Consider the following 61706-nt stretch of genomic DNA (forward strand, 5'->3'; position numbering starts at 1 on the left):
ACTTCCCTGCTGATCTTACCAGCAACCTCATCCCCTTCCTGTCTGTACCAGAGCAAACTTCACAAGTTATTTCCAATTCACTGTTCTCCTTTAAATATTTCAATAGTTCTCCTTAACTTTCAGATGAAAATGGAAATTTCTTGGTGTGTCCTACGTATTCAGGCCTCTGATTTCGTGTCCATCCAGCCGTCTTCCTTCATTCCCCAGCCTTACTCAACTACTTCTGGTTTTCAGAAGGAGCTAAGGTCTTTCTCCACGTTCCCTGTTTCTCTCCCTCTCTCCCATTCTGTTCTATTGGCCTGGAATGCCCTTCCCATTTCTTCACCTGGCTATGTCCTATGGGTCCTTCCAGACTCAGCTCAAAAGTCATTTCTTCTGAGAAGCCTCACAGACTCCACTTGTCTCCACCCCCTATCTTCTCCCATAGCCTTCTTATTCATACTTCTTCTCTAACACTTGTCCTACTGTATTTTAACACTTTACTTCCTCTTGCATCTGACTGTGAGGTCCTTGATGGCAAAGACTCTAGTTCTCCTCTCTGCTCCTAACACTTATTCACAGGTAAATAGTGAAATGCTCAAAAAACACGATGAATGAATGAATGAACGTTGGAACTAGGTTACAGTAGTTCCTATACGGTTCCTTTTCTCATTTTTCTTCACGTATAAAAGGGAGATGATAAGCTGGGTTAAATGAGAAAATGTTTGAAAAACTATTAGCATAATGCTTGGCACATAATAATAAATATATTTTAAAAATTCCTCTCTTTTTACAACCCCTATCTAGTTTTATGTTCCCCGTGCTTAGTGGCTCATGCCTCACTGATACCAGTCCCCACCCACTCAGTGACTCCCTATTAAATACACAAAGGAAACTTCCCAGTCAACCAATATTTGTGCTGATCCCATGTGTGCACTGTGACTTTTGTACCAACACTTCACCATCACTCACCACATGTATTCACTGCCTCCCTATTAAGTGCACATTCAGCATCTCTCTTACCTTTAACTCAGTCATCTTATTAATCACAGAGAAACTCAGCTCTATGGGTTTCTAGCTAAAGTATGGTCCTATTTTTAAGAAAAAAATTTTCAACACTTAGGGTAGATCTTTTATGCCAACAACAATAAATACAAGTAGTCCTCAATTTTCATTTGTTCCCTTTCATTCGACTCACTTTATCCACATTATATATGAGCACCCTTTCGTTGCCTTTCTGATGCACAGTTCAGCCTACATATGAGCTAATGAACAATCACTTTTGTGCTGGCACATGATGCCTGCCAACGGTTCAGTACCAGACAATCGCCATCCTTATCTATAAAACAATTTATTTGTATAATTATTGGATGGTTTTAATACTTTTTCCCTTATTATTTTAAAACATAATAAGACACCTCATGAATCTTTTGTTTGTTCACTTTCTTAATAATCCACAAAAGTGCTGGCAAACCCCACTAGTAATTCCTTCCCAGTATGAATTCAGTTTCTTCAGTCTTACTGTTATTTCAAGTAAGATGAAATAGAATTTAAAGTTGTCTTAGCAAATTAATTTTCAGTGCCTGTATTTAATATTTATTCCATGCTTTAAAAATTGTAACAACCATTTACACATTGTAACATTTGAGAAAAAAGTAAAAAATTATACCATATTTAGTGAAAATAAGTGTTGGCTTTAACTTTCAGATTAAAAATAGGAATGAGATTTTTCCATGTAGCATGTAAGTGTAATGTTTAGGGTTCACTTATTTGGTGTTAATGGTTGTTTTGATAAATATATTATGAGGAAAAGTAAAGAATTTTATCTTAATATTGGGAACTCTATTTTGCCCCCTGCTGTATGATTTTTTTTTTTTTTTTTGGTTACTAAACATATACATAAGAAATAGAAGAAATGGTTTTGGAAAAAAAAGACTATCAATCAACCAATGGCTATAATGAAAGGTAATCTTATTATCAGCAGTCATTCTCAAATTTCCAGAAGGTTTAACTTTCATCTGAAGCATTTATTCTGCGTAAAATCACTTCCTCTGTAACATTTTAGAATTTATTTTATTTAGCTTTACCATAGTATTCTTTCAAAAAACACGCGAGGCTGTTTTTTAAATAATTTTATTTTATTATTCTTTCTGCAAAAGGTAAATTTCTCCTGAAGTGTAATAGTCTTCATGAGTTTTATACTTTCATTTTCTTGCTAAGGGTGGTATTTACACGAGTTTTTCAAAGATCATTCAAAGGGCTGCTGTCTAGAGGCAACACCGTTGAAATGCAGACACTTCGTTTTAGGTGCTTGAGAGAATTTGACTATGTTCTTCACTTGCATAATTAATGAGTGGATGCTATGTACTAGATGTTCTACTAACACTGGAGATACAGAAATGAGAAAAGTATTGTCCTGTCTCAAGATGCTCACAGGCTGGCGGGAATAGGAGAAATAGTGTGTTAATTACTGAAGGGAGTAAAGAAGGAGAGCTCGCTGGCAAACAGGCTAGGACAGTGGAAGAGATCAAGAAATGCTCCCAAGAAATGGCAATGCTTGAGGTGAGTGTTGAGAGGTGAGTAGGAAAATCTAAGTAGATGAGGGCAGTGAAGAGGGCTCCTAATTAGGGAACCAAGGGTTCCCCTTGCAGAGTAAGAGAGATATGAGAAAGTATGCCTTAATCTAGAAACTGCAAATAATCCGTACACCTCACCTCATGTAATGAAACGTTGTGGGCATTCAATGTACAAACAATTTGATTAACATGTAGAATGATTGATTAGAGTCACTTTAGGTAATGCAACATGGCCCTGCTCACCCCAGCGGTGATCTAGAGGCCCTCCCCAGCTTTGAGGCCAGCGAGCTCGCCTTGGAATGTTGGTGTTTCAGAAGATCCTGACCACCATATTAGGCTCTCTACTTCAGTGATCCGGCCACGGGGGTGTCTTTGTGTCGTGGTGATCAATAGCATAGCAACTGTCATGAGGACTCCTGAGGGCTGCCCCAGTATTGTCTCATAAAATAGGCCCTGGCCATTCACCAGCACCAAAAATGTCACTGGTTCCCCATTTTCTACCAAGTGAAATCCAAATCTCTAGTGGGCTTCAGGATCCTCTAAAACCTGCCTCTCACATATCCTTCCAGAATTAAGTCAAAAGAATTTGATGAGTAAGAATAAGGTCTTTGGAGTGAGGCTGTCCTGGGTTTGAATTTTAACTCTGCTACTCACTTAAGCTCTAACATAAAAGTAACAATTTTCCTCAGCTTTAGTGTCTTCATCTATGACATGGGTGTAAGTCTTTCTACATAGTGTTGTTTTGAGAATTCAATAGGGTTATATTTTTTGAGTAATTAGTACAGCAAGCATCATATAAAATGGCTGAATATATAATAATTTTATAATTCCTATTTTACTTCAGACATTGTTTTTATTATATTTAATTTGACTGACTACTTAATATTCTCTGAATATATCCTGTATTTTTGGTTTTTATGCCTTCGAAATCCCTGTCAGACAAAATTCTAGTTGGCCTAGCTCAGATCTCACCATCTTCAAGGAGCCTTCGTCAATTCCCCTAATTGAAATTAATTATTATTTCCTTATTTCAACAGAAATTGGTGCCTCTGCTGCAGGAACAGTAGTAATAATTTCCTTGAATTTAAGTCCAATAGGAAGAGAGAATATTTAATTCTATAACTTATATAACATCTTTAACAATTTCTGGAGTTTATTCAATTGATTTGTTAGTTTATAGTGAGCATTTACCAATAAAAGAATGATTATTTTGAGAAATTCCAAGATTGACTAATAAATGAATTATTCTGAATTTCTACTGACAAAAGAATCCATGCTCCTATATTAGATACATAATGATAAAGATAATAATCACCTAGTAACACAATGGGAAAAGACTTTTTGAATCTGTTTGTACTACATGCACCAAAGAGAAGATGAAATGTTTTCTGTCTTATCACATATTTTTTATTGCAGAAATATATAAAACATTATTACATTCAGTAATACATTGTAATCAGAAATATCTAATCCAAAAGAGGGAGTTTTTTAAAAAATAGCTTTTTTCTGAAACAAGTTTATAAATACTCTGTCTTCTTAATGTCATCCTTTCCCTTCACCTGATAAGACTTCTCTAAGAGAACTCATTTATTCATTTAATAATGCTATCCTTTCAAGTAATTCCATGGGGCAGAAGATAAGACTCAAACTATACGCTATTATGTTTATTTACTAAATCTCATTTCCTGGGCTTCTAGGTTCCTTTTCAAACCCTAACATAAATGCTGTATCATCTTTATCTCCTAGATAAAGCAATACACTAACTCTTAAGCAGTGAAGTGCTTTCTAATTTGTTTGAGATAATGTTTTTAAAATGCACCAGTTTCAGAGGCTTGAGTCATATGCGAGTGATACTGATCATCTTGGAATGATGGAGGAGCTCCTCCTCACTGATAATGTTGAGAGAGATAATGAAATGGTTCTGGTCTTGTTTCCATGGATAATGTGGAGGAAGCCATCCACCAGAGGTAGATTTCCTCTTCTGGAAGCACCCTTAAATCTTTGCATACTGATAGAGAGAGAGAAGAAAAGATTAACAGAAAAATGTTCTTAGTCTTCTCACAAGTAGTTTTATCTCTTTTTAAAATTTTAATCAGTTAAATGCTTGGTACTGTTTTATTCTTCATTTCTCAGATCTCATAGTATTTTCAGTTTTAATCCCATTAGCACCTTATATTTAATTATTCACTGTTTCATAATTCTTAGAATTATTGGCCTAATAGAATGCAAATTTCAAGAAATATCCACAGCAAGATATGTGACAGGATCAAATCCATACAAGATGTTACATGGCTGGTTGTTGATTGAATGTTAAAATGACCATAGCACCAATGCTCCTTGGCTATCTTATGGATTTCAGCAAAATTACAGAGTAATGAAATGGAGCGAAACCTTGGTTGTGAACAACTAAAGTAAGGAATGACTGTAACGACCGGCATTGCATATAATTTGGAAAAGATTAGAAAACATAAATAACCTTTGGGCATTATGGTGTTTCAGCCATTTGGTACTTAAACTTCACAAAACCTATTTTGTTTTTTTGAGAGATGCTTTTTTTCCAATTAGGAAATAACAAAGATCATGCAACGGGCCAAATTGGATCCTCTCCATGTATATTGAAGTTACGGTATTGAAAAGCACACTGGCCAGAGTACTGGAGCAATGAGTTCAAGGTTTTGTACCACAACTACCTGGTTGTGGTCATTTAACCTCTCTAGTTCTAAATTCCTTTTCTGTAAAATAAAAGAATTGGGCGAAAGATGCCCCAAATTCCACAAGAGTTTTATTTATAAAGGAACAAAATTAAGCAAGAAACACTACAATTATTTCCTTCCAAAAGGAATAAGCCCTGAAAATAAGTTTATTTCATTTACATTATCTCACTAGTCACATTATAGTTACTGCTGCATAGTTTACATATTTTAAAGAATTAAATAAAACTATCTCACTAGAATTTCTTTTTCTCAAGCCAGTTTTATGCCTACTAAAAATAAGCAACCTCTGCCTGTATTTCCATTTCAGTCATTCAACGTAAGTAACAGGGTTCAAAAGAAAAATGCGACTTGGTAATGGACTTAAATATTTTGTGAATTATTCTGGATAAGAACTCAAGGCTATATCCCCAGAGTTTTATTTTAAGTCTAGAAATGAATTAGAAGTTCTATGAAGACAGAAATCATGTCTGTCTTTTTTACCTATATATTCACAGAACCAAGACCAGTGCTCAACACATAGTAGCTTCTAAGTAAAATTGTTGAATATATGCGTAATTACAGAGGTGCTTTTGGAGAAAATCTGGTTGCCAAAAGAAAACTCTGTGACTCAGGTCAATGAAACTGATTAAACCATATTTCATATGGTTTTCTGGCATAATTAGCAAGATTAGGAAAAAAATTCTCTGTAAGGGGGGAAAACTCTAATACTTCCCTAAGAACTGTTTGTACTGTAATGTCATAATTTTTTTTGCTATTCTAAATTAATTTATAGTTAATGATATAAATCAATAAAGTGCAATAAAATCCATCCATATTGATTTATGTATATGCATATATATGCATATCTATACATATATATATAATTCCTTTCGATGAACCATTTTCAGTGACGCATTCAGCTCGCAGCCTCTTTCCTGGTATTATATTAAGCATGCTCTAAATATTGGATATCTTGAGAAACTGTTTGAAGAGACCAATGACTTCAGATCTCTGATAGATGCTCCATCTTCCTTTTCAATTTCCTTTCATAAATGTACATTTAATTCACTTTTTCAATTAAAAATTTTAATAGAAATATTTCCCTAAAGATAAATATGACTGGTGAATACAGATAAGACTTCTTTTGCAGCCTCCAAGAGCAAGGGTATCTTGGTTTGCGTGACCAGTTCTATAGGCGTGAAGGCCTCTAAGATTCACCTTAGGAGTTAAGTGCTATTAGAAAGTATCAAAGGATGTAACACATTTTATTCAAGTTTTTTTGTGCATTATTTAAAATCAGAAAGAATTAAAAAAGGCTTATCTAAAGTGCTTAGCTATATTTACCCCCCAAAAGATAGAATCAAAGAGTGGCATTGAACTTAGAATATTTGTTGACTGTTAAAATGTTAAATATAGTCCATGATACATCTTTGATGGATATGTTGGTGATTAAAAGGTGCAAGTTCTCTGTGTAGAATACTGACCGTAAAGCACGCACTTACTGTTGGGTGTAATGTATGTTACTATATCGTGTTACTCTGTGTCGAGATGTCATTGGAGATGTGGAACCAATGGTTTGGCTTATGTGAATGTCTGGACTCACCATTTGTGTCACTTGAATTTCTGGCCCTAACAAAATACTGCCACTCATCATAGGTCCCACACAGCCATCAGTCATGCTACTATTGCTCACGTCCCGCCTACCAGGACTAGACTGCACTCTCTCAGCATAGATGACATTGTGTGTGTTGGCTAACTCAGCAGGGACACAAATATTCCCTTGAACATCATAGATAGGTGCCATTACTGTTTCGGTTACTACAACATTGGGTGCGAGCTGAGGATCAAAAACAATTGTAGTGGGTTGCGCACACTGATCAGCAGTAGTGTAAGTCTCAGTCACTACAATATCCCCGTGAACCACTGGTTCAGGTACTGCCATTTCTGCCTGGAATTCAGCCTCTGAGAGAGTCATCCCTGAAGATTCATTGACAAAATAATTAGGTCCAAGTAAAGGGAGGTCAGTACTGATAGGGATACAGGCCTGCTGTGAAGGAAATGGTTCTATTTCTGTGTTTAAGCAGATTTCAGCAAGAGTCCTAAATTTTGGGTCTAAAGTTTCCATGTCGCTTTCATCTAAATCATCCACAATCCAACTGCAGCAACCAATGGAGCCCACAGGGGACCCTGCTCCCTCGTGGTCATAAATGAGCAAGCAGTCATTTGCTGGTCGACCTTCATCTTCATCTGCATAAACATATGCTTTCTAAAATTAGAAGAAAAATAGGGAATTAGAAGTTTCTTTTCTCTTAAAATAATCAAAGAAGAATAACAAAGCTTTAGAGACGTTTGATCAAAGAAGATTTTATGGGTTGAACTGAGAAAAACACTGACTCTGCTATATTTCTAAAGAATTGGAATTTTTAGAGGTGGTCAGTGTGCGTTAATGGTGCATAGAATTTGAATAAATTTGAAAGCTAATAAATCATAATTTCTACATTTTATTCAGATTTTGAATCAAAGATAATGTTTTAGTCTTTTGGATTTATAGTCTTTTGTTTCTCAGGTGGTCTAGAAATAAATATATTACTTATGTTAAAAATATTTATTTAAGGAGAGAGATTTGATCAACTTAGAATAAAAGCATGTATAAAGATGTAGATATCTCTGAGCTTCAGAGATGTCTGTCAGAACGTTCAGGGAAGTTTTACATGGCCTGAGTGAAGAGAGCTGGGTTGTCTCTGGAGTTGGGTTAATGGGAGGAAGGCACTAAGACATTATCTGCCATGATTTTCAAATTATTTTTAATGACAGACCCTTTAAATGAAATCCTAGGTAGGAGCTGACATGTTGAATGGATTAAAGTGGAACTTCTCTGTTTGAAGGGGATGTGGGGCAGAGCAGAGACCTGCCAGCTCTCTCCCCACTTTCCCTCACCTGCTGTGGCCCTTGGTGAGTTCCCAAAATCCCATCAGGCCTGCTCATCACCATCTGAAATCACCTCATATAATCTGATCCCTTCTTTATTTTATAAATAAGTAATCAAAGGCCCAGAGAGGGTGAATGACATGCCCAAGACCCAAATAGCTGTAGAATACAACTTCAAATAGAGCTATCCTTTTCACACGACATCATATATTTTCCCTCTGGTCTGTACCAGAGTCTAAATTCTACCATTAGAAATGAGTGATTTTGGTTCTTGAAATCAATTATTCATGAGTTGGATATTACCTTAAAACTTTACTGTTTAATATTTTAAATGACACCTCAGTAGGAGGATAACCCTATCTTGCCTGGGGCACAAGTTAGCTGCTGGGTGGCTGGTGCTGGTGTGGAAAGTGGCAGGAGGAAGCGCTGGTATTGTAAAGCAGAGTCTTCACCTGGCAGAGAGGCTGCGCTCACCACCTCTGAAATCAAGCGGAGACCTAAATGTTTTTTTTTTAAAATGGAGACCTAAAATGTTTGAGGAAGGATGACCTCAGTGTCCACAGAGAAAGGAGAATACATTTTGATCTTATTTGTCCTAGAGAGCACCAATTGTAACCTAGGGAAAAAATAATCAGTGCAATTTTGACATTAATGGTAAAGCTCCTTTACTATTAGTGTGATTTTTATGAATGATTCATTAAATATAATTTCTATGACATTTCTATGACATATATAATTTATGTCCATTTGTTGAATGTGTTTAGTGGTATTGATCACTCATTTAAATAATCAATACTATTCATGCACAGTCTGCAATGCTATTGGTAATCACCAATTTTAAGACAGAGCTTACAATTACAACAACATCCTTAGCATTTTTTGTCAGGAGCAGTGGTGAAACATGAATTACCGTATAGGGAGTAAAACAGGCTAATTGAAACGTGAGATAAATAGACAGCTAATTAGGTGAAATAAATGTGCTAAATAGGAATTCACTAGAGGATTTGTGCTACCGTGTTAGGCCAACCCAATGCCTCTGGAGCTGTCCTCTTTGGAATGCTCACAGACTGGTGATCCCTTCTCTTAGTGAGGGACATGTCATGGGTGGGACACTGGCTAGGGAATAGGAGGCTGGGTTCTAGGCCCTGATATGTCACCAAGTTATGGTGATGCTCTGTTCGTAAGTCACCACTCTCTTCCCTCCCCTGTGCTGTCTTTCAATTAATTTTTTCTCCTTTCTATTGGAGACAACTGCAGAGCAGGGACATCAGAAAGAGAGGACTGGAACACACATTTTTTTTCTTGATCAGGATCCTCCTGCTTTGCCGTTGCTATGGGAAACAAAATGGGAAGACCAGAAGAAAACAGACGACAGAAAAATGGAAAAAGGGATTGGAGAATGATGAGAGATGCTAGTATTAAGATGTGTTATGTCAATTGAATATGGAATGCTTCAGCAAATTTTCTTTCTGTATTTTAAGGAGAAGTGAAATATTTTTTATTCAGGATTGGGATAGAGTTAACAATAACTGAATATATTTCAGAAGAACCTACTGCCATTGTGATTATTCAGTCTCGTGACTATTTTGTGTAACTGTGTGCAAGGGAATTACCTCAGAGAAATAGCTGTCCAAGAAGGCCACGTTCAGGCCGGTGTCTGCATATTCCCTCTGCGTCCCTGGTGTTGAACTCCTCTTCCTGGCTGCTCCCGCTGCTCCTCCGGCCACCAGGCCGGTGGCTGTCCCGAGACCCGTATTGAGTTCCACTCCTGATACACCCCCTTCAACAGTTCCTCCGCCCGCGTAGGTGTTAGTGTAGATTTCTGAAAGGAGAGGGTGTTCGTATAACAGGGCTTGGGTTGTCTGCATTGTTTATCTGTGTAAAACACTGCCAGCTGCTGTCTGTCATACACCACCATCACCATACAACAAAAAGTAGGTACTGGGATGCTAGGTAAGGAGCAATTTGAATTATACCCACAATCTCCAGGCTTGCTCATAAAATAAAAGTAAGGAAACGTACAGGGGGAGCCAGCTATCAGACCTGGCCTTCTGACATTTGCACAAACTTTACCCCTAGATTTAAAGGTGTAGAACTAGCTAGCAGAAACTAGGCTTCTGTGCCTGCAGCAGTTCCTTCCATTGCTCCCTCTGACAAGCTGCCGGGCCTGTCTGAGAGGGCTTGCAACCCTCCAAGGCAAGGCCAGCCATGGCCTTACAGAAACTGCAACTCATAGTCCTCATTCACTCTGGTGCTTGGTGGAGAGCTGGCTTTCATGGGAGTGTGCGGTCACCTGAGGCTCTTTGCGTCCAGAGGCCAGCTTGGGATACTAAGGAACCATCACTGAGAAATCTCATGTCTGCTCTAGAATTGGGCAACTTCTCTACTTTGCTCAATCGTTGCTTAATAGCTGAGTATTTTTCAAAGTTCTTAGGTGTGTGTGGAACTGGTAAATTAGGAGAGGGTAAGACTGGTGAGGCAGATGCATGTGTGAATTTAAGATAAGTTCCTCAGTGTATTGTTAGAAGAACACATTTGCTGCTTTTGCTTTTCTTTGTTTTTTTGACAGCTTGTATTACAAATAATGGCTATAGTAGCATTACTCTGTGCCAGGCACTATTCTTAAGTATATTTTGTGATACACACACACACTCACACTCACCACACATATACATACATATATAATATATATAACATATTAATATATGTATATTATATATCATACATAATATATGTATATGTATGTGTATGTGTGTGTATAGATATATATGTGTCTATATATATATGCTCGTTTACGTCTCACAGCAACGTTTGGAAGTAGATACTATCATAAATGCAATTTCAAAGATAAGGAAATTGAGGCCCAGAGAGGTTGAGTGTCTTGCCCAAGGACTTATTGCTAGGGAGTGGCAGAGCCGGGAATCAAACTCAAGCATTCTGTTCCAGAGTTTTCTCTTTTAACTGCAACGCCATATTTCACCGCCTGTAGTTTAAGACAGAAAGATAAGGTGGCCACTTCAAACATGTAACTTTCCCTCTAATTATTGTCCAAGGAGGATTGGCAGATATGCTGGGTTTTTTTAAATTGGGTGTTTGTACATGAACTTTGGTTGAATAATTTTTCAAATTTTAAAAAGGAAAGCAGATTTTCGTGTCCACTGACCAGAGGAATCCATACGATCCTGGGTGTTAGAGGCCGTCATTGGTACACATACATTTGATACATCCTGAAAAGAAAAAGAAAGGATGTTTAAAATAAATGCTGCATATTAAAAATTGACATCTTTTTATTTTTGTGTAGTGTACAATTGTCAAGACATGCTTGATTTCCATTGAAACCCCGCGCTTCTCTGGAAAGTGACCATCCACTCACCCTGTCCTCAGGACGGGCCCCTTCTACTCTCCAAGACCGCATCGCTCCTTCTCCCCCCTCTGGCACAGGAGCAAACCTTGTCCCCAGGCCTTCTGGCTGCCTTCGTTTGCAGCAACATATGAGCAGCAAGAGTGGTGACACTGCCCAAGGAAGTGAAAAGGAATAGTTAACACATATTGCTCAATTTAGGAAGTCATTGTATTTATCATTTTTTGGAAAGTGTGGCATTACATTTAGAACTGAAAGGGTAACTTAAGATAAGAAAGCATCACTTTTTCCCTAAAGGATTGAGTATACATATCCATGTTTATAAATACAAAACCACCAAGTCACAGGGAGCTTTAGAGCTGGAATGGGGGGAGTTTGAGATCGTGTAATCTGTGTGTTTTTAACTGACAAAATAGGAAAGTAAGGTCCTTTCTTCCCTCTAGTCCAAGACTCCTGAACTGGTTGGTAGCAGATCCAGGATACACATCCCATTTTCTGATTCCTACTCCTCCATGTATATGCATATGCATTTATATATGTGCATGTATACACATAAAATCGTTTGTGTATGTTTATGTATTGGTAAGACTGTATATATGTGTATACTCATGAATACACATGTATTTACTTCCATGGGAACATGTATATATGCAGGTACCTGGATATGCATATGTTTACACATAGACCATCTCTGTGTGTATGTATACATATTTGCATATCCATATAGAAGCCAATATATACAAACCCACGTAACCAAACACCATATACACACATATAAGTTAAACACATAATGTATGTAAGCAGGAGGATTGGATACAGGATTCAGTTATAGGACCTAGGGGATAGGACCCTTTTTCAACCCTTATTATATTTATACTTAAAAGCAATCAATCAAATATCATCCACTAGATTTAATTGGGCTTTTTACATTTATTATTTTAAGATTTTTGTCTACAAAATATAATGGAAACTTTATTTCAATTCTATACTTTAGTTCATAAATATAGACACTTCTTAAGTTTTCTAAGGTTCTAGTATACACTCAGTTTAGTTCTTTGGGTCCACTCTAGTTGCTTTTTATATTTGTCTAATTCCCTACTATAACATGCATTCCACTGAATGGGTTAATTAGAAGTACATAAAAAAATATCAAAGTTGCTAAATCAGGGCTTTTCTTGATGTTATTAAAAGTGTTAATTTGGCAGTTTTACCATCTGCACCATGAACAGTGAAAGGTCAAGTTATACGTTTCCAGAGAGCCTCCTAGAAAAGGACTAGATGGGGCTCCGCGGTGGCGCAGCAGTTAAGTGTGCACGTTCCACTTCGGTGGCCCTGGGTTTGCCGGTTCGGACCCTGGGTGCAGACATGGCACCACTTGGCAAACCACGCTGTGGTAGGTGTCCCACATATAAAGTAGAGGAAGAGGGGCACAGATGTGAGCTCAGGGCCAGTCTTCCTCAGCAAAAAGAGAAGGATTGGCAGCAGATCTTAGCTCAGGGCTAATCTTCCTCAAAAAAAAAAAGAAAAAGAAAAGGACTAGAATTGGTAGCTTCTAGACAGCTGCCCCACCTACACTGTTTCTGTGAATTTAGATGTGTGCAGCGTCATGCCTCATCATGGACACAAGCTCTGTCTAACAAAGGCACTATCCAATAAAAGAAATGCAAGTTTTCAGCACAAACCAAATATAATTACTGTATCTCATTTGGAGCTAACATGAAAAGTCTTAATTTGAGGCCCTTTGGAAGTATAAGGTTTGGGCTAAGATCCCTCGTCCCACCATCACACTGTCCTTTCTACTGCAGGAGACCCTGGGCTCCTCCATGAGAATGAGTGACTTTGCCCGCAAGCATTTTCCCCTTCTATTCTATGGTCAATTTAACAATGGTCATGCTTTCTTGGCCTGGTTAAGGAAGAGTCATGAAATTTTGAGTGCTAGCCAGCTGCTTCTCGGTTTTTGATCCTGAACTGCACATTAGCTTCACCAGAGGGCTTAAACATGCCTGTGCTTGGGTCTCATCTTGAGTACTCTTGCTTGGGCATGAGTAATTTTTTTTTTTTTTTTTTTAAGATTTTTATTTTCTCCTTTTTCTCCCCAAAGCCCCCCGGTACATAGTTGTATATTCTTCGTTGTGGGGCCACCTAGTTGTGGCATGTGGGACGCTGCCTCAGCGTGGTTTGATGAGCAGTGCCATGTCCGCGCCCAGGATTCGAACCAACGAAACACTGGGCCGCCTGCAGCGGAGCGCGCGAACTTAACCACTCGGCCACGGGGCCAGCCGGGCATGAGTAATTTTTAAAGACCTCCAAGAGATTTTAATCCGCATCTGGGGTTGAGAACCACTGACTTCAAGTTAAGCTGATTCCTCTACTCAGTTGCTGTTGAGTCGTATTCTGGGAAAATATCTCTATTATCATTATCAGAATTGCTCATGATCTTTGTATAGCCTTGAAAACTTGGATTATTTTAAGAAAGAAAGTCTGCCCAAAAGTCAGTTATTTTTTTATATCTCAAAATGATAATGTTTTAGTTTGTATTTCTTCATGAAAACATTAATATTAGAGTTTGAAGAATTTTGTCATCTTTAATTTTTGAATCCAATTTTTGATCTCCGCAAAATCTAAGAGTGGCCACGGCAACCTATGCATGAAGCCTTTCTCCCCTGAGGATCTAATGTTTTAAAAAATGGGTTAGGAAGAGAAGGATCCTTTTTGAAATTTTTGCTTAATGGCTTCACCATTCCTGTGACCATGATCTTAGTTCTGACACTCATCCAGAGCCCAGAGGCTAATTCTCCCTTCTAGGCTCTTGTCCCTGTTTCCTACGACACCAGAGTGAGCAGGTCACCTGAGCTCACATGTCCTCACTGACTCCTCATTGCCTGTGGACTGAAGCCCAGAATGTTCAGCCTAACGTGAACCTTCCTATGGTGGATCCCAGCCTGCCTTTTAGCCTCTCCACTTCTTGAGGATGCTCCGCCCTTCCATCCCTCTCTCTCTTTATGTTTGCATTGTTCCTTTGTCCTGGACTGCCTTTCAGATTTCCCCACACACCATCTTCTTTCTAAGAAAATCCTCAGCTTTTAGGGCCTGTGTCAAAGCCATTTCCTCCATAAAGACTTCCCCAAACTTCCCACTTGGACTTAAGTGCTTTCTGCCTTTCTACTCTTAAAGCAGTTTGCTGAAATTTTCATTATAGGATTTACTTTATGCTCCGCTGTATTGTACTTCGGGATTTGCACGTGTTTCCCATCGTGATGACCTCATTAACCCTAGACCTTAGTTATCATTGTTGAACAAGTACATGCCCTTATCAGTCCCATTGTTTATTTCTAGATTTCCATGAAAATTGCTATAGATACCAAATAAAAATGTCCAAATAAACCTAGCCATTCCAGTGAGCCTGGTTACATTCTTATTTTGAAGAACTGCTGAAAAGAGGGATTTAATCCAGTACTTACGAAGCAGCAGTAAGAGGCCCAGCACCATCATGCCAATTCCTGTCTGTCCGAGACCAACATTTGAACCTCCAGTTTGGTCATCAGTGACGAGCCCATCTATGTCACCAGTAACCGAGCTGTCGTGCCCGGTGTAGATGCCTGTGGTAGTGGCGTACAAGCATATGTGGTTGTTGTCACAATCGCAGGCCTGTAAAGTCACTATCTGTGCCAATTCGCACTCTCTGTTATAGCTGTCCTTCACTAGGATTGGGATTTCATAAATTTTGTGAGATAAATTCTGTGCAGCTGTCAAGATCGCAGACGTAGCTGAAAAGAAAGAGAAATAAATTAAAATTCCTTTAGGGTAACCCTTCCTAATAACCAAGATTAACTTAAGGCCTGATTTTTTTATGCTCCCTTAGTCACAGAGCTCCCTCTACTTATTTATTTATTTATTTTTAACATTTATAACTAATTGTTCGAGAGTGCTTCCTGCCAGATTGGTATTTCTACAAAGAAGGCTGGGACCCTGCTGCTTATTTCTAGGGCAAAATTCTTGACCTGTAATATGCACTTAATAAATATTTGTCCAATGAATGAAGAATATTGAGCTGAAGGGAAATATTAGAAGTCTTCTATTTAGGATTACAGATTAAAAATACTCTCCTTAAGACTTGTTTATCTCTTATTCAAAATTGCTGCCCTTTCCTTTAAAATTATTCTAACTATTATTTTCCTAATTCTTTGTGCTGTCATTGCCTATTGATTTTTATAGAAACTACTGCTTAAAACATTGGTTGAAATTTATCAACCCAAGGAATGTTTAGAGATGATTAAATTTACACCTAAATCAAGAATGGTAATTATTAATCCATAACACTCAATAATTATTATTATTATGGTTTGTTACTTTCAGTTAGCTATATGATAAGCCAGCTATGTCTACCAAAATGTAACCTGTGCACTAAGAATTGAATAAAGCAATGCCACAGCATATTAGGTGAAAGTTTATTCTGTTCTTCAACACCAACCTTGAAACAGGGCTCTAGGAATATTATCTGAATATGATTATACTATTTACTGACAAATCTATAGTATCATTTGAATACCTTTGCCAACCTCCATGTTGAACGTTTTTTCTTGTATTTTTATCATAATATCTAGGATCTGAATGAGGAAAAAGTGGTTAGACATTACTATTTAAGAATGGGATATTGGGCTAATAGGAGAAGTTGTAGTCAGAGTTGTCTTGATTTTAATGGAATTGTTTTAATGTGCTTAGCTTTTTAAAATTAAAGTAGTTTTGTGGAAAAGAGCTAAAAAGTTTTATGGTGAAAAAAAATTGCCTGATTTCCTCCTTTGACTAAGCCCTTAGTGGTGGCATTTTTTCCCTGGCATTATTTTAGGGTTTCTCCTTTCTGTGAATGGAGGAGCTTGGTGGCCTCAGAGAGGTGAGAAGTATTTTCCTCTCACTTTGGGCTCTGCATTCTGACCCCTGTCCTACCACCCTCACCTCCCCAAATCTTTCCTATTTCCCCAAATTAATATGAGATTAGGGGGCTATCTTAGCCCGAATGAGGTCCTCTCACAGCATTTCATTTTCTGTTATACATTTAACGTTTCGGGAAAAAACTCACAAAGTGTATTGTGTTATATTGCCTGAAATTTACTCTCAGTTTTTAATGACATCAGGCCTTCCTTTTCACATGGCAACAGTTAGCACAAGCACACATACTCCCTTGGGATCTTCATACTTTATATACTTTAGTTTTTGTATTCTATTGTATCTAAATGCTTCACATATTTCTAATTTTAATGCTGTATAGTACTGCATCTTAATAATATGTATCACAGTTTGCCTAACCATTCTTCTAATATTGGGCAATTTGGATTTAAATTTTTACCCTTACGAATAAGTCTGAGCTCATAGCTCTTTATAAAAACAGTGTCATTGATCTTATGTGCTCTTAAGTGAGTAGAAAATGTGTAAATGTATCTATGGGCTACCTGAGTTTCGGAGACGTTTAAGTGACATGCCTGAAATAATTCAGAATAGGAAATTGTGCCATCTGGTGAGTTTGCCAAGGGTTCTGTTTATTTTAAACTGATCAAATATTGGTTAGCACCTCATGTATATAAAATGATGGATAAATTGATATTTACATATTACTATTTGTAACTCAGTACCGAGAAAACATTTTTACTTTTATTTCAGTTCAAAATTTTTCCAAATATCCTAAGTGTGTATATGAAAGATTTTTTTCATTTAACATGAATATGGCAAGAATCATGGAAACAGAGATGGAGAATATTATTACATGACTTGACTAATTATTTGCTAGTTGTTTTTGCTTTTGGTCTTAAAGTATGAGCAAGTTTGCATTCTACTTACCACTTATCGATCTGATATCCCATAAGTTAGCTGTGCCTGGTGGCTGATCATCAACACAGAAGATAAAGGGAGACCCATAAGAATGTTCATCAACAGAGATAAGGATTGACGGAGAGGCAATGCAGATGGTGTCACTTTCAGCAGAAATGACTGGACAATAGTCATTGACATCAGGAACTTCGATACATATGGTTCCTGTAGCTGTTTTCCCAGAGCCATCTGAAACAGCAAAGCATCATGAGTGTTGGGGTAAATGGTGTCAGGGAGAAAATGCTTTCTCATATCCCATGATGGCATAGCACGTAGGGATAGAATGAAGGACTCCTGAGATGGTGCATGATAGGTGCCTGCCTCCTTCAATGACCTGAAGCAACTCTTGCCTTTGCTCACTACCTTCCAGCCACACTGGCTTCTTCTTAGCTCTTTGAACAAGGTTCTTCCTAACTTCGAACTCTTGCACATTCCATTCACTTTCCTTAAAATGTTTTTCATCCCCATTTCTTTCTACTATCTCCCACATATCCTAAGATACAAAGTTAAATGTCCTTCCTCAGAGAAAATTTACTGCTTTCTGTTCCCACTCTGGTCTAGTGGTTAAGATTTGGTGCTCCTACTGCCACGGGCCAGGGTTGTTTCCCGGTCAGGAAACTACACCACCTGTCTGTTGGTTGTCATACTGTGGTGACTCTGTGTCTCTGTGATGCTGAAAGCTATGTTGCCGGTATTTCTAATACCAGCAGGGTCACCCATAGTAGACAGGTTTCAGTGGAGCTTCCAGACTAAGACAGACTAGGAAAAAAGGACCTGGCCATGAAAACCCTACGAATAGCAGCAGAGCACTGTCAGATACAGTGAGGGAAGGTGCAGGGATGGCACAAAAAGACTGGGGAGGGTTCTGCTGTACTGTACACAGAGTCGCTAGGAGTCGGAATCAATTCGGCAACACTAACAAAAACTTCCCACTCTGTCCCTATAAATGAGACCCCCAGACCAGTTTAGAGCCTTCCATTTAGGATGCTTATTGAGTCCTGTGTTTGTGGAAATAGCCACCGTTGAAATTAAATAATGATTTGTGTATTTTTTCTTTCTGTTTTCACTATTTATTTTAATTTCATCTATTAGATGCTATTCCTCTCTGAAGTGACACTTCTGAAAACAAATATAAATCTATTAGATTTTTTCCCTAACACATTTGAAACAAATTTTGGGTTAGTATAGTTTATTAGAAAGGTCAGAGGACCGGGAAATAGGAGTTTGGGCTTTTAGTCCACTTTTCTATTTTATGTTCTATTACAATGGGTAAAGAATTATTTTGTTTTAACTTGTGAAGAATCTTAGTTTTCTCATTTGTAACCTAGAACATTAGCATCTCTAGGGTATTTTACTAGGTCATTTTTGGAGAAGTTAATAAACTTCTTTTAAAGATGTTTTTTTGCGTGCCTAAGTGGTAGACTCATTTAGTAAATTGAATGATAATGAACCAGGAGCCTATCTATATCTTGCATGGTTTGTCGATTATGTTCTTATACCCTATTCAGCATTGGACCTCTAGACTCATTTAGAGAGACATCAGATTATCCCACAGATTGTTTTCTGTATCATTCTCTGATTCTCTGGAGCTTTCTTATGGTCGGTTGATGTGGCAGCCCACAGCTCAAGCTATTGCTGACTGCATTTGCTCCCTGATGGCATTTGCTCTACAGAGTGCTCTGCCTCTTCACCTGGTGGCTGAGCATCCTTGAACAAACTTATCCAAATCGTCTGGATGGCTCTGTGCCAGTGCAGATACTCTGCTTAGGTGAATAAACAATGGCCCTTGTTTTTAGTTTTCTGTTGATACATTCTGATAGTTTCTTTGTCTCCCCCTCCCCCCACCTTTATTTTTCCTGAGGAAGATTTGCCCTAGGGAACATCCGCTGCCAATCTTCCTTTTTTTGTATGTGAGCTGCCACCACATCATGGCCACTGACAGGTGAGGAACCGAACCCAGGCCACCAAAGCGGAACGTGACAAACTTAACCACTAGGCCCTTAGGGCTGACCCTCTTTCTCCGTCTTTATTCACTTTAAATGACTAATTTTTTTTCTAGTTTTTGAAGATTTTCACATATGACCAATGTACAAATGTAGGCTTTGATCAACATGGTTAGAATTCATTTAGGAACAGGTCTTCTAGAATACTGATAACAAAGAAGACTATGTTATTTATGGAACTGCCCTAGATATTAAAAGTGACACTCACAGGACGAAGACCAGAATGTATGGACTGGTATGTAATTGCTTGGGTATTATCATGGTTTCTTTCTTAATCTTATACTGCCCATTTATCTTTCTCTTTGGCTACTGTAAAGCTCAGATATAAACTTAATGCAAACCTGTAGTATCTAGCTTTTATTAAGTATGTATCTGGGACATGTATTGTCCTTCTTTCTGAATTTTTTCTGTTTTTTGTTCTGTAGTAGTTGGTTTTCTAGGCACAGCTCCAGGCAATCATTAACTAATGATAAATAAACAAATTCCTGTTGCTACTCACCAAGAGGCATGCTCAGTAGATTTTCCCACGAGGAGCCTCTCATTTACAAGTTAATTCGGTGCATTTGCACTTACGACTTTTAATTTGGATCTTATATTTGGAATAATCTTGTGCTTTCTTGGTCCTTCACATCTTATTTTGGACAGCATGTCTAATCAAGCAACACTCAGACATGCCTCTCATTGTAGCTCAGTTTTAGTGGCTGTAAGATAACTATGCTCTTTGGGACACTGCCTTTCCCTCAGGTCATCCCCAAATGAACTTTGTCCAGGCCCTGTAGCACTTCTTTTCAGTAAACATTCCTAACATACTCTACACGTTGAATTAACCATCTTGAGAGATAAGGCCATAAACAGAAACTGAATTTTATTTATATATTTTAACTTTTATGCTTTACACTGTAAGTCACATACAATTTTTTTTGGAAGTAGGTGAAACAAATTGTGATTTAAATGTAAATGATGGTTATAAGTATACTTAATTCAGCTCTTGATCTAAGATATTTAGAACTCTCCATAAGTCTAACAGACATCACTAAAGGATATATTTTATTTGAGTCAATTTAATATTAACCTTAGAATATTTATACTTAATATAATAATAATAATTTTATTAAAATATCGAAAATAAATTTTCTTACCATCTATAGCCAGGATCTCTGCTGTGTATATCCCGTTGATAACATATTTTGAGTTCGTATCAAATTCCCTAGAAAACTGTATCTCACCAGTCCTTGAATCAACTTTTAACCAGCTGCCTGCATCATGTCCTATGATATACCTGTTTTTAAATAAATAACTTCATCATTATGCTTATATGAAAGTTAGTAATTGTAAGTCACATTAAGAGCTACAATGTGTTAAACTTATATATGGTGTTTGCACACTTTACAGTGATAATTGTCTTGGCTTATAGAATGTATGTATATGAATAAAATTCCAGTATTGAACATATTAATGCACAAGTTCACAACAGAGTTTCAAAATTTCATGATTCTTACTCTTCTAGCTCTTAATATAATTGTTAATAAAACACATGAGTCTATTTCAGGTCTATATATTAAATCAGAGCAATATCAAAAGAATATCCTTTATTCACATTCCCATGTAATGTACTTTGTTTTTCCTAGATTTTAAGGCATATTGGTTTCGGAGCACCTCATTGTTGTCTTGTTAGGGGTTGTGGTATCCTCTGCTCAGCTTGCGTATGTGGATTTTGTTACATATAATGGATTCGAAGTGCTTGATCTTATTGGAAGAAGATCTGGTGTCCATACCAGGCACAATGTTATATCCAAGGCACTTTTCTGACATCTTTTTCTCTATCCCGTACTGACAGACTTCATAACATACTGACAGACTTCATAATTTTTGTTGTCTGTTAATTTGTTAGCTAATTAAGTAATCAAAACTGTTAATATCAAAGTAATTTATAAGTCAGTAGACTTTGTTCACTCCAAGAATATTGGGCAGAAGAGAATAAGGACAAGGGAAGGATATGAAGAATACCTATATGGTTCACTGTGGTTGTTTTCCCGAATATCTTATATAGGTCTCATTTGTGTGTAATCTATGTGTCTATTGCCTCTAATTCCGACCTTTTTATTTCTCCAGTTCCGACTCTCTTCATGCTCATCACATTTCTGAAACACCTTTTTCTAGCTTCTTCTACTATGTCTTCTTTCTTCTACTTAGGTTAAGCGGAGGATTGAAATTAGCCCCAAAGTCACAGACAGCATACGCTTTAAGGAAACAAGCAGGCACTCATCTTTTATGCTTATTGTTTACAATATGGCTTCATCAGCCCAGGTCCAGGCTGTTCCAACTGGCCACAAAAGATCAAAGAGACTCACAGGGTAACTGTGGGTGGCTCTTTGATCTTACAATTGCTCCCTGGACACAATTACGCTTGCAACCAGTTGGATCCCTTACAGCCTCTAAAACACTATTAAAATTCTAAGAAAATGTCAGTGCCACAAGAATCTTCTAAAACAGACAAATAAACAAGAAAAGCAAAGCAAAACCCCAAAAGCATTTCAACTCACAAACCCTAGCACACACTACATGAATTAGCACTGGACAGACCATGCTTTGTCACTCTAGCATGAGTGAAGTATTCGCAGTACCTGACATTTGTTGCAGGATTTCCTGTGTCCAAATCTACAGCCGTATATGTGCCAAGCACATAATTCATTAAAGAATCTCCTCTTATTCCTTGTCGAACACTGAAAGTCATAGAATTTGGGTGAAATGTGGGTCCTTCTCTCACGTTAACAACCTGAATTCTCACAGGGGTTGAGTGGATTCTGAATTGAGAGGCAACTGAGTGGTGAAATTCAGCTACATTTTGAACTCCAATGCTAAGCTGAATATTAGGCACTTGTTCATAATCCAGCATCTGTGAAATGATAGAAAGTAAAAAACTCAGAAACAGCAAAAGAACTCTGTCTCTTTTTTTTTTTTTTAGAAATATTAGCCCTGAGCTAACATCTGCCACCAATCCTCTTCTTTTTGCTGAGGAAGATTGGCCCTGAGCTAACATTTGTTCCCATTTTCCTCTACTCTATATGTGGGATGCCTGCCACAGCATGGCTTGATAAGCGGTGCATAGATCTGTGCCCAGGATCTAAACTGGCGAGTGTCGGGAGGCCGAAGTGGAGCGTACAAACTTAATCGCTATGCCACTGGGTTGGCCCCAAAAGGACTCTCTTTTGATAGAGTAAGAAGCCATGGTAAAAAAGCAACTCACTAGAATAAAGCCCAGGAGGTATGCAATTCAGATTGTGAATTGATAAAATTTTACTTATTATTACATTAGGAATTTCAGGTGTTATTCCCTTTATCTTTCGGCTTAATTGCGTATATGGGTCAATTAAACCTGTGACTTTAAACGCAACTCAAATTTTGGAGTTTTGAACTTGTTGTATAAAAACCCTGAAGTAGAAAATGATCTTTCTTTCCAAATGAGGTGTTTATGAAAAACAAAAAAGTTAGAATTAAATAAAATATGTTGCCAACTATTGAATGAATAAATAGGATCCAGGTTTCCTTGTGAATTTCCCAGAATTCACATCTGAGAATCTCTTGAAAGTATAATTAGCAGATTAAAGGAGCCAATTTATATGATGTAATTGAACATGTAAATTTTTTTTAAAATGATGCAAAGAGCTTCTAAAGAATTCATGATTATTATAGTCTGCCCTAAACTATAATTTAATTGTGCTGAGTCTGGTGGACAAGAAGACTCCTTTGCAGGGCACATTCAAATAAGTAAACACCACACCCAAAGAAAAGTCACCTTTGAAATGGATTCTCTGGATTGAAGATGAGTAGAATCTTTTGATCCAGAATGATTGATGTGGTGACATGAAAAGTCACAAGCGAAAAAGCAGTTGTAAAAAAGGGAGTATTGGGCAATATCTGTTTAGAAGTGTTCTGGAAGCTAATGTAAGCATCACCTGCAACATATTTACAACAGAGGTCAGGTTATCAGTGCTATCGGCAAGATCCTGAGATAAATCTCTGCTTCTTGGGGGAATTCTATGACATCATGAACATTTTCTTAGGTTTTAGTAAAATTCTTCACAAGCACTAAGAAGACAGAATTAGTCGCAGGAATTTGCTTGAGTTCTTGTAGGGGGCTGGCTCAACACGCTTTACTTAAGTTTCAGCTAAAACCTTTGAGGTTTGGAATTTCTATTGCTTTTGCACGTCTGTTCCCCTCGCTGGTCCACATGTTGCCTAGCACAAAGCTGAATATGAATTGTGTCCTCAAAAGTGAATTTTCCATTGGAAGAGATCCCTTTTCTACAGCCCAATTTTTGTTTTCTAGAATTCCATACTATCTTCAAATAAAAGAAAAATCTGAGATCCTCTCTTCTGATAGGGAAATCTCTTGGGGTTTTCTTGTGCATACACGCAAATGTGCTTTTGTTTGTCAAAAGAGTTCTCTCGCTATTGAACGGAGTGTGATGAAATTATAGTCGTATATATCTAAAGGTATATCAATTATAGAAACTCACAGAATGTAGGGACAGGAAACTGTTTGAAGGCTGATTTTCCCTCTAACAGGGAAGATAAAAGACAGAGGAAAGGCAGAGGGTCCTCATCCATTCTTTGCAAGTGGGGCCCTTTATCAAGGGTTTTTCCGATTGTGCCTAGAGGTCAGGGATGTGCAAAGAGCAATAAAAACAACTGTTTACCACCAAGTCTCTGCTTGGAGTTAGAATGGAGAGTCTGGAGAAACTCAGTTTCTGCAGTTTAAGGCATGACTGAAGACTAATCACTTACAGAGGACGTGCAGGTGTGTGTTAGAAAGGGGGGCCGGCCTGTGGGAGTCTAGAGCCAGTCTCAGGAAAGGCTCAGCGTGAAGATGGCCTCTCCAGAAATAGGTTTGGCTTCTGGCAGGTATTTTGCTTCAGGAAATTTTAATACAGAAACTAAACTGTCAGATTTTCATTCCCAGGTTTTTTTTTGTCTCATATAATTGGACACTCCTAATTCTCAGGGGATGCTGGTTCATTTTAGAACTAAGTGTGAAAGAGGGAGGAGGTTAGAAGTCTCCAGCCGAAAGGGGCAGGTTTTCTGTGTCAGGGGACTGAGGAAATAGTCGGATATCTACTACCATGTGTATGGTCTGCTTTTCAGGAATTGACATTTTCTGCTATAAATGTGTGTGGAAGAGACCAGCAGGGCACACACAGTTGGGAAGTAGCTTACAGAGGTGAACAGCCTTGGAGGGGGAAATCTCAAGGTGCTAGTTCTTTTGTAAAACTTGTTTTATTGGCCCCAAATGACATGGTGAGATGCGGAGGTGGCAGTTAACTATGGCTTTGGAATCAGAGAGACTTGGCTGCATCTTGTCTTTCTCATTTGCCACCTGGGTGAACTTAGACAAGTTAGTTTTCCTTTTTGATTTTGTTTTGTTTTCGATAAAAAAGGAATAACAATATTTTCTTCCCAGACTTGTAATGATTAAATGAAATAACATGCATGCCTCTATACACACAATATAACCCAATAGCTTGTGTTTAGTGATTACTTAGTAAATATTAAACAGAATTATTATAAAAATAGAGAAGCAATGTTTGTAGAATTCTAATTGGGTAGCATTTTACCTTTCTCTTCATTATTGAAGTGAATGTGCATATGTACACACATATATATTTAAATTGTTTGTTAGTATTTCCGTATACAGTTATCAGTAAATACCAAAAGGAAGTTACTATTGACAGAGAGATTTTTGATTTTCTTACAGATTTTTTTCTTGTTAAACTATAATTCCTTGAGAATGGGGACCATGTCTCATTCACCTTCATATCCCTAGCACATAGCAATTCTCAATAAATTTGAGTCGAATTGAATCACTAATAATGTCCTCAGACTAAGAAAAGGCTTGTAGAAACCTTAGTCAAAAGCCTGTGACTGAGGGGCCAGTTTCTGCAAGGTTAAGTGGTGGCTTGAGTGAAAATGAAGAGGTTGCAAGGGGGCATTTAGTGACCTCACTCCAAATGCCACATCTTGGGACAATTACATACATGTTCTCTAAAATATATAGTTCTTTTGGCTATGTGCTAATACACATATTAAGGTTTTAAATTTCATTTTAATTAGCCTTCCCGTATTATTTTGGTGTTTTTAAGCATATTTTTTTTTCCTGCTGTCTTTAAAAGATTTGGAAAGTTATCCAGGAAAAATGGATACTTAGTCTACACAATATCTAACACTACCTTGACCAATTTTTCATGAAATTGAATTTCTAATAGCTTTTTTTTTGACATAAAGTAAGTATATCTTTAAAAAACGTTTAGCTCTCACAGAAGACACTATTATATAAGTCATAGGTAGTGCATTGCCTGAATTATGAACATGTTTTCTGTTTTATTTTTATGATTTTATGTAGAAATTATAAATTATGCAGTCAAACTCAGTGACTCCCATTTGGGTGAGAGCTGCACCATTAGTTTCAGGGAAACATCAGTATCAACACCATCCTCAAAGTGTTGTGAGTCTCTACTGTCTTCTGGACACTGCGCCAGGTAGTAGGGATGGAAGGATATTTAGGTCAAGTTGTTTGTGCACAAAGTTCTTATGATTATTTTAGTAGTTTGGGAAGCAAACTACTGGGCAAACTACTGGGCAAAAGCCCAGAACAAGTACTTATTACAAGATGATATGCAAAGTCAATGATTAAGATGGTAAGATGATAGGTAAGAATTACGTGACATGTCTAGATCTTGATTTTTAACCAGGATATAAGGTCGAACAAGGTCTGATCCCTGGGAAAAAATTTGACTAAATATTCAGAATTTGATAAGGTTGTAGGTGACCTCTTGCCTCTCCCTTCCAATCCATGTTACATTTGGCAATGGCACTTATACCTGTTTCCTCGTTTCCATTTTTACTGCTATTGCCTTTGATCAGATTCTTAGCACCTCATGACTTGATTAATTTAATAATATTTTTTTTAACTTTAATCTTTCCAGAATTGAGCTCATAATGTTACTGTGATTTTAAAAATTATCTCAGGGGCTGGCCCCGTGGCCGGTTAAGTTCGCACGCTTTGCTTGAGTCCAGGGTTTCGCCAGTTCAGATCCTGGGCGTGGACATGGCACCACTCATCCGGCCACGTTGAGGCGGCATCCCACATGCCACAACCAGGAGGACCCACAACTGAAAATACACAACTATGTGCTGGGGGGATTTGGGGAGAAACCCCCCCCCAAAAAAAAAGAAGATTGGCAACAGTTGTTAGCTCAGGTGCCAATCTTTTAAAAAAAAATTATCTCAAAGCTTTCTTTGGTCTATAAGTAGGGATTGGCAAACTTAACTTCGTTAAGAGCAGATAGTAAATATTTCAGGCTTTGGGGGTTGTATACAATTTCTGTTTCGAGCATTCACCTTGCCATTGGAGTGTGGAAACAGTCAGAGAAAATACATAAATGAATTCGTGTGGCTGTGTTCCAATAAAACTTTATTTGCAAAAAGTTGGCAGGTCAGATTTGGCCTATGGACCATAGTTTGCTGACCCCTGGACCAAAACAATGTTTCTCAAAAAGGAAGGCCGTTCGTATTCTTGGAATCCTCTTGTTCTATTAAAGAATTTCGAAATTTTGTGTGTTCATTTGAATGATAATCTTAAAAATTGTATATAGATATTTTCCATAATTTTGGTTGCCACCTCATGAATTAATAATTATTAATTATTAAGAAAAAGTAATCTATAGGAAGAAGTGAAACCCTGTAGTTCAGTATTCAACAGACTGACTCCAACTCTACATCTCTGTTTTTCATCACATAGCTTTCCTCCGGGAATATTCTGCTACAGCCCCCAGGGTTGCTCCCCACGCCCTGAATGTGCTTTACATTTTCTCACTTCATTACCCACATTAGCTATTTCAGATATAAAGTCCTACTTAAACCTTATTCCTTGCATGAAATCTTTTCAGACAAATATAGCTCAAAAGGATCTCACCTCTTAGCTCAGTAATTATCTCACGTTTAACTCATTTGGCAATTAATTATGGTTAATATAATATCTATACTATTATTTATTATGCTTTTAACTTTCATATTACTATCTAATTTGTGGGCCCTTGCCTTGTCTTCTCAACTAGATATTGGTCACTATGAGACCCAAACAGCCTTCTTGTTTCTCGTGGTAATAAATATTGTGTTGTTGGGCTGGAAGTCTCAGATTGACACAGTAAGCTAACTAGGGCGCTTGTCCATATAAATAGTATTCAAGGTTATGGATTTTGTAGATAGGTTCTGTCTCTAAGAGTATTTTCAAACTGCTTTGGAAGAAAGTATTGCAGATCCCATACTGTACCTTGACGACTTTCAAAATGCCTTCATTGGTTCGTGGGTCCGTTTGAATTTCAAACCAATTCCCATCATTTCCGGAGAGAATCAAATATTTGGCCAACCAATTATCTGTACCTTCTTCATCTAGATCAATTGCTTGTAATCGTATCAGTTCTGAACTTAAACAATTCTCTTCAATACTTGCTGAGTACTGAAATGACATAATTCTATAATTAATGAATTTTCAAAAGAGGAAAGATATTTAGTAATATATAAATATCATTGAAAATACTAACAATGAACTATGTCAATGATTTTTGCACCATTATTAAATGCCATCTGTCCAATCAGAAATATAAGAATAAAATGATTATAAGATAGTAAAACTGATTTTCTTGTGCTGTATGTGAAATCAACGTCAAACCGGCACTTTGTTTCATTTCTTGCTTATTTTCATTTTTCCTTAAGTTACTCCCTCCTTTTACAGTAAAGGGCCAGACAGTAAATACATTAGGCTTTGTGGACCAGAGAGTTTGTGTTGTAATTACTCATCTCTGCCACTGTAGGATCAAAGCAGCCACAGGCAACCCGACAAGGAAATGACTACAGCTGTACCCCAATAAAACATGTTTTTACCAAAACAGGCAGTGAGCCAGATTTGGCCCTGCTGTTTTCGATTTTATGCTTCTTTATTCCTAAAGATAAAAATGGAAGTTGAGAATGTTTGGGACTCTTATAGAATTAATTCAGCAAATCATCAGGTATATAAAGATACATCACTGTTATTACATCATTCCCAGAGTTATATTAATAAATTTCCACATTTCTGTGAGTAGAGAGTATGGAGGACATGCTCTGTTGCTTTCAAAGAGTAGTGACTCAGAAGCAGACATGCACTATTAAGGTATATTACATGAAAGAACGTCCAAGGTTTATATTGCAAACCTGAGTACATCCATACATGTAACCAACTAGGCTGACAAACCAGCAGGAAAGCAGATCAATTATTGACACTTATGGAAAACCATTATAACACTAATAACTTACGGAAGTTTTCTCCAAGGTGGGGAAATTATCGTTCACATCTAAAACCTTGATTCTACAGTCGCACTCAGAGGACAGTCCATCTGTAGCTCCATCCCGATCTGAGCCCCTCACAACGAGGGTGTACATACTGTGTTGCTTAAAACAAGAAAGAACTGTAAGACTTAGATCTTGTTTTGAATAAAATCCAATACATTCTAATGTTATTCCACTTTTCTTCTATAATTTTATATAATCTTTTAATATAATTTTTTCTTTTCATAGTTTTCATTGAAAAAATGATGGTTGGATTATTTTTCCTTCCCTCCTTTACATCGGAGGAAAGGCATACATGGGTCATGTCTTCTTTGTCTTTTCAAAATGGAATTCTTTATTTCTCATCATTTGTTCCTAGAAGGCTTTACCTCTCTGTCCAGGAAACTGGACATCGTGCAGACTTCTCCTGTGTGCCTGTTCAGGATGAACATGGGTGCACCTGCTGGCTCCTGAGAGATGATCTTATAGGCAATTTTAGAATTCAGATGATTGTCTTCATCTGCATCTGTAGCACTTAACTTTACTACCAGTGTGTCTAGAAATGAAGATGGAGGTGGAGAATGTTTGGGATTCTGTTAGAATCAATTCAGCAAAATCATGCAGAGGAAGAAAGAGTGGCCGGCCTTCTGAGTTCTCTGTGTTCTAGTTTTCCATGAGAATATATTATCTAACTTTCAGCTACACCATTGATTACAGAAATAACAGTGGTTGGCTTTTATAAAATCTTTACAGTTTTTAAAGTGGTTGCATTCCTTAAATGATTCAATGGTAAATTGTAGCAAAATATAGTAATCTTTGGTGTATGAAAAAGAAGTTCAAAAGCCTTTATCATAAAGCTGAAAAACCGATTTTATCAATTGGTTTTTGCCTCAGTCTTGTGAAATTATTTTAAAATGCTGAATTCAGAAAGATTATAGCTTAACTAAATTCAATTTTGCGATTATTTATTGAGCACCTGTATTTTTTATTTTTGTTCATCCAGAAAGTGGAGAATTACCGTTAGTTGCCTTGGAAGATAATAATACTTTACCAAACAGTCAAAAATATATAATTATTGAAAAGATTTGTCCACAGAAATATATGAAGTTCTTAATTATTCATAGGGACAAAGAACAGGCATCCTAGGCCAATCCCCAAGGACGTCAGCCCACAGGATGGACTTTCCAGAGTTGGCAGGTCCCTGATGTCTTTCTGCTTCCCAGCCAGGCTTCAAAGGGAAAAGTCCTAGCACAGAGATCCAGGGACCCCTTCAATAGGAAGAGCCAGGTTTCACGGAAGTCGCAGTTTATGGGAGTATGCCCTTGCCCTGGGGTTAACTCTCTTCACAAGAGGGAGCATTAACAAGGCTGCTAATCAGTAATTGAATGGACATGGATGTGGACTTGGGTGTGGGTTTCACCTTCTTTTCCTTCACCGAAGTTGTTCTAAACTGTGTTACCAAGAAAACAGTGGCTTTGGAGACTCTTTCTCTGTTTTGCCTCTCTTAGGCAAAACCCTCGCTTAGCCTCTCTATGTCCTTCCATTCTCTTTTATAAAACATTTTGTTTTTCTTATTTTCAACATTACTTCTTTTAGGGGATCTGAAGAAGGTGTTCTCCTAACACCCCCTTTCAACCTCTCCCTTTTGTTATCTCTTTCCTTCTGTCCCCCAGCATTTCTTCTCTCTTTTCTCTTTTGCTCCATACTTCTGCATCCTTCTTTCTTTGACTCTCCCTTGGTACTTCTAGCATGCTTTCTTATCTGCCTTTCTTCTGAAATTTCTTTAGTCTACTCTTTTCCCCCAGATTTTATTTAGAGGCATAAATTCAGACATAGATGGAAAGGAAAAGGAATATTAGAGGACTGGGGGAAGAAAGAGGTAGAAGGCAAAAGGGAGAGAAGAGAATAAAGTTGTAATATAGGAAAAGCTTAAGTGTAGAAAGAGAAATGTTGAGGAGAAGTGATAGAAATAGAGAGAAAGAGAAGAGTATTAGAGTTGGAGGGAGAATTAAAGCAGGATGGAAAAAAGTGAAAAAAATGAGAGAATGGAATGTAACTTGCTGTGTAGACTGTGAAGACCAGTGATTCCCTTCGGTGACTGATCTGATGGGTACAATTGCAGATGCACTCTCCATCACTCTCTGTCTGGTGTGGTTCACCCCAGAGTTTGAGGAAGAGACCAGAACTGAGCCCTTTTACCCATTCATACTTTCTTTCCCAGTTTACTCATTTGGCTTAAGGTAATCATGAGCCCAGTAACAATCTCTGGGGAAGTCACTAAGCCTTCTATCCCGTTAAATTGCATTGTAAAGAATCTTCTACAAAGAGAAAGATATTTCGCATTTTAGACATGATTTTTTTCTGGGTCAGTTTTAAGTTAGAATTTGTGGGGTTTATTCAGAATACAAGTTTGACTTTTTCTGATCTTTAAATTATCTGTATATCAATTTCCCAAAGCCTTTGACCAAGAGAAATAGATATGGTATCATGCAGAAGAAGGATGTCATTCTACTTACTTGCATCACTGTTTTCTTCAATGCTGGCTGTGTACACGTTTTGTGTAAAGACTGGAGGGTTATCGTTTATGTCCATAACTTTAACTCTAAGCTCAAGAGGCCTTTCTAAATCTTCACCCCGTGAATTCAGGGCCCGGCAATAGATCTGTGAAAAGTTGGAAAAAAACTATTTTTCCACCAAAGGAAATTAAGTAACATGCTTGAAATATATCAATGTGCAAAGAAATAATTTTCTTAGTGAATTCAGACTGTGTATTATAGTTTAGTAATTTAAATATTATCAAGACATTTGATCACATACATATGAAACACACCAGATAATCCTGACCTATAAACTTTTATTTTCATACTCTTTTCATCCCTTCAAGCAATTTATTTGGTTTCAGTCTACTGTGTTTTATCTAAAGTAAGCATTAGTCCTGCATTGATGTTTTTTAAAAAAGAGAAGAAAAATAATATGCATAAGTCAAAACACGCTGCTGTGACTTACCAGGAAGAGTGGCGTTATCTCTCTGTCTACCACTGAGGTGATGTTAATTTCCCCAGTCCGAGGGTTAATGGTGAACACTCCATAAGGCGGTCGATCAATTCCTGCCCCAGAGATTCGGTATGTAATCTTCTGGTTCACTTCACAGTCTGATCGAATCTATGAGGAGAATAGCCAGCATTTTGGTCTAATTCAGAGCAGATCATGAACTGCAGAGTGTAGTGGAATGAGAAGAGAATGGGCTTTGCAGCCAAATGGGCTTTGGATTGTAGCTCAGCATCGTGACTTAGGCCTGTGTGACCTTGGAGAATTCACTTAACTTTGCCAAGCACCAACTTAAAATGGAATAATACCACCTATGTCCTAGGTTTGTTTTGGAGTTGTATGAGATAACATATATACACCCCACCCCATTGCCTGGCAGATGGCACAAGCATGCTTGATGCTAGATTTGTTATTATTAACAACACATTGTTCAATTCTCTAATTTTTCTTTGTATATAGAGAAAGAGTTTGACAGAAGTAATCAACATCTTTACTATTTTATAAAAGATTATGTCATATTAGCATGTACCCTGCCTAGACTTTAGTTACAGATTTAATTAAAAAAATAAAAAAATAAAAATTAATTAAAAACTTATAGATAGGGTTCAGAAAACCAAAAGAGAAATGCAGTGTTTAGAAATATAAGCAATAATTTTATAAATCAAAACCAAATGTATCCCTCATCTGACGAATAGATTTTATGGCAAATATTCTGCTATATAGATTTTGTTTTCATAGTTTTATATCTATTGCTCATAAATTTAAACAAAGGTAGTTTAAATTTTGAAATCTAACCTGTATACTAAAGATAAGATATCCTTAGTATCCACAATTAAATAAAGATGGCTAGAAATACAACTGGATGAGCTCCACTCTAATCCACAGATATTGTTTATATAGATGAAAATCCAGGAAATCCCCAAAATGCAAATATAAAGAAAAGAATATGCAATTCAAGGGGGATAACATAAAGTTATAACCATGAGCTGAATGGAGACAATAACAATTTAAAAGCTTTCCAAAAATTTGAAAACCTCTGAGAGAAAATAAGTCTCTTTTCTTGAGCTGAGGTTCTATCTGTAATATCATTTCTGATGCTTACTGTATTTTTCATGTAAAGACTTAAGGAAGGAATTCTGATAGATTGGTACTGTTGACTTCACTAGCAGGGCAAGGCCAAGATGCCTGGAAAGAGCTAGTGAAGCGGTTGATGTGGATCCTATGCTTCATGGACCAATATATTACACTTTCTTCCCTTAACTCTTCTTCCATATTGATAGCCATTATTTGAAATATTTTTAAGCCTCTTCTAATTTCTGGGTGTAGGAATCTAGTGGGAACTTTTGACACTGTCCTTACTTTCTTGGAGAGAGTTAATCAATGTGATAAATCTTCGATTTTGGGAGGGATAGTCAGAAGACTATTAATATCGGCATAAATTTCCTGTAACATATGCTGATGATATATGATCATATCATATGATGATATGGAGAACACAAACAGACAGACAAAGGCCAGTTGTGCTGGAGATCCAAGTCTGTCTTCTAGCATCCCTCAGGGATTTCCTGCTCTGTCAGCTCCTGGAGTGTGACGTTCAAAATGGTGCCTCAGCAACATAAGCAAATGACTACATATCACCCATCTTCCCAAAACACTATGGAGTAGCGAAGACTGCAAATCCTCAACATGTTTGAGGGCTTTCCTACCCTGAAAAAGGATTTGCTACCAGCACAGGATCCTCCTGTTTATTTCATCACTTACTTTGGCAATCGGATTCCTCTTGGAGTTGTCCTCTCCTTCTCGACAGGCTGCAGCAAACTTGATCCACTCCCGCTTTTGTCTTCTGACAGTTTGCCATGTTGTAGTGCCATTTTCAATGTCTAATTCTTTCACCTTAAGCAAAAATAGTTAACATTTTGTACAGTGTTAAAGCAGTTTTACTTAGTAAAGACATTTATTCAAGGTGCTCCAGGTGAGAAGCAATGGCATTGAATTTCAGGAACAAAGAAGATTTTTACTAATTCACAACTCTAGGTAGACATGACTTGGTCATCCATACTGGTTGCTTCTTTTGGAAGCATCTCACTTCTTACTATATAACTCTAGTGAAACAAACTTCATCAGCTGTGTGTGGAGTTCATAATGTGTTATACTGGATAATATGGTATAGTTCTTCTTCTTTCAATCTATCCTCACCAGGTAGAGGCCTTGTTCATCTCATCCTTCATTGAGCTCTGACTAGGCTTTCTGGTCCCCAGAGTTTCAAAGATTGCTGGTGTTCCATGTGAGTGCATCCCATACAAAAGGAATATTGTGCTAGTGAATGTGCTCACCTAAAAGAGGGTAGGGATTTTTGTCTTAGGTTGATAAGAACTCCACTCTGGCCAAGCATCCAAATACATTATTGCAGGATTTGAAGAATATTTTAACTGCATTGATGGTACCTGCCATAATCCCATGGATACCAGTCTGGCTCCTCAATGCTGTCCATCTGTATTTCTGCTTCCTATGTTTTTTTTTTTTAAAGATGGGCACCTGAGCTAACATCTGTTGCCAATCTTCTTCTTTTTTTTCCCATCTTTTCCCCAAAGCCCCCCAGTACATACTGTATATTCTAGTTGTAGGTCCTTCTAGTTCTGCTATGTGGGATGCCACCTCAGCATGGCGTGATGAGTAGTGCTAGGTCTGCGCCCAGGATCCAAACTGGTGAAACTCTGGGCTGCTGAAGCGAAGCATGCATACTTAACCACTCGGCCACAGGGCTGGCCCCTGCTTGCTATGTTTTTTCCTTTGTAATCTTATGTTGCTATTGTTGGAGGATGTTTAAGACTTTTATACTATTAAACAGTTTAGAAATGTTACTGCATCTGTAAATATATTTGTATACATGCATAAACATTTGCATATGCATGTATATATTTGTAACTTCTAGTGTATTTATTGAGACCCAGTTGATTGTATGTTTGTTTAAACTAAGGCTTCATTTAACTACCACTTTGGGGGAAGGAGATGTTCCGTGTGAATGGAGTTTGTCCTTTCAAGAACCAAAACATTTACATTTTCCCCTCATTTTGATACAACTTCCTGAAGTGTACCACATATTCCCTATTCTATCAACAGAGATTAGAAAAGTAATTTTATTATTTAAGCAATTTGAGATCATCATAATGAAAATTTAACTATCATAATGAAACAAAGCCTTGCCAGAGAAAACAGCAGGTTTCTTTCCTGAGTCACACTCTCAATGGTGCCAGATGCTCTGTTGTTCTTTTTAGTTGTGATTACATAGTTTTTTATTTTTGTATCTTTCCCTCATAGATTGAGCATCAGTTGTCTTTCTTGCTGAAGTAACTGTCTAAAAATCCTCTTCCCATTCTCATGTGTTACTTTGTTTATTTTGCTTTGCTGTAGATTGGGGAAATGCATAAATAAGCTACCAGTATAGTTTGATAAGTAGAAGTTACTATGACACTGAGCTGTCACAAACCCTGCCTAAAGGCATGGATATGGGGTTTACCATTGCTGTTTCAGTTCGGCAGAGGTTTTTGCCTCTTAACTTTTATCTGGATGATTATGGTCTCAAATATTCTGATTTTTGATATATGACGTACTACAAAATTCAGTTTTTCTTTTAATTTTAAATTGAGAAAATAGTTTTATGATACATTACCTCAACAATAAATTCACTGTTAACTTCCAGCACCACCTGTTATAGAAGACACAACGTTAGCATAAATAAGCAGAATTTAAAGGAATCAGTGTCGTAAAAACACTGGTAATGTTCTCTTATTAATTCATTTTTTAAATAGACATTTTGTTAGTAATTTGGAATAAACATGATGATACAAAATGAATAATACAGGCTTTTTTGCTCTCCAGGGGCTTTTACACTTTTAGGGAAGATAAACGCATAGGTCTACAGCAGGGCAGTTAGGGTGCGTGCTTCAACAGAGGCACCAGTGGGCTGAGGGGAGGAGTGGAGCAGACACCTCAAGTTATTAAAGTGAATTTTGGAGAGGCCTCATAGGAGACTAGGGATTTCAAATGTTTCTGTAGGATGAAGCTACTTTGATAAGAGGAATTGATGGGCAAGAAAATTCAGCCAGAGTAAAATATGAAGACAGGTTTAAAGGCACTAAGTTTCAGAGGATGTTCCAGAAATGTGAATAATGTTATGAGCTGGAAGGTAGAGGAGGTAGTGAGGAGACACGGGAGACAAGGTTTGGAATGTCAGTTTGGAGGCAGACCATGAGGTGCTTTATATACCAGACTAAGGAGTTTGGACTTTATTGGGTAGGGACCAGGAGTAGCAAAAACATTGTTTTAAAAACATGCTGTTGATATGAATGGATGATTACAGAGGAAAAACGCTTGAAGTTGAGACACTTAGGAATTAGCAGTTGCTTCGGTAAGACACAGAACTTGAACATGGGTGCTGGAGTGGCAGTGGAAAGGAGAGAGAATGGAAACAGTACCAAAGAACTGAAAGGGCTTATAGAATGTGAGGAAAAGTCAGATGATTTGGGTGAAGTAAGCTTGTCTTTCTGAAAGAATGGAAGCACTATTACTAGAAACAGAAAATTCCATGAGAGACTATCACTGCAGGGAGATGATGACTTAAGTTTGTTTTGTTTATTTTCAATGTGCTTCTAAAATTTGAGATAGATGTAAAAGCTGAAGAAGTGGAATTTATCCAAACAAGAGTGCTATGTAAAGTTGAAGGAAATGAGGATATTACATGAAACAATTTAAGATAAATGAAGTAGGGAGGGAAGAAAATCTTCTGGGAAATGCTTATATTTGTGCAGGAAAAGGAAGAAGTCTAAAAGTGGAGGGCTCTGGGAGACCAAAAGAATAGTGAAGTCAAAGGTGGTGGCACAGATCAGGTTCTGTTAGTGTGAGAACAGCAAGAAGTGGTGGTTGTTACAGTGAAGGGTTAGTAAAGAAGTTAAATTCAGAAAGGAGAAGAGATTAGATAAGGAAGTGGAGAAGAAGTAGCCAGAAAGGAGGCTGAATGAATGGAGTAGAGTGACAAGAAGTTAGACAAAGAGTGAATATTTAGTGGTTTATGTGTCATAGCAAGGTCAAGGAGAATGGGAATTGAGAAGGCCGTGGGATCTTAAAGCAGGCAGTCGTTATTGACTTTGCCAGTGGCATAAGTCAAATTGCAGGAGTCAAGGAATGAGCTTATTGAGAAAGTAGAAGTGGCATTCCTAGATCACGTTTTCAAGTTAAGACATAAAAGAAATGTGAGAGGTATGATGCAGTTTGAAGAGTTAACTAGATCAAGACATATTTTTTAGGGTGGGAAACCATGACCCATATACAGTCTACAGAAAGAGGAGATGGGGTTTGTGGAGAAAGAGTGCTAGAAGGAGAAGGGAGAAAGGGAGGGGGAGAAGGAAGAAGAAATCAAGGCGTAGTTACAATTGTAGTTAAGAGCCAATAGGAATGGCTGAATCGAAAGTGCAGGTAAAAGAGACCTGATAATGTGGAAGACTGTTTCTTCCTCTGAAACAGATGTCAGAATACATAAAGACAGAAAATACTTTTGAGGTGTAAATGGAGGAAAATTATGTATTTACTTATTCCATAGTTTGCGGAGTTGGAGTGAGGGACAATGGGGAGGGGATTGTGGAGACCGTCAAGACGGAAGGTGACAGGGTACCAACTAAACGCCGTGACTAAGAGAGAGCAGTAGGCCCGCCTAGCATTCTCGAGTTAGGGAACACTTGAGCACAGAAAATTGGAAACTGAGCAAATAAACTATTCTTCCGCAGCTGATGAAGAGTTGGGGCACCAGTTGAGATTAGGAAGCAAGAATATGATGTGTGGCCCATCTCTTTTGTGCCTTCTCTAGTAGAACTTGGCAACCTGGGAGTGGGAGGAGAAGGAAGGTGAGGGCTGGCCAAGAGTTGGGGATTATTATCTAGTCAGTGCGGAAGCTCGGGGAGGTGATAAGATACTATTGTGAACTTCAGGAGTCAGGGAGCAGAGTAAAACCAGGGAGCGCCAATGAACTGAGACTAGACAGAGACTGTGACAAATGGAGTGGGTATAAGAGGGAGTGGAAGGTGTAGATTGGGATTTGGAATGACAGCTGAATCCAGAAGCGGGAAAAATACAGATTAGAAATTTTGCAGTAGGGCATCCTCTTAATGCACTTTCTCCCTCATGTGTGATTTTATTAGACATTAGTAAAATATCTAGACCTGGGAAAGAAGTTCAGTATTTAATAGAAGATAGTTTTATTTTGTTGCATAGGATGCTTCATTTCATAATAAATATTGCATTTGGGGGCTTAGATACTCTGGAAGGTATAAGAAAAAGTAAAAATCACAGAGAATCCCACTACTAGGAGATTACCACTGTTAAATTTGTAGAAATTCTTTCAGACACTTTTTCCAAAAACACATACTCACACAAATTATAATTTTTTTAACCATAAAGAAATTATATTATATACACCATTCGGTAATTTGCTTTTTGTACTCACTGGTTATCATGGTAAATTTCCGTGTCAATTAACACATGTATAATGGGATATAATGATGTACACCTGAAATTTATATAATGATATAAACCAAATGTGACCTCAATAAAAAAAAGAATGACTTGTATTAAGGAAATACAAATTAAAATAAAAATGAGGTATCACTACACACCTATTAGAATTGCTACAAGCAAAACTCTGACAACCCCAAGTGTGAACTCTCATGCACTGCTGGTGGGAACGTGAAATGGTACAGCCACATTGGAAAACTGTGTGGCACTTTCTTGTACAATTAAACATTACACCATACAACCCAGCTGTCCCACTCCTACATATTTACCCAAAAGAAATGAAAGTATATGTTCACACCAAAACATACTATATAATTCTGTTTCTATGATATTCTTGAAAAGGCAAAATTATAGGACATAGATAAGTGGTTGCTAGCGTCTGGGAGTAGGGTTATGGGTTGACCATAAAGGAACACAAAAGAACTTTACTGGGTGATGGAAATGTTCTGCATCTTGATTATGGTGATGATTACACAGCTGTGTGTGACAAAAATCATAGAACTGTATACTTAAAAGGGTGAATGTTATTGTATATAAATCATATCTCAATAAATCTGACTTCTAAGAGGAAAACCCCAGGTACAGACGTCAGACATTTTGAAGGTTGCCTTAATGTATCACTTTAATAGATGCCTTCCATTCAGGTCATTGGGAGACTAGGCTAACAAAGAACTGATAGCTTCCGCAGTTTAAAGCTGCAGACTAAACTGTGACTTGTGGTTTTCTGGCACTGTCCTCCCGTGGGAGGCTAGCCGGAAGCACTGCCTCAGTGGATGCTGGCAGGTTGGTGAACTCGGCACATGAGCCCATGGTTAAAAAGTTCTCTCTCCTTGTCTTCAGCTTCCTGTTTGTCTGTCTTTCTTTCTCTCTGCTCCACTTCTTTTCTTTGATGTGTTCTTCCACCTGTTCCTCTCCCCCTCCCTGACGTTGTCATAGGCCTGACAGAGAATCACAATAGCCTCGTTATGCTGTTTACTCTCAGAGCTATAATCAACCCAACAACCTAATTTTAACTGGGCAGTAGTGAGAGTGAGTCCTAGCTCACCCTCTCACGATTCTGCTCCTAGTTCTGCTCATGATTCAGTCAGAGATGTGGCAGGTGATTTTTCACTGTATCCTCACCATGGTTTCTGTGTGCTTACAATAAGCCTGCAAGGTTAATATTGTATCTGTGCAGTTAGAACACCCAGCTCAAGAATGGACTAAATCACAATTCTGCTGATGTTTTTTGGTTAAATTAATTAAGCAAGGAGACCATCAGACTGAGGTGGCTCTGATGCCATGGTGTATACTTAAGCAAACCAAAATCTAAGCCTGTAAATTTCTCAAGGTTATGAAATTGAAACCTAAGGACCGATCCCAAACAGCCAACTAGGCTTTAAGCTATCGCCAGTCAGCAATGTCCTTACTTTGTTTCCAGCTTTTCTCAATAAAAATTTTTCCCCATCTTCCATTGGTGGAGCATCTCTAACCACTTTTGGTTTGTCGATGTCTGATTCTAATAGATTTTCCCTCAAATAAATTCTTAAAATTTTCATATGCCTCAGTTTATGTTTTAACAATTCATTTACTCAACACCTAAAGTTTCTCTTAAATCACCTGATGTTATTTTACCAAATTGCTCTGGTTTTGCTTAAACTTTGTTATAATATAATTGTGGCCGTGGCTCTGGGAAAATATTGATGTTTGTGTTGACTACTCCTAATACTGTCTTGCAGAGGTATTCAAAAGATTTTGCTTTATGTAGTTCTAAAATATTTTTGAAAAGTGATGTGCTTTAAAATTTTCTATAGTGACATCTAAAAAATTTCATTATAAGTTTAAATAGCTGCAGTGGATGGAATTTAAGAATATCGTAAATGTTGATATTTTAAAATAAAGCCGTTACGTTACTTTTTAAATATAACCAACAGAATCTAAATGTTGTAGTTGTTTGATGCCAAGTTCTATCCATTAAAAAAGTGATGAATAAGTTCTTCTTTAATAGTTGGAAATTTTATTTCATTTCTGTTTCTCCTTGAACGCCTATATCCTATTTCCTTTTAGTGAGCCATATCCTCTATAGGTTCATCCTACTGGAATATATTTTTTAAGCTTTAAATATATATATTTTTATAGATAGATATATATATTTTTTTTGGTGAGGAAGATTGGCCCTGAGCTAATATCTGTTGCCAGTCTTCCTCTTTTTGCTTGAGGAAGATTGTCACTGAGCTAACATCTGTGCCAATAGTTCTCTGTTTTGTGTGTGGGACACCTCCACAGCCTGGCTTGATGAGCAGTGTATAGGTCCATGCCCAGGATCTGAACCCCAGGTTGCTGAAGTGGAGTGTGTGAACTTAACCACTACACCACTGGGCCAGCTCCAAAATATATTTTAATATATTCTTAAGGCTTTTGGTGAGTGGTCTGTCATACTTCTCTGCAACAAAAACATGTATACGAATAGAAATTTTATTTTATTAGAATTCTATAACTGCAAGGTTCTAAGTGTTAAAAATCAATTTCTTATAGATTGAATTAGCTTTACAATTCTTGTTAGCAGCACAATTGATTAAATAATGTGCAAATATGGAAATTCTGACATATTATTTATATGATATTAATATAATATTAATATAATTAAATATATAAAGTAAAATTTCATCAGAAGTTCATTGCAAAGAGTTGGATGAAGCTTTAAAAAATTAGTTCATGAATAAATATTACTTATTGCTAGAATTAAACAAGTTTTAGCATCAATTCTATTTTGTTTGGTTTTGTTTTTCAGTTGTAAGTACTGAGAAAACTTGTTCACATAAATAGCTGGATGATATTGGGGAATTTTCTTGTTAGGAGCAGAATCATTAAATTCTTCAAACTTACTTTGAATTATATCACCTCAATCTACAGGGTAATCTGTCATTAAAAATGCTTTTTAAAATGACCTATTAGCTGACAGCTCTCTCAGGTTCCCTTTTAATTTTGTTGAAAGTGAATAATTGAAAACCACATGACTTGCAAAATGATGTGTTACAAGCTTTAGAGTCGATTTTCTTTCTCAGTACTGACATTGATGCTTTGAATTATCCCTTCGCTTAGTGCCCCAGATTCTTTTACAGTCTTTGCAGTACAACATAGTAATGTTTGCCATGGGTGAGAGGGGTACCTTTTTTTTTTAAAGCGGATTTGGGAGAGGAGAAGCAGCTTGGTACCTCGTGTTCAGGCGCATGCTCGGCAGATTGACTTAAATAAAGAATATTTATATATGGCAGCTGAGATTGAGTAAATGATTCCCTTAACACTATCTATGCACTTGTACCCTTTGAAGTGCTCATTTGTCTCAGGGCTATCTGTGCCCCAATTTGAAGACTATTGTTACAGTAGCAATTCAGTTTCTTAAATCGGTATATATTTCTAAGACAAATAATTTATATCCCAATATGGATACGTAGGCTTAAATTATAGTTTAGCTCCATAAAAAGCAGTGTGGCTTAGAGACAAATACTTTACACTTGGAGGCAGAAGAACTGAGTATGACTCTGTTTACCAGTTGTTTGCCCTTGGGTAAATCCTCTCGCCTCTCTCTAATTCAGGTTCTGATCTAAATAGAATACAAAATGTGGAAGTGATGGGCACAGTAAATGCTCAGTACATTTATAAAGAAGGAATGGTGGAAAAATAGTTTTCTGGGCTTTAGAGGATATATTTATAGCACCACCTGACATGTAAAAGTGCAAGTCAATCATTTTTAAAGTCTTGAAATTAGCCACACCAATCATATTAGTCCTCGGTTTAAAGGGATAAAGGAAGTGTTTTGAGTTCATTTTACTCGCTCTTGTCCTCTCTACAGAACACAACTCAATTGAGGGATAGCAACAATCCCAGGTAGCCCTGAGAATCCTTGAGTATAAGCTCTTTTTCATTCTTTTGCTGTCGCTGACATTTTGTTTTAGGCTTGGGCAATTGGAATGCTAGATCTCAGGGTTCTTATCTAGCAGAACTTATATTGTGCCTGATGGAGGCCGCCATGTTACACCTTTGGTATTTCTACATCCTGCTCAGTTGGCTGTACTGATGAGGGTAACAGTAGCCAAGCCCTCTAACCCCCAACCCCCGCCCTTTATGTGCAGGTCTGCCCGAAGGAACTCGGCAGGTTTTATTCTCAGGCCCTACGAAATCATGAGCCCTGTCAGGAGGCTCCTCATTTTCCAGGAATGGACCTATGAATGGCTGTTTTGGAAGAAACATGAAATGACGTCATCTTCCTAAATCACACGTAGTAGCATAACTGCATGAACCTCAGTTAAACTGTGAGGAATAGTTACGGGTTCCTGGATAATTGCAGAAATTCCTTGCCTATAAAAGTCACTTTTTTAGAACCTATGTAGGTCATGCATCATCCTAGGATGTGGTTTGGCCTGAGAGCATGGCTAGAAGACATCACACAAAATTGACATGGCTGAACCAGTTACTATAATGGTGGAGTACTGGAAAAGGGAATTAGAGGCTCTTGCAATTGAGGGAGAAAAAATAACCTGAAGCAATGTGTCTTATCCTGAGTGTATCACAGTCTCTGTGGCCTGGTTGATGAGAGAATTTCCTGTCTTCCTTTTTTCTTTGGACGTCCTTACAATAAATTGCATTACAGAAGTGACCTGAGTAGGACTTTTTCTGGCACTATAAAAGTGCCTAGGAAGCTAAAATGTATGTGTCTGTGCTAATCTCTGAGTATATGATGGAGACCAGAAAGGGCTCACGTGTTAAAAGAGGGAGGAAAGCACATAAAGATATTGGAATGTTATAGGCATGGTAAAAGGAGCATGTACAGGATGCAGTGTTGGCCCAGTTGGGGGAAGGAAGGCAATTCTGGAACAGTAGGTAGAGTTTTGGACATATAGTATTGGTTCAAATTCCAATTGTACCACTTATGGTACATTTAGGAATCATTTATGCCCTGAAAGTTTCTTTATTTGTAAAATGAGGGTACTTCTATTTACCTTTCCAACTCCTTGGTTGTCTTAATTTTAAATCCTCAAACTCACTTGGAAGCTCACCAACCACATTAAAGTTGCCAATTAGCGTAGAGATGAGAAATAGACTTGGTAAGAAAGATAAATTAGAAATTCATTCATTCATTCATTCAAAAATTTTCATTGATAAAATATTATGTGACAGGCACCGGTCCTTTGTGTGCAAGACAAGTTCCAACCTGTTATGATGTGTATGTTCTAGGGAGAATAATAGGATGTAAGATATTCTGTAGCAATCTAACTTTTGGGAAATTGCTCAAGTTTTTCTGGGCCTAGCTTTCTATTTTAATAATTTCTCTTTGAGAGAATATGATGCTTTTATATAAAATATGTGGTACTAAGCCATTACATGTGCTTATTGCAATTTTAGAATCCATATTTTTCTTTTCCATGCTGACTGTATTTATAGTAGTAGCTACGAAACTAGGCTATTTTTTGTCTCTATGACTTAGCTTTTTGAAGTCTGTTCTCGAAGTCATTTGCACACCTGGGACCAACTTATTAATAAGCAGTTCTCTCCTGAATAACACTTGTAAAGATAGTTGAGTAAAGCCGTTGCCATCCTCATAGGGATAGGGTAGTGATGCCAAGTTCAAGCCTAATTATACCACTTTTGTTTATAATTGAAGGTATATCAAGTAGTGGCATTTTAGTTTGTAAGCCGTGTAATTTTCTGTGTAGAAAGGAAGGGCAAACATTTCTCATGCAGGTAGTCTCTGCAAGTTTCATTCCAGGCATTCCTTTCACAACCCCTGTCATCAGAGCTGCTCTCTGAGCGAAGAATTCCAGCTGTGATTTCACTTGGGAAAAGGAAGGAGAAGTCATTGCAGCTCAAACCACAGTTTCACATGCTTTCTGAGCAACGCCTCCCTGGATCCCTAAGGACTAGAAAGGAGCGCTAACACTAGGAACTCAGGATTGAGAAGTTCTCTGAAAAAGAGAAATATCTTTAAAAAAGGGAAAGCGTCACAGAGTCTCAGGAGCCATGAAATATTTTCAGTGTAGCACTTTTAACTTGTAGTTCTACAAGCAGATATTATTGAGAAGACTGTATTAACGTTATGGGTCATGCTATGGAAATCATACTAGGTACCTCTTGGGATATCAAAGTTTTTTTAAATACACTGTGGACTGTCCAGGAATTTGAAGACAAAAATATAAATTTTCCCGCTTGGTTTAAAATGTGTTTTGTAATTCCTTAGTCACTTATACCAACAAAAAATAACGTAGGTGAGATACGCTGCTGTGTAAGCTTTGTTGTGATGAGGACATCAATAGTTTCTGTAACAAGTGGTACTGAAACCAATCATTTAATGCTATTTAGGGTATTCTGTTTAGTACAAATAAAAAACCAAATCAGATGAGGTGGTTTTTTTCATCAGCTTGTACCTCTAGAAATTGACCTAACAATAAAATAAATGAATACAAATTTCTGTTCCACATGTCAGAATCACATTGTTTTATATGAGAACTAAATTGATAAGTGGCTAGGTTAGTTCTAAATATTTTAAATTTTGATGCCTGTTTTCAACTTACAGTGAGATAATATCTATATGTTTAGCCACCTATCTTCTCTGCTTTACAAGAATCAGAATATTGAATTGAAGTGTTTACATCTCATATGTAGCATGAATGATCACCATATGTGCATAAAAATTCTTATCTGATAAAATCTACATGGCTGTTTTTTATGATCTTATCAACTTGATAAAATATAGGCTTCTCACAGCTAATAACTGTTCTGCCTTAAGTGATTTCTTCCTAGTAAAACATACCATCCATAGCATTACCTGTATCTTTAGGTTCTCCAACCAAAGTTATAAAAATAATATTTGAGAGTCAGACATGAACTTCCATTACATAACTATTCAGTAGAGATAATGATAGAATCTCAGAGTTTCTGCATTGGAAGAAACTTAGTGACATCATGTCTAACCATGCTTCCTCACATGAAACACAATGAGGCCCTGAGAGGTTGGGTGTCTTGGCCAAAGTTACGCAGCCCCTTTGAGGAAAAGCTATGACTCAACCCTGGGGCTTCTGAGTCTCGGTTCAGTGTTGACTGTATTTCACCACCCCAGTTCATTTTACTGCAGAAGAACGTGATGAATATCCTTAGAAAGAAGATGCTGAAAGACTCTTATGGTAAAATGCCCTATTGTAGCTTAGAGTTTTGGGTGTCTTTTATAGGTTCAGTCAGTCAAAACCTTGTTGAAAGTACTCTTGTGGTTGAGATATAGATGACGCAAAGTACCTGTAAGTCTCTGAGAGGTTGCCACACCCTCATTAGAGTCAGCTGCAATGATGCCCCAGAGAGCCTTTGATTTAGTTAATGAAAAAGGGGCAGAGTTCAAGTTCAGGAAATGAAAGACAAAATGTGCCTATTTTCCACAACATCTATAATAGTATGTTGATTCCCCTTAAGCATTTCTTATATTTGTTCCAGTCTTGAAACATGCTAGAATTCTCTACTTCCCAATTGCAAAAATTATTAATTGATATCTTGAGATCTATTAGAAATGCAAAAGAACTTGGCTATCACAATTACCATGAAATGTAAAACACAAATACTTTAGTCTCAGTGGGGGGGGGGGGAATTAAGTATCAAAGCCACTAAAATCACAAAGGATAACAAATCAATACTACCGAACAGAGATCCTGAGATTCTGAAATAGAATACTCTTTCAAGCTCAAGGAGAAGAAAATTTCACTCTTCAATTAAACTGTATTAACATAAAATGTGCCTGTGCAGAGGAATAGGAGGGAAAATTTAGTGCTCAGAAGTTGCCTTAGAAATCTTGATGCGTACAATGTTTTCCATATAGAAAACAAAAGGTTTATCTGAGTTGAAGCATGAAATACCCCACAGAAGTGCAACAGGAGGTCTGAACTGATAATTTTTGATTTCTATTAAAGATTGAGTCAGATTCTTTCCTCTTCCTTTAATAATGTAAATAAATAATGATCATTATGATAGGGCATTGCACTTCTATTTGAAGTTTTTCAGTTTACAAATATTCTTCAAAATGATCTTGATTAATAATCTGCCGCCCAAGCTTGGGCTGTGTGCCTTTTGGCAGTATTAGGCTCCTGCACTGCTTCTAAAGTTCATGGAAACGGGAACTCTGGAAAAATGGTGCCTGCTGGACCAACAGGACAACAATGTGTGCCTGTATCTCCCCAGCCTTGGCTGCCCTCTGCCTTTTAGAACTGATGTTCAGATGAGTCCCGTAAAATGCCACTTGTGAGAGCATAGGGTAGAAATCAGTTTTCAAGTTTATGTCGTATCACCCCTGTGGACATTCTTGGGAGACTGAGGTGCAGCCAACTATCAGATATTTGCCTTTACTTACTTTGAAAAAAATATGTACAATTTTCTAATAATCCCCTTCTCTTATCTATTTTTTTCTTAACTGTTTTGACTGAATTGTTTTATCACTTGACCATCAGTAGACTTCAGTCTAATCTAATCTTTTTGTTTCTTTAAGTAGACTTTTCTAATTGAGTTGGCAATAGTTTGATGAATTGACCAACTTGATCTTTGTTCCTCTAAGGACCTGCATTAGGAGCTGCCTTACCCCCTTCAAGAGTAGGAGACTCACTATGCATGATGGCTTTCTGGAAAGCACTTCATGCATGGGCACCCAAGGGTTAGAGGAAAGGAATATAATATCCAAAATTCTATGTTTACTTGAAAGAAATAGATCATCGAAATGTTCCCTTCTTGGACTGTAGAAATGCTTTAATAATTCTGGAAGGGGTTTTTCTTGATGGCTTGGTTTTCTTCATTTTTCTTTAGCCATTTCTTACTGGAAAAAATTCCCATATGGCTTAAATATTTCATAACTAGTTGAAATGTAATTTTGACATCGCTAACATTCCTCTACTTTGAAACAAACTCACAGGAAGGTAACTGTTTAAAAGCAATGGACTTGATCAACTTTACTTCTCTACAAATTTAGAACCCATATGCACTGGGAATTTTAACAGAAATCTGTCCAATTTAAGTATAAATAAAAGAAAATAGAAAAATAATTTTATTTCTGATTATAAATTTTAGGATTATTCTAGCATTTAATCTGAATTAGATTGTCTCTGATTCCATTTAAGTCTAATTCAGCTAGATTCTCATCCTGCTTCTCCATGGCATTTGGTCTCTCAAACATGGAGAGTCTTTTGAAGTTACCAGAAGCTGAACTCATAGAACTGTCTTTGCAGGAAGAAGTTTAAAAATGAAATAAATCCCATGCAGAAAGTCTGACAATGACAGAGAAGAGAAAGCCTCAAAGCTGCATTTCCTTCCCAGGCCTTTAAATTCTACTTACCATTAAAATGATTGAAAGGCAAATGTTCCTGAAAAGGAGCCAATCCATTCCTTTGGGTTTCTCTTGCACACGAGCCCCAGCGAGATTTGATTTTAGTCCTAGTCCTCTGGGTCCTGAATTTGGTTCTGCAGCAAGATGTGCTTCGAGATGCCCTTTTAGGAAGGCATGGGCGATAGCTCTGGTGCTCTCTGGGCAGAGGAATGAAGATGTTCTATAATGACTCTGTTTCCCCACCCCAAACTCCTGGGCTGGTCTGGAAGGCTGGCATTGTTTGGGCTCTGGGTAAGAACATGGACACACCTTGATTCTTATTGCAATGAAACCCTTTGTTGGACACCAAAGAAAAATCTTACAGAGTGAGGACAAGATTTACAGGGAAGATACCCAATGAATAATAAATTACTCACAACATGAAAAATAATTAAAATGCTAGAGCCTATCATCATACTGAATAAAATTAGTAGGCTTCTTCTTACTGCCAACATTGTAAAAACAAAATTACGCATACTGACAACACATGCACACATATGTCCACTACAGAACCAACTTCAAGAAATGACTCTGAGCAGAGGTCATTGTGAAAAGGTACCAGATCCAAAGCATGGTGTAAGGAGAAAGACAGAATCATGAACTCTCATCTCTTGATTCAGGTGATTCCTACTTTCCTCCTTAAGAAATCCTACAGTTGAATTGCATTTCTCAATTTTAAAGACGTTGTGAAAAAATAAGGTTAAGACAAAGAAACCCTGATTTTACTAGTATTTTTGTTTCCACATTTTAGTACCTTCTTTCCTAAATATAGATTCGAACCTGTATGTGTGGTTTTACATTAACTAAATTGTCTTAAGTTAACTGCAGTACAGAGTTTGCTCCCTCCTCTTGGCATTACCGCTGATAAAAAAGTACATAACATGGGTGAGGAACATATTTTAACCATCTAAGTATTTATTAAGAAGAAGGTGAAATTGGAGTCCTGAGAATGTAAGAGAAAGAGACCAGAGCAGCATCTAGATATTTCTGAAAATCATTTCCCTTTTTTCCTGTCTCTCTTGCTCTTTGTTACTATGGGTTTAGAAGAGTTAGTTTCCTCATAAAAAATTGCAGGCTGGCAGCAACATCAACAAACATAAAAACAGAATGTAGTTAAATGTTTTCTAATTGCTAATATGTGTTTGTTGGTTGGGGAATTTCAAAGGGATACTGCATCTTGTCTTCACTACCCCACTGCTGCAATTCAGAGACAAGGCAGGCTCTCTTTCTAGTAAAGGAATGTGTTCTAAACAGTGTTTGGTCTCTTGAGAATCTTAGTTTAGCGTTTTTAGAATCGTAGGAAAGAGTCGAAGCAATTAAAAGGCTGGCATAGTATCCTAAAATGAAGAGAAATGAATGATATGTTGAAGATATTTATGAGAAAGAGATCAGGACATTATATTTAAGCAAGGGGGAAAAAAATGAATTGTTACAAAGAGGCAGTATTTGGATAGCTCTGCCCAATCCAAAGCTTATAGTTGGAGATATCTGGCTAATTAAACAATATCTACGCTGACGTGCTAAAACGTGGGTGTGGTATCATGTTTTAAAATACATCCTCAGGTGGTCCTTGAGATTGTCTAGAATGGCTAACACATATACATTCACTGGGTGGTTTCTTAACCCACTATTTCTTTGTATGCTAGAGGGGTCTTTAAGCCAAGAGTTGTGGAAAGCTAACCTTGAGTAAATAAGCATTTAAAGAACTATTTTGTAACTGTTTATATCCAACTGGGCTTTCTTTGTTTTCAGGAATTTTTGTCCAGAGTTTCAAAATGTGATAATTGTATCTGCCATAGAAAAATTTTCTTTTATAGCTAGCTCAGGACAGCATTAAATTGTTTTCACTTTTGAGATATATCCCCCATCAATACTACCAGTGAGCTCTTGGGACTCAGGGGCATTTTCCCCTTGTTTCTCAATATGCAGGAAGCACAAATGCACCTTTTCATTGGCTATAACTGCAGTGTGGCCGTGTTTTTATTTTTGTACAAAGCACTTGACTTATTTTGGAATAAAGCAGGATGATGAGAATTTGCAGTGTATCCTTGTGTGGAGAAATTTCTTGGCTAACAGTGTATATTTCTATCCCTAGAGACACAGCACAAACAGCTACGGAGATGATTTGTGTCTTGTGGAAATTTAATGGGCAATACTGTTTAAGATTTGGATTACAGAAACATAGGAGGAGAATATAATGTGTCTCAAATAAACGGAATTTCAGGCTTAAAAATAATATGGCTGACACCCTATGTGCCAGCAAGTTCATCCTGCCCCATGTATATAAATTTCTTTTTGGTGTCTGAATCAAAAGAGAAATATGAGAGGACGGTAGAGAATATGTAGAAACTCAGTGCTTCCAGTACTATGCTCTGGGTCATCAAGCAGAAATAGATGTGGGAGGCCTTTGATTGCAATGGGAATTCCTGCAGAACAGTACAAAATGAGAGAAGCCAGTAGGGATTCTTTAGTGGGTTTATGCTTATAAGCAGTGAGTCAGTCAGAGCTCAAGAAGGAACTAAGGGTTCAGGGAGAAGTCAGTAACTGTCATGATGATTCTATTTTCATAACTACTTCCATGCAGGCTCTGAGGCAAGCTATAATAGTGTATTACACTAACATGCATGGTACAGAAAATTGACCATTGTTTAGCCACCTAGAAATTTATTTTTGTTTTATTTCAGATGATCGTTGAATTATAGTTATTTAATTTGCCTAAGAGAATTAATGAAATGGGTCTAGATCCCTATGTGTTATTGTTTTCCACAAGGGGAAATGACACTCTTCTCTTGCTGTGACCAATGGAGATATTTTGCAAGAGTTTCCACCCTTTGTTTACACTATGCTTGGTTGACTTCTTTTGAAATATAAAATTTTCTATCTACCTGAATTGCTGTTCATAGGGTAAGAGTCAAACCAAAGAAACAGCAGCGATAGAAATAGGTACTAGATCATTTAAGTGATTCCTCCAGATTTTCCCATTTATGACTCCTCATTTCAATGGTCCCTGGAACTTGAGTCTGGAGATTACTGTCATGAGCAGATGTAAAAGGTTCTGCAGTAACTGAGAAGTGGCCACTTGATGCCCCATCACCTTGTTTGCAGTTACGCCTTGGGAGAGTTGTAGGGATGATGTCAAAGTAGAATCCCAAGAGGATTTCAGTTAATGAAACAGCAGCCATTCTGTTTCTCTTGTGGGGTACCAGCTATCATAGAAACAAAGCACGCTTAAAGATGCCCTAGAGATGACCTAATCCAATCTCTCCTCTCCTCCTTTTCTCCTACCCAGGTCATAGGTGTAGCCCAGAGAGGCTGCACAGTTTATTAGCGCCAAAGATGGGGAAAGAATTCCACCTCCTGATTTATAGTCAATTTATGTAAATATCAAGCCACTTTTCAGCATCGGCAAGAAAGAATTGATGACTGAATGTTATTGTCTTCTAAAAAAACCTTTCCATATCTGAGAGTTTACCAAATTATTGAGTTTAATAGCTGGCTCTGCAAGCAGAATTTTTTATGTAAGTTTGTCCTATTATTTATGTTTGATATCAAACCAGTAGCATTTCGTTTGCTCATATGAAAGTATACATTGAATTTCAGGGATGCTCTTGATATTTAGTTATTGTTCTTATGCTTCTGTAATGTTGTCTTACTCACTTCCACAGTAGTAGGATATTTTCATTCCATTTATCATATCCATCTAGCACACAGTAAGCGCTTTAACACTTATATTTTTAAAAACAATATCACAGAGGATAGCTAATTCAATACGTTCCAGTACAAATTCTTCTTTGAAAAAAAAATGTAATCTATACAGGCAAAGATATTATAAAAATGATGTTAGGGCAAAATTTTCCATTGAATTGTCATTGTTTAGGGTTACTGGTGGATATTATTTAAGTATCCAAGGGCAACTCTATTTCTTGAAAGCAGGTGTTAGAGGAAAGAAAATTTACAAAATATTTTTGGTCCTAAACTATGTTGGTCCAATTCAGTAGGCAGGTAAGTTCTAGAGTTGACTCAAGCTAAAGGGTTTTCATTAGAGTGGGCCTGGGGGCATGGACAAAAGGTAAACAAAGCTTGTCTTGGTTTTGACCTGGAGCAGTTGCTATGAATACATGTCTGAGTGGTCACCTTGAGATAATAGCAGTGAAGATATACAACTGTCTCCTCATTAAAGCCAATTTATGTATGGCAATCAGGGTGCCAGCAAACCAGGTTATTTAGTGGGTGTTAGGAATCATGGCGATTAAACGTCAGTTTCCTGAAGAGTGTGTTAATACCATAAGGATGATATTAGTTTACACCCTAAAATCATACTTACACCCTGACACAGGTACCTTGTTGATTCTCTGTGACTTCATGTCCTCGGCGTGGGTTGTCTTCCAAATAAGTGCAGAAAGAATAGCGTGGCTTCTAGTTCTGTGTTAATTAAAGTATATTACTTACATACTTATTACGTACTTGCTGCATACTTATCCCGAAAAATGCCATCTTAGTCCGCCCCCTAATCCCCAATCATGACGATAGTGGCAGTTCCACGGTGTAATAATTGCCTAGACATCATTCTGGCTACTTCTGTGGCACTGGCAGTGCCCATCTTTGACCTGTTTGTAATGTGTATATAGTTTACCTGTGATGTTGTTAGTAGTTATGCATCTAGCAGAATCTCAATAGGATCTGGGCTCAGGTTTTTTGGGAAGAAATCCAGGAATAGGAAGGTCAAAAGCTAAGCAGTGCTTTCTAAAATATATTTCTTGGGCCACTTGCACCAAAATCGTATATTCTAGTATGTATAAAATGCAGTTTTCTTGACTCCAGATTTGCTGAATCAGAATCTTTGGAGATGGGACCCAGAATTATTTGTTCTTAATACACTTTCCAGGTAATTCTGGGGTTGCAGGCTAAAGTTTAAGTACTACTGAGCCAGGGTAATTAACCTGGGCCTGTGGGTGGCCTGAAGAGAAATGGCAGCAGGCAAACATGGATATTTTTCTAATATGATAAGATTAGCATGTCTTCATAGGGGGTATTAGCCATTTGTGTTTCTTTTTATGCGAAATATTTACTTCCTTTTTCCTTTTTCCCATTGTGTTACTGATGTCTTTCTTATTGACTTATAGACACTCTTTGTATGTAAGGGAAATTAACCCCTGACATATGTGTTGCAACTATTTTTTACTTCATTTGTTTGCTCTTTCAAGTTTGTTTTGGATTTTTTTTGCAATTGAGAATGATTACATGTTTATATAGAACAGGCTGTTATAAACAATCCTGCTATTAGTTCCCTATTGCTGTGGTAACAAATTATCACAAACTTAGTGACTGAAAACAACACAAATTCATTATCGTACAGTTCTGAAGGTTGGAAGTCCAAAATGATGGGTCTCATGCCAGCAGGACTGCCTTCCTTCTAGAGACTCTAGGGATGAATTCCTTTCCTTGCCTTCCCAGCTTCTCGAGGACTCCTTCATTTTTTGGCTCATGGCCCCTTGCCGGCAATCCCATCATCTCTGCACATCCCCTTTTATGTCATGTCTCCACTATATCAGCACATGCGCACAGTTTTCCTGGGTGTATACAAAGAGCAGAATTTCTGGGTTGTTAGTTAACTTTCTTTAACTTGTCTTCCCAGCTGGCTGTATGATCTGAGCTCCCATCAGCATTTCAAGAGTTTGCTTTGCTCACCAACACTGACAGCAAAGGTATTGTCAGACTTTTAAATTTTAGCCAGTTTGAAGGATGGGTACTTGTATCTCATATGCATTTCCCTGATTATTGTTGAGTAGACTATCTTTGCATATATTTATTGTCCATATGGATTTTTTCTTTTGTTAAATGCATATTAAAGTTTTTTTCATTTTTAATTAGATTGTTCACATTAAAAAATTAATTTATAATTCTTTACATTATATATATCTATGTATCTTTGTTGTATATATGCATTGTAAATATTTTTCACTCATTCTGTAGCTTGTCTTTTTACTTTTAAAATGATGTCTTATAAGGAATAGAAATTCTTATTTTTGAAATAGTCAAGTTTATCGTTCTTTTCTTTTATGGTTAGTGCTCCTGTGTCCTATTTAAGAATGCTTTTCACACACTTACAAAATATTGCCTTTCACAGTTAAGTTTCTAAATCATTTGAAGATGATTTTTATAAATGGTATGGGGTCAATTTCATCTTTGTTTTTCATATGTGTACCCTACCATCTCACTCCAGCACATTCATTGAAAAGAGTATGCTTTCTGTGCCATTTTCTGTAATATCAATTATAATAAACTGGCATGTGTGCATAAAATACAAAATATACAAATAAAATATAAATAAATAAAATATTAAAAATAAACATAAAATGTGCATAAAAATATGTATCTGTTTTTAGGCCCTCTCTTGCTCTCTCTTTTTCCTTTTGCCTCTTTGTCTAGTCTTACATTAGCACTAAGTTGTTTTAATAGTGTAGCTTTGTAGTAAATCTTATATCTGATACAGCAAGTCCTTCCACTTTGTTCAGTTCAAGAGTGTTTTGTCTATTCTCGGCCAATAGCATTTCCTGTACATTTTAGAATCAGCTAACTGTTCACAGACAAATTAGGATTTTGATTAGGATTGCATAATATTTTACAATAAATTAGAAAGAATTGTCAGAATTTCAATTTTCAGTCATGTATTGAAATAAACAAGGAGCATCTCTTTACATTTTTAGGTTTTATTTAGTAAAGGTTTATTATTTGTTAAGCTCTTACAGAGACCTTTTTGAGGTTTATTCCTTGGTACTAGTATAAATGATATATTTTCTTTAATTACCGTTTCTAACACATTTTCTTGCATATAGATATATAATTAATTTTGGCCTTTTGATTTTTATATACAGCAATTTTAGCAAATCCATATTTTTAATTCGAATGATATATCTGAATTTTTTTTTGATTTTTAGCTACACAATTATTTAATTTTTTTTTTTTAAGATTTTATTTTTTTCCTTTTTCTCCCCAAAGCCCCCCGGTACGTAGTTGTATATTCTTAGTTGTGGGTCCTTCTAGTTGTGGCATGTGGGACGCTGCCTCAGCGTGGCTCGATGAGCAGTGCCGTGTCCATGCCCAGGATTCGAACCGACAAAACACTGGGCCGCCTGCAGCAGAACGCGCGAACTTAACCGCTCGACCACGAGGCCGGCCCCCACAATTATTTAATTTGACAATAATAATAGTTTGTTCCTTTCCAATCTTTTAACCTTCCCCCTCTACTTTTGTACCATCAGTAAAATATTAAATGAAACTTTGGTAGTGAGCATCATTTTATTTCTCTATTTCACAGAGAAAACTTTTAATATTGTACTCTTATGTATGATATTTGCTTTGAAGATTTTATAGATACTTTGCATAAAGTTAAGAAGATCTCTTCTACTCATAATTTACTAAGAATATTTATTATGAACATATATTTTACTAAACATGTCCTATATGTTGAGAAGATTATGTGATTTTTCTCACTTATTCTGTTTCTGTGGTGTATTACATGGATTGAATTTTCTAATGTTAACCCAATCTTGTGTTTTTGGTTATAAACCCAGATTTGGTCATCTTCATCTGGTTTGTTATTGAATTCAGTTTGTGAATATTCTGTTTAGGAATTTTCCATCCATGTTTATGAATGAAATTGGCATGTAATTTTCCTTTCTTATGCTGATCTTGTTGAATTTGTTGTCAAAGTTATACTAGCCTTATACAATGAGTTGGGGATTATAATATCTTATTCTCTTATCTAGAAGAGTAATATAAGATTGAAATTACTTCTTCCTTGGTGATTGGTTGTTGAGAGAGTTTGGGTAAATTGTACTTTTTACTATGAATTTGTCCACTTCATCTAAATCTTCTAATTGACTGCAACAAGTTGTTTATAATATTCTCTTATTATTTTCTTAATATCTGTGCAATCTATAGTTATGTCCTATTTTAAAGAATTCTTGATATTTTTTATTTATGCATTCTCCTTTTGTTTTGCTCAGTCTTGCTAGGCATATGGGTTTTATTAGGTTTTTATTTGTTTCGTAGTGTATACCTGATGATTTCAATATCTGGAGTCTTTTTAGATATTTTTCTGCTTTCTATTGTTTCTGCTGGTTTTCGCTCATAAAGTCTAGTTGGATTGGTCCCTGGGTCTCCTTGAATGTAGTAGTGTATTGTTCTCTTTCTTCATGCCTCTCCATGCTGCCTCATATGCAAAGATTTCTATGGGGTAGGAAGCTTAGATACAGAAAATAGAGGTGACATCTTTAAGGCGTTTATCCTTCAGCTTTGACTCTCCTACTAACCAGGGATGTGAATCGAGTTCCTATGAGAATGTTCTCTGATAATTCCATAGCTTTCCTACATCATCTAGACCTTGAAAGAATGTGTCATTTACTTTTAGAGAAATCTCCACTCCACAAGAGATCTGGAGAAATATTTACTTCCTAGTTTTGGTCGGCATTTCACTGTACTTAGTGGACATTCTGTGTGTGTGTGTGTGTGTGTGTGTGTGTGTGTGTGTGTGTGTTTGGAGGGAGAGGAATTGGTAACCATTTTTTAATTCTTTTTGAAGATGGGTTATTATTTTCAATATTTATCTATTGTTGTTATTTCATTTCATAGAGTTGAGTAGAGTAACAATACCTTGATTCTGCTATCATTAATTGAAAATCCTCATTGTCATCATTATTTTATCACATTTGTTAGTTTTTATTGCATAGAAGTTAAAATATATTCTTATTTTATTTATTTTATATAGCTTTTTCCTAATTATAACTTCTTGTTTGTCACGCTCATAGAAATATCTATAGTTAATGTGCTATGCCAGTGTGCCGTATTGAAATGGGTAAAGATTTAGATCTGGTTCAAATTCCAGGAATTCCACTGACTTGGTTTTTTTCTATGAGTGAGCTAATTTATTTCTGTAAATGCAATTTCCTCGTCTATTTCTTCCCTGGAAGATTTTGGGAGATAAAATTAGATACATTTATGTAGAGAAACTAGCACATACTGCACTCTCTTTGAATAGCCTTCTATCTTTCATAATTTCTAAAGTGTAATATCTTTAAGAGACTTACCATTTATTAAAACTCATGGCATTAGGTATATATGTTACTTTTTCTATATATTAATATTCAATTTCTAGTGATGGTCATTAAATATGATTTTCCTTATTGCCAAGTTTACATCTAAGTTTTCTAGGCTCACATTTACTTTTTTCTTTATATTAGAAGCAGATCAATTTTCCTGATGATTAAATCTTAATAATCAAGTTTATGGAAGATGATTTATGAAGAAGAATATAAATTTATTAATTTGCAGTGGGGGGATTTTTCCATGGGGGTAACTATAAAGTTCATATCCTCTCTTCAAAGGAGGTCCTCTATCTGCCCTAGAAATCAAGGTACCAATCCAAAAATTATGTATTGATCATAAAAAGAGAGCAGAGATGAATAGATATTTTGACATGCCCTTCCTCTAAGCTGCAGGGGTATCTAGTAACATACTGTTGCCCCATGAAAGGAAATACCTTTATTTATTCTCCCAGAGAACAGCATGATGAAAAGTCTGAACTTCTGCATAAATTTAATTTCATCTATCATGCGATATATTGTTTTGATTTGTAAGTCTCACAGAGTTCTGGGAGCACTTTTCTGTTGCTACCATGATCTTTGTCATATGAAGAAAGCCATATTTTCATCCCAATTTTGAGGGGCTATTTTTCAAATATTTTGTAAACGTTTGGTTATTTTGAAAGTAAACTATTTTTTCTTTAGTTTACCCCTAAATTCTAACAACATACTAGTAAAGTCTAAATTTTTACATATATTTTCGCAAAGCATATTTAAGACAATTGGTCAAGATATGTTTTACAGTCTAATGAAATTGAGTTATATTGTCCCTCATTTTAAAAAGGCATCATCATGCTAAAGAATAATTTAGAAAAAGAAATCCTGTTGAGAATGGTGGGAATTTGACAAGCAATGTGATGTAATCTAGGGGCTCAGTTCTCATATAGACTGTCAATGCAAGGATGACAGTCTATCCATCCATGGATTGCATGTATTCATGTGTTTGACAAATAATTATTGTTTCTACTTGTCGCAGTGCTGATTCCTATGCATCACACATTAATTCAAAATTTGTTATTTAGTTACTTCCATATTCAAGTAATGACAATAGAATTTTTGGTGTACCTTTTAAAATAACCTAGGTACAAAAATATGTCTTAGAAACTGAGTGAATTGCATGATCTTGTTAGAAATAAGCTATTAAAATGTTGGGGCTATGTCTACAGAAAATGATGACTTTAGTTGACTCATAGCCCTTCTTTCTGGCAGTAAATAGACATCAAAACCAATTATCTATTAAGGTCACTCCTAAATTTGTAACAGTAAAGTTAAGTCATGTATTATAGGAGAGTGATTATATGTCTAAACACTCTATGGAGCAAGCATCTAATTAACTTAAATGATATAATATCATAAAGGTACAGATTAATGACAAGTGAGACCTGAAGACTTTCATATTTTCCACCATTGGGATTTGTTATCCAGTCTATCAATAGATTAACTTATGACCCATTCTTCTTTACAGCAGAATGTTCAAGAAAGGCCTGTTAAATCAGAAATAGCCACTTTGCTCACTTGTGCAGGAGACACAGAGAATTCTGTGCCCAGAGGCAGTCCTTAACCATAACTGATGGTAGCTGTTGTCTAAATACATGATCTTCCTCATTTCTGGGATTACTTAACTCTGAAATGCGTGTAATACACAGGCTCCCGGGGTTTTCCCCAGGACGGTTGTGCTTCAATTGCCCATGCTGGTAACTGGCTTTTATTGTCTGCTTTCTCTTCCCTGTTTCGTCTCCCCATTTGGGACCAGTAGTTCCTTCACCCTCATTCTCTTCACCCCGGATTGCCCTCAAATCCCAATCTAAAATATGAGAAGCCCAGGTCAATAATTTATCAAGCAGAAACTGGCATTCATTTTGAAAGAGATATCTATTAATTTGAACATAGAAAATATAAAGTATTTTCCTTTGAAAAATGTGACAAATTACATTCTGGGTCCAACAGGATACAAACTTTGGTAATTGGGGTCTAATACTTTGGGCAGTTCTGGGACAGTTCTTGAGGCAGGGCTCTCCTCCCTAGGTTTTGTATAAGGGGACATAGCTAGGTCAAAAGTACACAGCAGACTTGGGTATACCAAGTTTGGCGTAATTAAGCTTTGTTTGTAAAATTAGGGAAAGTATGTTTCCCAGGGTCAGCTAGAGTTTGTCTTATTTGAACTCAATCACCAAGTACATGTGCAATAACTGGCATTATTTTCAAACTTTTTGAACAGTCTAATATCCTCTATCTTTATTTATTGCATGTGAGTTTTTTCAAGACATTTTGTAATGAAGTTTGAACGAATCTATTGCTTCATGCCCTTTTTCCAATTTCTTTTTAAATGTTGCTTTATTAAACGGCCCCGGGTTTTTGTTTCATTTTTGTCGCTTGGTTTGCTACCAAGCTGTCATGGTGAAACCAGATAGTAGGAGTCCCTCATTAATAAACCTAATTATAGGTTGTCAATCACCACTCACTCACCTGGATTATTGCAGTAGCTTTCTAATTAATCTCCTTGATTCCAAGGTTTCCTTCCAAAAGTTTCAACATTGTAGGTGGAGTGATTTTTTAAAAATACAAATCTGAGTGGAGCACTTCTCTGCCTAAGCTTTCTAGTGAAATGAATTTCACCCAGAATAAGTCTGGGTTCTTACAATGGCCCGCAAGGTCAAACTCATCCCTTGTTACCCCTCAGACTTCCCTTCTTACTGCTTTCTTTCTTTCACTCTGTCCAGCCACATGGGTCTCCTTCTTCCTCCTTGAATACCCCAAGTATGTGCCTACCTCAGAACTTTCGCAATTTTGCAGTCCCCTCTGCCTGAAGTGCCCCATACGCAGAAGCCACATGACTTATTCCTTAATGTTCTTCAGGTGTCTGCTCAAATACTACTTTATAACAGAACCCTGCCTCAACTACCTTATGAAAAAGGCATCCCTCCCGTCCTGCATTCCCTATTCTAAGTTTCCCTGCTTTGTCTTTCTCTTGACCATTCACTGCTATCTAACACACTATATATTGTTTACTTGTTTATTGTCGGGTCTCCACCAAGTCCTTCCTATCCTGAACCTAAACTCCATGAGGAGGACTTTATCTGTTTTGTTTACCATCATCTCACCACTGCTTGGCACAACTATAGGCATTCAATAATTATCTATGGAATGAATGAACAAGTTGGTCAAGGAAAGAATTTCTGAAGAAATGATACTTAAATTGCTACCTAAAAGATGAAAGGATGCAACCATATGCAAATAAGGAGGAAAGTGTTTCATGCAGGGTGAACACCAGTTGCAAAGACCAAAGTATTTCCTCAATCCATTTCTTCTCACCTTCTCCATTTTATATCCTAGTCCAAACCACCATCATCTTTCCACCGTCATCTTTCACACCAGATGTAGGCTATTCTAGGATATGCAATGAAAATCCATTGAAATTGTTAAAATGGAGGCCTGGCTTAACCTAATTTTATATTTTAGAATGCCACATACGCTTATCTGTAGAAAATTGTTTGAAGAAGGCCAGTATGGGTGTAGAGAGTCTACTTCAGAGGCAGTTCTGGTAGGGTCGTGGCAGATCTCCTAATAGAAACTATTAGATGGCTTGAGATATATTTTAGTTATAGAATCAACAGGAATTACTAATGGATCAAATGTGAGGGGTGAAGGAAAGGATGAAATCCAGGAGGAGTCCTTAGTTTCTGGCTTGAGCAATGGATCAAAGGGGTTACATTTACTGGGATGAGAGATGTTTGGGGGATAAAATTATAAGTTTAATTTTGAACATTTAAAAGGGGCTTGGATGAGGTCTCATAGAGACAGTGTAGAGTGTTAAGAGGAGAGGTCTTGGGACCAAACTTTAGAGGAGCATCATCATTTAAAAGTTGAGTAGATGGGGAACAAAGAAAAGAGAATAAGAGAGAGAGTGGCCAATGAAATATAAGTGATATTCCCAGCAGATGGTATTATAAAAGCCAAGAAAGAAGAGTGTTTCAAGGAAGAGAGAATAGTTACTTTCTCCCCCAAATTTAAGAAAGACAAGCACGGAAAAGTGGACCTTGTATAATATATAGGTATTAGACAAATTTGACAAGGGCCATTCTGATGGACTGATGGGTGGGGTTGAAGTCTGAAGTGACAAGAGAAAGGAAAGAAAGCATGTGTACATGAGTCTTAAGAAGTTTGGTGAATCAAACAAAAAATGAGGTAGTAGCTACAGGGAGGGGTGCTGATGGGAATGTTCCAGGAGAGAGAGAGGGAGAAAGAGAGAGAGAGGAATGGTATAGGAAAGAGGTGATTAGGGAAGGAGCAAAGTCCTTGAGCTCAAATGAGGGGTTGTCTTTTTATATGAGTAGGACTTTAACTCCCTTGTAATAGGTGTGCGGGGAAGACGGGTGCAAATGCAGGTGGATGTGGAGATTTGGCAGACGAAGATGAATGGACTTGAGATTGATGACTTTTATTTTCTCAGCGAACAATAGGATTCGGTCATCAACTAAGAAGGAGGAGGGAAGAGCAGGTGTGGGAGCTTTGAGGTATGGAAGAGCAAATTAGTATAAGGAGATTGGAAGTTAATCAGAGAATCAGGTAGAAGCGTAGGCGAGCATTTGATGTTAGTCTGAGATTTGAGATCAAGTATTTAAAATGCAAAAAGTCAACTCAATAATTTAGCTGTTTGTTTGCAGACAGAGATGGAGGGTGAAAGATTCGGAATATGAAGAGGGAGAGCAGGGCAAGGAGATCGAAGGTGTTCACCAAGAGGTGACTATGGTTGGACTCATGAAGCTTGATTAGACAAGAGGGAGGTGAAGCTGACAGACAGTGGAAAGCGGTGGGAGTG

The 61706-nt window shown here is 37.1% G+C and overlaps 1 protein-coding gene across 1 annotated transcript; it reads right to left on the bottom strand.

Moving 5' to 3' along the window:
• Positions 1-3939: 3939 nt before the first annotated feature.
• DSG4 (desmoglein 4) lies at positions 3940-48014 on the bottom strand. Its single transcript, XM_046671397.1, has 16 exons — positions 47715-48014; positions 35484-35519; positions 33575-33706; positions 31772-31927; positions 31282-31426; positions 29155-29321; positions 28754-28888; positions 27732-27917; positions 22027-22298; positions 20542-20681; positions 17370-17588; positions 14999-15304; positions 11550-11689; positions 11340-11403; positions 9790-9998; positions 3940-7514 (listed from the first exon to the last, which is right to left on the bottom strand). Exons 1-16 carry the CDS (start codon positions 47760-47762, stop codon positions 6747-6749), a joined length of 3123 nt encoding a protein of 1040 aa, XP_046527353.1. The 5' UTR covers positions 47763-48014; the 3' UTR covers positions 3940-6746.
• Positions 48015-61706: the final 13692 nt, after the last annotated feature.

Source organism: Equus quagga, chromosome 9 (assembly GCF_021613505.1).
Source record: "Equus quagga isolate Etosha38 chromosome 9, UCLA_HA_Equagga_1.0, whole genome shotgun sequence".
NCBI classification, from domain to species: domain Eukaryota; kingdom Metazoa; phylum Chordata; class Mammalia; order Perissodactyla; family Equidae; genus Equus; species Equus quagga.

Excerpts from the sequence above, each read along its gene's own strand:
- DSG4 (XM_046671397.1), bottom strand. The coding sequence starts at position 47,762 with ATGGATTGGCTCCTTTTCAGGAACATTTGCCTTTCAATCATTTTAATG. Across the intron at positions 22,299-27,731 it reads GCATTTTGAAAGTCGTCAAG|ATGCTGGATTATGAACAAGT; the intron begins GTACAGTATGGG and ends ATCATTTCACAG. Across the intron at positions 11,690-14,998 it reads GGGCCTCTTACTGCTGCTTC|TGTCACCACTCTTGCTGCTC; the intron begins GTAAGTACTGGA and ends TTCCTTGGGCAG.